The sequence below is a fragment of the Pyrus communis genome, chromosome 3, assembly GCF_041283825.1.
Source record: "Pyrus communis isolate YQ-2024b chromosome 3, ASM4128382v1, whole genome shotgun sequence".
In the NCBI taxonomy this organism is placed as follows: domain Eukaryota; kingdom Viridiplantae; phylum Streptophyta; class Magnoliopsida; order Rosales; family Rosaceae; genus Pyrus; species Pyrus communis.
Window position 1 is genome coordinate 10,511,650 of NC_142567.1, and position 72,089 is coordinate 10,583,738.

Sequence of the window (72,089 nt, forward strand, 5' to 3'; positions counted from 1 at the left end):
ACGGTCTAACCGATCTTGGATTGGTTTGGATTGCTTGGAGAGCCACGTGAGTGGGTTGGTCATCGAATTAGACCACGGGAGCGAGTCGGGCCGCTAACGTGGATTACCCATCATTATAGTTGTTGGAGCATGGGCCTTAGCTCGGCTCGAGAGCGCACTGGGCTCGCGCTGGGCTACTTCTTCTGCCGCAGCTGCTAAGGTAGTGATTTGGGCTAGCTAGTGCTAGGCCTGGCTTGGCTGCCTTACAGCATGGGTTGCAGATTGGGTCGTGCACCAAATGGACGAAGCTTAGGCTTGCGCGGTTGGGGCTGCGGCTTGGGTTGCTTCTAGCACATTGGCTTGATGCTTCAAAGTGGCGTGGGCTTAGGCTATTGGCTGCCTCGCTCTCCCTTCTCACCATGGGCTTACTGCATGGAGCTGCCCACTTCCCACTGCCACAGTGGTCCTCGTGGCTACCATGGTGATGGTGCTCCTTGGTGGCAAAGTTGCTCCTTTTGCCATTGTATTGAGCCTCGTGGATCATCGTGGTGAGGCTATGTCTCGTCCTCCATCATTTGATTTGGATCTTTGAACGTAAGAAGTTCTGTTTGTCGTGGTTTCCGAATTTCCCTTCATTGTATTTTTTCCTCACCTCTTTTCAAAGAATTAAAAAATTCTACGAAAGTACGAAAAATTTAGGAATGATTCGAAACGAGAAACTTTGAATGCAAGAGTCTTCTTTGAGCGTGTGAATCAAACTCTTAATGAAATCACCAATTTGTGGATGCAAATTTCCAGCGTCTTCTCCTTTGACAAAAATGCACCCGTAAAATAATAACACCTAAGATTAAGGCCAAAAACCTCACATGCCCATGATGAATGGGGAAGGCTTTGGCTGAAGAATCTCCGATGCCAAAGTTAGAATTTGAGAGAAATGTATTTAGGAATTTTTGGGGAGAGAATGAACTTAACATTTTAGTGGGAAAACATGGCTATTTATATGGGAGTGACTGAACCTATTTGGAGAATCAGGGCCGGCCACATATGGTCAAATTGTGAGTGTAATTGCAAGATATTATGTCTTGCAATTAACTTAGCAATTAATCACAAATTGAATAGGAAAATTGAAAGTTACCTTTTGAGTGAAGATTTGATGAGGAGTGATGTGAGAGTTTTGAATAAATACCATTTTGATCACCTTTGACTTTTCTTTGATTGAGCTGTTATTGTTTGTTGTATGCGCGTGAGAATCTCGGTGTGCCTCGAGGGTAATTTTGTCCTTCTTACCCAAAAGTCCACGTGTCACCTTCATAATTTTCTTGATTATTCTTGGCTCCACAATGAGTTTGGCATGAATGAAAAAGTATCTTTTCTATCTCTCTTTCTTTGTCTCTCTCTTTATCCCCCCTTCCTCTCCCTCTCTTCTAAAGCCTGAACATGGTCTTATCAACCCCAAAACTTGTGTGTGCAACCACAAATCAACGACCCGGGATCACTGAACAAGAACAAGCCGAAAAAGAAGAAGAAAAAGATGCCGATGATGAGGAAATAGAAAAGCTTTGAGAGAAGAACTTTAAAAACCCTCATCCCTCATGCCACCACGACCTCCAAAACCCCTTCCCTCATACAGCCACCAACCACCAGAACCTAAATCCACATTCCATCACGACCGTCGGAATCCCAATGGCCAGAACCACCATTAACAGGCCCACCAAATTTCTCCATCTTTTTCTTCCTCATCTCTTCCAAATTTGAGGTTTTTTCCTTTTTCAAATTTATGGTTTTTTAGGGCAGATTTAATAAGTTTGGATGGTTGAAATTGATTGGATTTGGGGATAAAAGTCAAAGATGGGAGATTTTTGGAATAAGAGTAAAGAGAGAAAAACTGAGAGAGAGAGAGAGAGGAATGACTTTGAAAAATTGGGATTCAGAGTTGAGAGGATTAAAAGAAATCTCAGGTAAGAGTTTTCGAGAATTTTTTGTTTTTAATTTTTTTTAGATTTTTTATTTTTATTATTCATGTGGGCCCATATTAACATGTGGCGCCCAATCACTGTCCATGTGGATGCCACGTCATCAGTTAACAGATGTTCTAACAGAAAATTTAATGGATATATGAAAGTGTCTCAGAATTATGAATTTAGGTACCAAATTGAGACGAAAAAAAACTTAATGTATTAAATGTTGAAAACTAAGAAACGACAGAGGACAATGATTTACAGTTACTTTATGACAACACACAATAAATTGTTCAATCCAAATAGGATTGATATATGGATTAAAATTTCTATCTGACTTCAAATTTTATTACATAGCATTCTACTTGCTCATCTTGCTCAAGATTTTCGGTTTGTTACTCCTTTTGTTCATCTATATCTTTCTTAGTTCTTTGCATCATAGGCTGCTCAAAAACTTTTTTTTCCACTCCTCAAAGTCACAACATCCATTTGCTTCGCATTTGGATTCACCATGGTTTGGCTAGGCAACCTTCCAGGTTGTTGTGTTTCCCCATCAAACTTGCTTTCACTCATTTATTGCTCAAGGTTTTCAACTGCTTTATCTGTTTTTTGTTTATGAGATTGAGTAGAGTTAGCTAAAGAAGCAATTAAATCCTCAAGCGACTTACTTGGAGCTTGTTGTTGTTGAGGTTGATATGGTGCTTGCAGTTTACATGAAAGAAGCCAGGTGGACGGTTATAATTGTTAAGAGCAGATTATTGTCTATTGTCTTGATTGTTCTACTTTAAGTGTGGATGATCGCGCCACCCCGCATTTTAGTTGTTGAAGTATGGATCATACTTTTGCCTTTGTTGCCCTTGAAACCTTCCTAATGCATTAGCTTGCTCAAAACCATCTTGATCCATCAACGAAGGGCATATGTCTGTGGCATATCTTATCATTGACCACACACTTGTTTTTTGAGCCACCACAACCTGTTGCACAAGATTAGTCAAGTTAGCTAATTGTAATTCAATACTAGAATTAATACTTACCTCATTGACTTTCTTAAGAGGTAGGTTATCTTTCCCTCCAAATTTGTCGTGTATTGCCGCAATGTTCTTTAATAATGCCTTAGCATTAGTTGGTGTCTTATCCATAAATGCTCATCCATTTGCTGCATCAAGCATTACACGATCCATGCCACACAACCCTTCATAAAAGTACTGTATGAGAAAATGCTTTGAAATCTAATGATTAGGACAAGGTGCAATCAAGTGTGTGAAACACTCATAGTAATCTCCTAAGGGTTTTCCATGTTGTTGCCGAATTGCACATATGTGTTTCCTTATACCTGTAGTTTTTGTGGTCGGAAAATATTTCTCCAAGAATGCTTGCTTCACATGGTTCCATGTGTTTATTGATCCTTGAGGTAAATTGTAATGCCACTCCTTTGCCTTAGCTTATCATATAAATGGGAATGCCCTCAACTTGACTTGCTCTTCACCCATACTTGCTAGTCTCATTCCCGAGCATACCACGTGAAACTCCATATGCCTCTGTTGAGAAGCCATGTAACTTAGGCAAGTAGTGAATCATGCCGGATTTGAGCTCAAATCCTCATTCTGCATTTGGATATGTGATGCACAATGGTTGTTGATCTGTATTTGGCGTTGCCAACTCCCTCAAAGTACGGTTATTAGCCATGTCTTATTGTGGTTCTTCCTCCTCTTTCAAACTCAAATGTGGTAAGGACACCTATGCTCGCTTCTGTTTGATTGTTCCTCGAAGCTTTCGAAGTGTTCGTTCAAGCTCAGAATCGTAAGAAGCTAGATCAAAGCTCTTGAACCTTCGAGTATGCATATACTGCAAAGAGTACCTGAAATAAAACCAAAAACAAAAACACTAATTGTGGAGCCAAAAATAATTAAGATGCGACACATGGATTTTTGGGTAAAATGATAAAATTACCCTCAAAGCACACCGGAATTCCTACGCGCGAGCAATGGACAATCATTCTTCAATTAAGTCAAAAATGCCCAAATAGGTATTTATTTTCAAACCTATTTCATCCATCCTCATCATATCTTCTCCATAAGATAACCCTCAAAACATTCCATTTAAAATTATGTTAATTGATCAATTAATAGATTTATTACCTAATTAATCTATTAATTGTCAATTAAACTACTAATTACACCCAAAAAACTCCCAAGAGGCCGGTCACCTTCTTTCCTAAAAGGGGCCGGCCATGCACTATATATTAAACCTCATTTCCTCTAAAAACCTAGGTCTTCACTCTTGCTAAACACTCAAAATTCTCCAAACACTTTTCCCTCAAAATTCTAACTTTGGCATCAGAGGTTCTTCTGCCAAAGCCCCACCATTCATCGTGGGCGTATGAAGCTCTTGGCCTTGACCTAATGTGTTATTTGTTTTGTAGGTGCAATTTTGTCCAAGATCAAGGAGGAAGAAATTTGCATCCACAAATTGGTGCTTTCATTGAGAGTTGAGTCCCACACTCGTAGAAGACTCTCGCGTCCAAGGTTTTTCTATTTTGTTATCCATTTGTAGATTTTTAGTACGTTTTTATTATTAGAATTTTTATTTGCAAAAATTCTTTGATAAAACGTAAAAAAGAAGTACCATGGCTAGAAATTTAGAAAATTCAACAAGTAAAAATTCCAATATTCAAGAGATGGGACTGCGACGATCCATGAGGCTAAATGTGACAATAAGTGGAGCAGCATCACCACCACAAGTTTCAACCACAGGAACAATTGTGCCACCAGCAGCGAGGTTCATGGTGTCACCACCACAACCCGAGCCATGCCATCTAAGTAAGCACAAGCCGTGCCATTCAAGGCCCATAGCACAAAAGCCACGGCTTAAGCCATGTCACTCCAAGCCCAACGCGAGCCACGTGCGCCATTCGCCGAGCATCCCATTATTGTGGCCTAGCCTGCTCCCGTCGAGCAGCCCACTCTCGTGGCCCAGCCTGCTCTCGCCAAGCAGCTCACTCCCGTGGCCTAGCCTGCTCTCGCCAAGCAGCTCACTCCCGTGGCCCAGCCTGCTCCCGCAGCCCAACTTGCTCATGTGGTTAAGTCTGCTCCCATGGCTTTCTGAGCAGCCCAAATCGATCTAAGATTAGTTCAATAGTCCTGGCTCCAAATTTCTAGACCGACGATCGAGCTAGGAGCATTTTCATCACATTTTTCTGCAGATTTGACATTTCCAAACTCAAATCTCACACTCGAAGTTTACCACACTTCCACTGCTCAAGGAGACACATTCATTCCAAGCTATTCCAACCCAAATAGAGAACAACATTTGTCTCAATAAGTCATAGAGTTGACGAGCACCGTCGCACAATAGACAATCTTGGTGAACCAGCTTTTGTAGCGCACCGAGATGCAACGTGCCCCAAACGAGGTGTCTCGAAGTAGGACAAAGGCAGACAAAGAACCTCTTCAACAGTATCCCGGCAAGCAGCCACTCGACCAGCCACGAACCGAGCGTTTTGGTAGTGTACACTCCCGATTGGGCCCCCGAGATAGCGTATACTCCCGTCTTAGTGCGTAGAAGAGCGTGCATTCTTAACTAGGCCCACGGACAAGCGTACATTCACGATTGGGGTCATATTCCGATAGTCAACACAAGCAACCTTCCAGGCAAAGTGTTCATTCGCGGCTAAGCCTGCAATGAGCATCATTCACTTTACATCAGAGTAGGCAGCACGACGGATGGAGAGAAACAATCACTCAGTTCGGCTCAAGTTCAACCAGCAGCCTGCGAAGAACTCACTCGCCTGCTAGGAATGCACCACATGCACCGTATCCGCTGCATAGGCAAGCCAAACACATGAAAGAGCGGCCTAGACCAGCAAGTCACGGTAGGGGCAGCCGAGAGTACCGCTACCCTAACAAAGGCAAATTCTGAAAAAAGTAGAAAGACTATTGACGAAGCGATTGCGTAATTTCTAACACAACGAGGTTGCCGACGAGGCACTACGATGAAACATGGCCAACATAAGCAGGTCACCCTTCACGGACAAGATTGAGCAGGCAGAGCCTCTACGCGAGTTCAGCATGCCATATTTCACATCTTTCAAAGGGGATGAAGACTCGAAGAAACACTTAAAGCACTACCAAAACACAATGATCCTTTATCAAATGACGATCTCATGTGCAAGATATTTGCCATCACTCTATAAGGCGAGGCGCAAGATTGGTTATACACCTTGCCGTCATAATCTATCCTATGAACTTTCTTTGGTTTTCACCAAAGAACGCTCGATCAAAAAGAAGTCCAACCATTTGTTCAACGTCAAGAAGAACCCAAAAGAGTCGCTTCGTGACTATATGAAGAGGTTCAAAGTAGAGAATGCAAGGATAATCAGATGTAATGATTTGATAGCTAGAGCAGCCTTCCAAAAAAGATTTCCAGCAGACCACTCGCTATTCAAAAAATTGATCATGAAAGAAGATCTAACTCTGGCAGACTCTTTTGTTCTGGTAGAGAAGCATGCATTTTGGGACGAAGCTCGCTAATGCACATTCAAAGACTTGAACAAGTACCCGACATCACTTCCCCACTATCCAAACTGAAAGCAATGGATAACTTATTCACATGTTTGACGGTATCTGAAGCATCAATAAGCTTTACCATCATACGAGAAGAGCTGGGGGCCCGACTACCTGTATTCCAAAAGTTCTCCTCGATGCTACCAGAAATTCAAAAGCTAACTTCGCCGATAGTTGTGGCAATCCAGAAGCTTAAGTTTTACCTTCAGACGCACGCAGTCATCTTTATGACGCACTATTTCGCCCAATCCAAACACACAAAGATAAAGGCGTAGACATTGGCAAATACAAAATTTTCTGACGAACGCAATAACTTGGCCAAAAAGAAATGCCAAGGGCAGACAAACACTTGAATGACTACTCGGAAGCAAGTTTTGTCCTCGTCGTCCTAAAAGATTCTAAATAAGAGCAACATGTATTGGCAGTTGAGCACCACCTCATGCTGCGTGTCACACGACCCTAGCCGACCCTTGCTCCATAATTTAGTTCTAGAGTGGTCCAATACCGGCAGTTGAGTATCTCCTGCTACGTGTAACATGGCCTCAACTTCACGATTCCCTACCACGCATTCACGACTTAACAGAGTGGCCCAACGACGCCCTGGAGGTAGCCGAGCACGCCCTAGCTGCGCCTGCTCTACCCAATAGAGATTTCTGGCATTTGCATGTCGATGACGCGTCTAACTACAAAGGTTCGAGAGCAAGCGTAGTCATTGTCACCCCATATGATTCGATGCTCGAACATGCTATCATTCTAGGCTTCAAAGCATCTAGCAACGAAGCAGAGAACGAGACCCTACTAGCAAGCCTCCGAATGGCAAAAGACTTAGTGGTGAAAAAGCTCGTAATTCGTTCTGATTCCCAACTAATCACTAATCGACCTAGGCTCTACCCTCGACCACCAACTTAAATGCTCTATCCCGAAGGAATATCTAGACAAGGCAAGCATAGAGGTGAAGCCAGCAACCGAGGTGTCATAGGTTAGTACAACTCCAAACTAGCAAGATTTCATTGTAGACTACCTGGTCAATGACACATTTGCCACTAAAAGAATGGAGTTTGGGAAGCTCCAAATCAAGGCTGCATGCTTCTACATGTGGAACGATATTCTCATTCGAAGATCCTACACTGAACCACATCTTCGTTGTCTAACGCCTCCCGATGACTTGAAGGTTCTAAGCTCAATCCATGAAGGTGTTTGTGGAAATCACTCCGGAGGTCGATCCTTAGCATAAAAGGTTTTTAATGCAGGCTACTATTGGCCTACCATGCACCAATATGCTAAGGAGTTAGTACAAAAGTACGATCGCTGCTAACGCTACAAGCTAATACCAGCACTGATTGTCAATGAGCTATACCTGCATACGAGTCCTTGGCCGTTCATGTAGTGAGCAATCGACCTGGTAGGACTTATGCCGCCTGCTACTGAGGACAGAGGCATGATAATCGTGGCAACCGACTACTTCACCAAATAAGTAGAAGCAAAGCCCAAGACGACCACGACTCAAACGGACATAGAGCATTTCATATGGAGGAACATCATTTGCCGATTTAGCATATCTCATTCCATCATCACCAACAATGGCCCACAATTTATGGGCAAAGATATGGCGAAGTTCTTCCAAAAGTATGACATCAAGCAGCACATGTCCATGCCAAGATATCCTCAAGGCAATAGGCGGGCCGAAGCATCCAACAAGATAATCCTAAAAGTATCCACAATGGTCTTTTTCAAGGCTTAGCTAACTGAAGGATTTTGGGTCTCTTAGCCTAATCCGTGGGGAACCGGGCCCTAGAAACGAATGGGGCACATTATGCAGTACATTCGATGAACAGCTGCCTTGAAACCCTAAAGCTTCTACTGAGTGCACTAAGGTAGCTTACAGTTTCCAGAATACTGCCTACGGCTTATCATTCGAGCAGTAAAGCCACGTTAGATTTGTACAACCGCACATTCTTGTGAAAGGTTAAACAAGCTAGCGTGCATATATGAAGCTTTATCCATTGCCGACATGCTACATAGTCGATAAACTTCACCTCTGCCAAGTGCGGAACAACTTACACTAAGTCCTAAAGTGTTGTGATACTTGCTACGCAAGCTACAGAATTGAAGAAAGCCAAGGTTAACAGCCTAGTGATTACATGGACTTGTCTGTTTCTGTAAGTAAGGCATCCGATTGCCAACCCTATGGCTAACAACCTTGCAAAGTTCTACACCAACACATACGGCTGCATAGGCTACGTGGGCCTGTCTGCTTATAGAAAAGTAGCACGCCTGCCATTAGTCTATAAAGTCTAAAGGTTAGGGTATGAACAAAAGAAGCAAAGATGAAGAAAAGAAAATAAAGCATGTTTATACAAAACTAGCAAATACTGAAGAAGTTCAAGAAAAACAAAAGCTACATGGAAAAACAAAGAAAATCCTAAAGGCTACCTAGAAGACTATACTTCAGCAGCTTGGACATCCCATGACTACTCGGCCGCCATACTTTCAACAACCGTGATGGTCTAGCAGCAGCATCATCGAGCGCTTCACCCTCAGCTGCCCTAGCATGGGCACCAACTTCTTCAACTACTTCACCAATAGAAGCCTCAAAAGTAAAAGCAAGCAAGTCTTCTGGAGAAATAGAGAAGGTCTCGAAACCTCGAGCCCATCATTCTCACCCTTCAGCTCTTCATTTTCCTCGAGTAGACCAAAACGGACCCGCTGCAGCTCATCCACTTATCTCTTCAGACTTTCGTTGATCTTCAGTACACCTTGAAGTTCCAACACTTGGGGTTCAAGCCTATTGACGATTCTTTTGAAATAGATCACTTGATTATAAGCAGCAATCAACTCTTCATCCTTTGCACAAGCAGTGAAACGAAGCTCAAAAACTGCAAACTCAAGATCTTGAATCTGATTAAATCTGAGGTATGTAACATCTAATCTCCTTCTCAGCATTTTCATACTTAACTTGGATCGCGTCAAGCCTAGTCTTCAAGTCAATGATCTCTTGGTGATTGGTTTCAAGATGTAGAGAAGTGGGGGCAGAAATATTAGACCCCTTCAAAGCAACGAGCTCAGAATTCAACCTCTTGATATCCTCGGCCAAGGAATAAGCTTCAGCTACCATAGTCTTCAGCACTTCTTTAGCAGTCTTGCTATATATACATCATAGCAAGCAGAGCAATCCTTCTATATTGGGTCATATGCTTCACAAAAGAACTTGGGCAAACAAACCTTTCTAACGCCATCAACAAACTTGGCATAAGCGTCCGTGTCTTCAAGCAAATCTGGTTTCAAGAGCACACAGATCTTAGCAGTCTCCCCAGAAGCAGGCTTAGTGGATTTCTCACAACTGCCCATGCGAGTAGTCTCTTCATTCCTAGCAGGCAAATCAGTTTCAGCAGCAGAAGGAGTGGGCCTTAGCGCCACTTTAGCAGCAGAGTTCACCTTATCTTTCTTCATAATAATAAGCCTTTCCGAAGGAAAACCAGACTTAGCTCCCAACGGACGTCTTGGCACAAACTTCAGCACTGGGTGCATGGCAAGACCTCTACACTGAGCACTACTATCAACAATCGAATTAGCCATTCTCGACATAGCAAGCATCACATGCTCAGATCTAGCAGCCTTATTTTTCTTCCCATTGGAAGAAGTCATGTTAATCACAGGCCTCTCGACAGCAGGTGGACCCTCATGAGCAGCGGTTGAAGTTTTCAGTTTTTTCTTAACCAGCATCTCTTGAGCAGACAGGAAAGATCTCTTCTTTCCACCTTCATTCACAGTAGGCTCCACGACAACGATCAGATGAGCCAAAGTATCCGCCTTGATCCTCTTTACCTTTTCTCTCGGGAGCAACCCACATTTCTCTCGATGAAGAGAAATAAGCAGCAAATGTTATTCACGGTACTCAGCAGGGGAACTTAACCCATACTGGTTTTTTCCTCATTTTTTCTCTCATACCAGCCGGCAGGAGGCCTGCATGCCCAGCATTCCAGCAGCCCATAAGGCCCTCGACCTCTTCATCTCTCTCAATCACCAGCTTGGCCCCCGTCAGGTCCAAGAGCCCAAAGGACATAAGACATGTGGCTTGCCTAGCATTGCGCCCCAGCGCCTCAATCCGAGGCCCCAGCCACTCAAACCGCCCTTGGCTCTAGCCAAGCCGAGTAACCTAAGAAGTGGTCCCTACCACAACACTTCATCAGCCCATGCTGAGCTAACTCCTGGCCCCTGCCAGCATACGTGCTGCACCACCTCAACGGTAGCCCCGCGACAACACTATCCAAGAAGAAGACAAGGAAAATTAATTGTTTTCTTACCTCGGTACGGTGCGGAGAAGACGAAGAAAGCAATGAAAGATGATCCTTTGCACGGGCAAGATGTAGAAGATTGCTAGAGGAGGGGGAACAAATATTTTCTAAGCTCTCTTGTAGGGTAGAATAAATCGCTCTCCAAAGTTGATTTAATAACCCACTTAAGGTGGACTTAAATAGGCTTTGAGAGAAATTTATTTCCCTTTCCTAGAAGGATATAATTTCCTATTAAAGAGGGAATCAACATAAAAAAAAAAAATAAGGAAGCAGTCTTAAGTTTCCTAAAGCAAGAAAATCTCTACACCAGTTGCCTTTTTTGCAAGCAACCCAACATGTGTGGGGGCACTTGTGGAGCCAAAAATAATCAAGAGGTGACACGTGGATTTTTGGGTGAAAATGACAAAATTACCTTTAAAGCACACCAGAATTCCTACGCACGAGCAGTGGACACTCATTCTTCAATCAAGTCAAAAATGCCCAAATAGGTATTTATTTTCAAACGTATTTCATCGATCCTCATCATACCTTCTCCACAAGGTAACCCCCAAAACATTCCGTTTAAAATTATGTTAATTAGTCAATTAATAGATTTATTACCTAATTAATATATTAATTGTCAATTAAATTACCAATTACACCCAAAAAATTCGCAAGGGGCGGATCACCTTCTTCCCAAAGGGGGCCGACCATGCATTATATATTCAACCTCATTTCCTCTAAAAACCTAGGTCTTCACTCTTGCTAAACACTCAAAATTCTCCAAACACTTTTCCCTCAAAATTCTAACTTTGACATTGGAGGTTCTTCGGCCAAAGCCCCCTTCCCCCCTCCTCCCCCCCCCCACCCACCCCCAATTCATCATAGGCGCGTGAGGCTCTTGGCCTTGACCTAAGGTGTTATTTGTTTTGTAGGTGCAATTTTGTCCAAGATCAAGGAGGAAGAAATTTGCATCCACACTAATTAGACAAGAAATAGAAAACAATAGAAAAATAAGTAATTATAAATAACAATCCTTGGCGACACAGTGCCATAAATTTGATAGGATTCAAAGAACACCACAAAGTAGCACACAAATGTCCTATAGATTTTCCTTATTAACACTAAGATTTGTCAATTGTATGAAAGTAATAGTGTTTCCCACATAAGATTGTTTTATCTAACAACTTAAAGTATCACAAAAACTAGGTTGTTGTCCCTCCTGACCAACCACTGAAAAATAATTATTAGACTGACTTACAATTATCTAAATTCAACAAAATTTTGGAATGGAGGCAAAGGGAGAAGAGTCGAGAGAGAGGAGAAGGGCTTTGAAAAATTGGGAGTCGGGGTGAAAGGATTAGAAGATATCTTGGGTAAGAGTCTTCGAGAATTTTTTGTTTTTAATTTTTAATATTCATGTGGGCTCGTATTGACATGTGACGCCCATTTATTGTCCACGTGGGTGTCACATCATCAGTTAAGCAATGTTTTAACAGAAATTTAATGTATATATGAATTAGGTACCAAACTAGGACGAAAAAACTTGATGTATCAAATGTTGAAAACTAAGAAACTTCATAATAGTAAACTGAGATCAACCTTAAAAAATAATTTGATATCATATTTTTTAGATGTCAAAATTGCCAGCACACTGTGAATTGTTCAATATTGTCCTGAGGTTTGTAGAAAAAAAGTTTAGAAGCGTCCTTACCTCTCGAAGACAAGGATTAAATCTTTATTCAGTTGGACAAAAAAGGAGACTACTGGCACTACGTGCAAAGAAACTTGAAATCGCAAGTAACACAAGAAGAATATAATAGATAACTGGAGTTTGAATCGAAGGATCTTCGGCTCCGAGAACTCCGGGACCAGGCTGCGTCTCTTTTCAAGATAGAATTATCTCGCCATCCAGATATAATGAAAAATTGCACTGCGGATGAAGCCATTTTTTCTTTTTTTAATGACCAAACAATACATTGAGGAGTCCTTTAGGCGCGGCGATAACCGGCCTAAAGATATCCTCATGATCGACAAAAAGAAAATAGAAAAATTAAACAATATGATAAAAAATCTAAAAGAGAAAGGACCCAGATCCTCCACGTTTCATCCAATTGTGGAGGCGTATTTTCCCTTAATGATTTTAGATAATTTTTTCGGAAAACGTAGAAATCATTCGGGGCCCAATCATTCCAGCGGGAGTTCGTGGGGAAGGGGAGAGGTGAGGCGGGCCCCTTCAATTCAACAAAGCCAGGCTTGGTGACGACGTCGTTTACATCGTCTTGTCATTCTCTAAAACCCTAGCAAATAACAAATAAAACAAAAAAAACGAACCTCTCACTGACTCTCCCTCCAATGGAGCAGAGATTAGCGAACGCATCGCATCTAACCCTGAACCAGAAGAAGTTCATCGAGACCGCTCTACTTGCGGACCTCCGAGCCGATGGCCGCCGCCCCTTCGATTACCGTAACCTCACCGTCAAGTTCGGCAAAGACGAGGGCTCTGCGGAGGTGCAGCTGGGACAAACTCACGTAATGGCCATCGTCATTGCCCAGCTTGTCCAGCCCTACCGCGACAGGCCCAATGATGGCACTCTTTCCATCTTCACCGAGTTCTCCCCAATGGCCGACCCCTCCTTTGAGCCAGGCCGCCCTGGTGAGAATGCCGTCGAGCTCGGCCGCGTAATCGACCGCGGGCTTAGGTTAATTCCTTCCCTTCTTTGGTTATCGAATTGCGGTACTTTTAATTTGAGCAATACCTTGTGTGTTCCTAAAGTATGGATTTTTTTCTTTTTAATTTATGCGTGATTGTTTTACAGAGAAAAAGTTAGTGATTTAGTACCTAGTTAATTCATTTTAGGAGGGGCCTCTTCACATATAAGCCGAATTTGTTTTAGAATGAGCTCGGCCGCTGATACTAGCATTACAATTTAGAGAAAACACTTCAAACTCAATACTTTAGAGAAAAACCCAACTTACTATGTGACACTAAAACGAATTTCACAACTAAGAATCAATTAGAGCGTGACAAGTGGACAAATGATAGTTTTTATATTTCCGCCAATTGAGCTCTTAAAGTGTTCTTTTTATTGTAATTTATAAAACTTATAGTTGTCGGGATGATTCTTCTAATTTACTATTTTAGAATCCATCTATAATGTTTTTTAATTTTTCTCTATTATAGTTAGACATGCTTATTATAGTTAGCGTAGTTAAGCTTAAGGATTCTTTCATTTGAGTAATGGAAAACAAGAAAGAAGTATATGTGACTGTTTGGTTGTGCATAAAATGAATGCATTTTGAAGGGTTAGAAATAAATGTGCAGGGAAAGCCGAGCAGTTGATACAGAATCACTTTGTGTTCTTTCGGGGAAGTTAGTTTGGGCTATCCGTGTTGATCTCCATATTTTAGATAATGGAGGGTAAGCTGTTTATTTGGATATTGCATTTATATTTTGTTTCATTTTCCCGTGTATATATTGACGTTTAACTTTATAGAAATAAAATGTGGACAGTAACCTTATTGATGCTGCTAACATTGCGGCATTAGCTGCTTTGTTGACGTTTCGGAGGCCTGAAATCTCCTTGGGGGGAGAAGATGGTCAGGAAGTGATTGTACATCCACCTGAGGTTAGCTACTCTCTTTCAGAGAATAATTAAGGGTGTCTTTGTTGAGAGATAAAAAAATATTCAGTGCTGATGATTTTAAAGGTGTAGTATTAAGATTTGTTAAAAATGTCATGGGGATTTGTGGTGATAAACTTGATTTTGATGTTGGGCTGGTTCTGTTTGAAAACACTTATAGATGGAAAAGAAACAAGAGAAACAAGAGAAATGAGAAAATAAGATAGGAAGAATAATGCTCCACCAGAACACTTTAAGAGTGTGGTCTTCATTGGCTTTTTTAGAGATATACTATACAAAATCTTAGATAGGTCTTGTATGGTATCTTGGATTGGATTGGAGTGGATAATCCTCTAATTTCAAGGTACATTGAAGGTGGAAGTGAATGGATTTTCATTTGGAGGGGATTAGGAGGGACTAGACATGAAGGAAATTCAGCCCTTTTAATCCTACCATTTAGGGAGAATTAGAATGGATAAGTTTCCTTGATGAGTAATCAATCTTCTATACTCTAGTTGGACTTAATGTTTTTAATTTCTCCCTTCAACATACCTTGAAATTAGGCCATTCCAATCCAATCCTAGATCCCAAACAAGGCCATAGATTCTCAAGTCAAGTCCTATTGAATTTCTTTGTGGACTGTAAAGTTTCTTGAAGAGAAATGCCTAGTTGGAAACGGAGGATTTCTACTAACAAACCGGACCTAGACCCAAACAAAACAGTGGAAAAAGATTCATTACCAAGAAGTGCAATAATCTGAACCTATAAAGTTACCAGAAGACCTGTATATTGTGGTAATAAACATCAATTAACACTTTTTTGACACTTGGTCATGAACTTTGTGAATCTAAACAGAGGGAGATATACATGGGCATATTGGTCTAAATGCTATTCTCATCAATGTCCAACTGTGTGCACGTTAAAAGAAACAAAATGATGGAAGAAAGTTGATGAGATTTATTACTTCTATACCTTATAACTTGAATAATCTTAAATCTTTTTTATTTCTTACGTATGGCCATGTGACAGGAGAGGGAGCCTCTTCATCTAATCATACATCATCTCCCTATAGCAGTAACCTTTGCATTCTTCAGTTATGAGAGTAGTGTGGTAAGCAAAATTTATCTCTCTGAACGTTTGTATTTGTTCAGAACTTAGAAGCGGTTATAGGCTTTTGTCTGACTTTATTCAATGCCACATAGGTGATAGATCCAACCCATGAGGAAGAGGCTTTTATGGGGGGGCGAATGACTGCGACAATTAATGCAAATGGAGATGTTTGTGCTATTCAAAAAGCTGGAGGGGAGGGTGTCTTGCAAAGTGTTATAATGCAATGTTTGCGAATTGCTTCTGTCAAGGCTGGTGCTATGACAGAAAAGATCAAGAAGGCGGTGAGGTTTTCTCTCTATGAAACAGTCTTTGAATACTTGAGTTGCTCTCTTTCACTTGAAAAAGATATTAACGCTTTACATAATTCTGGAATTATAAAATGAATTGGTATCTGTCATCTATATGACTGTTGTAGGAGGCAAATAACAGAATCTCATTTTGTCTCTGAAGAACACATCAGTGACATTTTGTCATCAGTATTTCTTTAAAGGTCTCTTTTAAAAAGTATTTATGATCAGAATTGACTAAAGAAGTGTTGACTTGAAATATATATTTGGATATAACTTCATATGTTCATTCATCAGGAAAAGCGGTATCTGGTCAAATGTGTATCAGTATTCTCACGTTTTGGCTCCTTTCTTAGTTTTTCTACTCCAATTCAAATGCAGGTTGATTCATACAATACAGAAAGAGCATTACGGAAGATCAAGCGCCATACTTCTGTTCCCATGGATGTTGATGGAGGTGCTTCTAATATAGGTGTGCAGCAAAACTCTTCTTCTGTTAATCATATGGAGGGATTAAAGACGATGTCTGAGGAAGGAGTTGCAAATCAAAGTGAGGGTGCTGAAGGTGAAACTAAATTATCAGACAAAAAACAAACTAATAAGGGTAATGAAGATGCGAAGGATTTAATTGGAGGCTCCTCAATTTGGTATGGTTCCAATCTTATAAAAATTTAGGACCAATGAATGTGTTAAAATGGCTTTAAAAGATTGGATGTTAGCGGACACTTGCCTGTTTGCTTTGTGCTTCCTGTCCTCTATTGATAGTACTCCTCTTTTGTATATCCCCCATTGTAAGTGGGCATTCTTTTCTTAAAATTTTACTGAACTTCTGTACTTAAAGAAAAATGCCTTAAGAGAACAAATTTAGCAAATGATTGGAGAACCATTTTAATTTTCAATGGACTGGGGTAGAAGCAGTTGCGGACCCAGGCCAAGTGAAAAGAAAATTCATTAATAAAAGGAACTGTCTTTGGCACTCCAAAATGGTCATCCAAAAGTCCTCTTTTGTATTCTTATTAGGGAGAATTTGCACATGGAGAAGTAATTAAGTGAAGAGTTTTTTTCTTTTCCTTTTGCAATGTAGAACCTGGGGTCAATTTCTGGGTTAGACTTCTTAGTTTCCATATGCATTGGGTTTTTTCAGTTTTGATTTTCTCAATGAGAGAGAGATGGAGGCTTCAATGTCCCTATTGATTTATTCTATACTAGTTTGTTTATATTTTTTCAATATTAATCTGTTTTTCTTTGTTCTCAGGGATCCTTACTCAAAGGGTGTTGATTCAGATTTTTTAAAAGCTTCTCTAGCTTCACATGGTACTATTTTATGCCATCACTTATATGAGAAAGAAAGTACCATTGTACATATTGCTGCTTTTTATCACTCCTATAGCTCATCCTAGAGATTATAAGACTAATTATGATGTTACTTTAATTGCTCATCCTTGTTGAATGTGGAATTAATTCATACAAATGGGGAAATTAATTGGTTAGGACTTGCAAACGAAAAGGATCTACGTTAGATCTTGTTTTTTTGCCCTTTTTGTCTACCCGAACTGTAGGAAATTGCATCGAACTTCCCAATTAAAGAAAAAAGATATCTCAAGACACAAATTAGCATTGTACTACTGTACACAATTTACTTTTTATTGAGCATACGCTTTTTTTGGTCTGACGTAATGAGAATGTTTACTAATTCATACGATGTTTATTTATTTATTGTCACTAAGTGCTCCAGTTACAGCATACATATACTTACAAGCTCTTGTATAGATGCATACTTAGGGGAGGACTTTTATTTACATACATTTAGTCACCGATGCATACTTATGCATGCACATGCACATATATATAATAGATGGAGAGAATTCTCATCCATGTTAGGCATGATGCATGCAGGAATGTCAATGCCTAATAAGAAACCCGAGGACTCAAAAGGTGAGGAAACAACTCGGGAAGCCATGCTGGAGGAACCTCCTGAAGATATTAATCCAATGCCTTCACCCATTGAGGGAGCTGAAACTGCAGAGCGAACAACTCGAGAGAAAACCTTGAAGGATGCTGTGAAGCCCAAGAACAAGAGACCCAGGAAAAAGAAGGGCTCCTCTACTGGTCCAAGCTAGATGGCTTTCTGCTCATGGCATGTATGGTGTTATGTGGACATATTTTCTTATGCACGTCTGTATGCCTTGAACGTAGATAGCTAAATTTTGGAAAGCAAGGATACCTCGTTTCTGTACTCATAATGTTAGGAAAATTAAATATTTTATTTGAAAAATGCATTTCGGTGTTTTATGAACCCCTAGTATATTTTCTAAAACCTTTTTAAATAGTGCTTGCAATGTGTTTCCTTGATGTTCATAATATAATTATGAAGAGTGAATATGTGCTTTCAAATGCTTGGGTGAAAGGAGGATTTTGTTTTATGATAATTTTCCCAGTTTCATGCTAATTGAAAGCTATTATATATGCATAAATGATTGTTTTGTGATCCTGCTGCTTGGAAGAAACATAGGTGTTGCACTTCTCGATGGAATTTGTTGCAGGCAAAAGGAGTTGATCAAGTCTGTGGTTGACTGCAAGGTGAAGCAAGGGGATACATATATGACAAGTTGAGATACTGTAGATGATTGTCTACAATCCTCGAAATTTGGCTCGACTAAATGCTTGCAATTCATTTCATGCAGCGGATCAGTGTATTCGTGTTTTGTTTGCCCTTTGTAGGTTTGTAGTGCAAATTGTACATGAGTGAGGTTTACTGGAATCACTCAAATTTTGTTGTTGCACACTAGAAAATGACTGTTACCTTAATTTAGTTGACGTTTAAGGTTGGTGTGGTTCATGTGATTTGGCAGATCATAACCAGTTCGATATCAATGGCATTGATCGAACTGGTTACGCAACCATTGTATTTGCAAACTTTGGACCACTGATTTCCCGGCACACTGCAAAAAATTTCGTATTTAAGGGCACATTTTCGTAACTGTATCATTTTGGACAATGCTTGGCAGTACTCATTTTACTCACCAAGTTGTGTGGCCCAATAAAAACACAGACATGTGTTAGATGTTTATGTTTTATAACCGAATAATACTTGATTACTTAAAAAATTTCAAAATTGTTCGTTGTCAATTTATATAACTTTATTTTTATAATTAGAACCATCAATATTATAAATCACCGTATAAAGATTGCTTCTGCAAAAAATTAATTAAAACTAAGGTCATATAGTTAATATATTATAACAAATACATAAACGGTTCGTTATGCTTTTACCAATACCGTTCATTTGTTTTTAATTTATTTTTTGCATAAATGATTTTTATAGTATGATTTATAGTATGAACGATTCTGATCATAAGCACAGAGCTTTGTGATTAAAACACTAAGAGTTTTGAGTAAGAGTTTCTACTCATCTTTGAATAGCCAAGTATTGTTCTTTATAACCAAGCAACCAAACACCCTTTTCTCTTACCCAATACCAAACAGACTTCATCTTCTTCCTCCATCAAGTTTGCAAATCCTCCCCACCATACCTAGCATGGCTTTTCTTCTCCGGCGACCCCAATGGACCAACCCCACCACCAATCATTTTCTTCGACAACCACCACCAATCCCACTCTTCTATAATAATATAATAGCAAATTCTCGTCCTCCGTCGTGAACGGCGACAATTGACGAGGACGGGCTCCCGTGACTTATTGAACATCGTGATCTTCGTTGCCACAAAAGTCGGCTGCCTCCACGTCAATAATGCATAGTTTCATATTTCGTCATTGTCAGTCTCACTGAGGCGGTGGAATCAACGGTTGGACAAGGGATTGGGGTCGGGGTGGGGTCAATGGAGGATTGAAGTTTGAGGAGGGTAGGCAGACTGAAGAAGCAGCTGTGGTTGGACGAGGGATTAGGGTCGGGGTGGGGTCAATGGAGGATTGAAGTTTGAGGAGGGTAGGCGGACTAAAGAAGCAGGTGTGTTGGTATTGGTTTGGTATTGAGGTGCTTTTATAAAAAGTGGATATAAAAAAAAGCTGAGCTTAAAAAGGTGTTTGGTAAACACTTAAAAACAACTTATTTTCACAGTTTTTGGTGAAAAAAAGCTAATAATGTGAAGCAGCAAAAATGAGATTTGAAAAAAAGTAGAAAACGTGAAGCAGCATAAATGTTGGATTATATGTTGAACGTTGAATTATGATTTCTTGTTAAACGTTGGGTTATATGTTTAAGATAAAGTTTATAAATATTTTTCTTTTAAACTTAAAGTATATGTTATAGAATTAGTGGGTGAATGCCCACTCAAAAGAATGCCCAAAGACTTAGTAATAATGAGTAATAGTGTTTGATACTTTCAAAAGTATCATCATTGTATTCTGATGGTTGTAGTTACGAGAGTCGCTCTATAAATAGAGCACTCTGTCTGTTATCAAATGCACTGCAAAAGAAAGTAAGAGAAATAATATCAGTATCCCTCCCTCTCTTTATTTGCCATCTTTTTTGTGTTATAGCTACTAAAGTCATAGTGTGATATTTTGCACCTGCTTCGCTTCTGTCCTTAGAAAGGTTATCTATCTAACTTTTGTCTATTTATAATACGTTATCAGCACGACTCTCTAACCTTAAATAGTTCACATTTCCCTTCACTGAAAGAAAGAAAAAAAAAATGCTTCCTTTAATGTTTTTCCTGTTTTTCTTCTTCTTCTTCTTTTTCTGCTTCATCTGCGTGATGCACCATCGCGATGAATTGCTAGCACTATGTCCGCTTCTCGTTCTAAATTTAACAGTTACTTATATCTTTGATTTCTTGTTTGGTGTAGTTCCTGGTTTCTAACCCAGTGTTTATTTATATTAATTTTACTGTAATCAAAGATGGTGCGGTATAATCGTCCATCTTGAGCTGCAAATTTAATTTTCACTACGTTTAAAGATAATGCGGTACAATCGTCTATCTTGAGCTGCAAATTTAATTTTACTGCAATGTTAGGATGTGCGGTATAATCGTCCACCTTGTTCTACATATTTAAATCGATTATATCTTGCTCTGCATATTAAAATTTTTCTGCTGTTCAAGTGGTGCGGATATAATCGCCCATCCTATGCTTGTTTCGATGAGAATGGTGCGGTACAATCGCCCTTCTCATTAATCATGCAAATCTCGAGCCTAAAGTTTCGAGTGCTTATCATTTTTGGCCTGAAGATCAAAATGAAAAATTTGGAAGAACCAGAAGTTCTAACGCTATATTCCTCCAGAAATACATATTATTGCAAGTTCTTACGCATCTTATTTTTCTTTTAGAAAGAAAAGAAAATGGCGAACTTGGAAAAACTTGATTTTGCTGCCCTGGACATTACTGGGAAGAATTATCTTACCTGGGTACTAGATACCAAGATCCATCTGGAAGCAGGGAATCTTGGAGATACCATTAGGGAAGAAAACAGCTCATCCTCTCAAGATCGGACAAAGGCCATGATCTTTATTTGTCGCCATCTTGATGAGGGACTAAAGAGCGAGTACTTAACGGTTGAAGATCCGTTAGCTCTCTGGAAGGCATTGAGAAATAGATACAATCACCAAACAACATTGATTCTTCCAAGGGCTCACTATGAATGGACTCACCTAAGGATCCAGGATTTTAAGTCAGTGGCTGAGTACAATTCTGCGTTGTTCAGAATTACCTCTTAGATGAAGCTCTGTGGGGATACCATTACTGAGGAAGATATGTTGGAAAAGACTTTCAGCACATTTCATGCCTCTAACATGCTTCTGCAGCAGCAGTATAGAGCGCGAAGCTTCACTGAATACAACAAGCTGATATCTGTGCTCTTGGTAGCTGAACAAAACAATGAGCTCTTGATGAAAAATCATCAGTCCTGACCTACTAGATCTGCACCATTCCCAGAAATGAATGTTGCTTCCCTCGAAGTGAACGCCACATCCTCTAGTGGTGATAATCATAAACGAGGACGTGGCCATAAGCGAGGCTAGTGGAACAGGAAAGGCAAGAATCATGGTGGTCAGTTTCACAACCAGATTCCAAGGCAAAATTCAGGCCCAAGCTTTAAAAATGGAAATCGCCACAAAGGCAAAGCTCGTATGAATAATGCTCCTAGAAACTCTGATCGAGCCTGCCATAGGTGTGGTGGTGATAGGCACTGGGTGCGTACCTGTCGTACCCCAAAACATCTTGTGGATCTATATCAAGTCTCCCTCAAGGAGAATGGTGTCAAGACTAATTTCCTCGACCAAGCTAGACCAATGGATATACCTGATCCAGTGTGCGACTTATGAGGATAGTTGAACACAACCTACCTAGATGTTTCGGACTTCATTGTGGAAAAGGGGAATGAAGTGTATTGGTCTGACTGAATCATTTATATTTGATGTACTTTTATTATTCTGAACTTGTAGTTTAAAAACTCGCATTTCAATAAAAGAGACATTTAAATTTCTAAGTTGTTTTTAACCGTGACCCCCTTTACTCAAAAAGCATGGATAAAAGCTATGGTTATTCTCAAAACATGAGATATGGTGGAGATATTTGTCTTGCAGATAATGCAACCACACATACAATACTTCGTGATCGAAAGTATTTCTCAAGCTTGATGCTTACAAGAGTAAGGGTAACAACAATATTAGGTCAATCAAATGTAATTGAAGGCTCAGGGAAAGCCCAGATTTTTATGTTACCAAATGAAACAATATTGTCCATACAGAATGCATTGTATGCTACTCGATCTACTCGAAATTTGTTGAGTTTCAAAGACATACGTTTAAATGGATACCACATTGAAACGAAAAGTGCATAAAATGTGGAGTATCTATGCATTACTTTCAATGATACCCAGAAGCGTATATTGGAGAAGTTGCGTGGTTTGTTTAGTGGATTGTATTATACATACATAAGGACAATTAAATCACATGTTGTCATGAACTAGAAGTTCATTGATTCAAAAGATTACATGCTTTGCCATGACCATTTGGGTCATCCAGGATCCACCATGATGCGTAGGATCATTACCAACTCTAATGGACATCCATTATTGAGCAGAGACATTGCTATCTCAAATGATAACCTTTGTAAGGCTTGTTCTCAAGGAAAGTTGGTAATTAGACCATCACAACTAAAGGTTGATGCTGAATCCCCATCATTTATGCAAATAATTCAAGGGGATATTTGTGGACCTATTCAACCATCTTGTGGACCATTTCGATATTTTATGGTTTTGGTTGATGCATCTACCCGATGGACACATGTTTGACTCTTATCTACTTGGAATGTAGCTTTTGCGAGACATTTTGCTCAGATAATCAAGTTGCGAGCACATTTCTCAGATTATCCCATTAAGTCAATTCGACTTGATAACGCTGGTGAATATACATCTCAAACCTTTGATGATTACTGCATGACATTGGGCATTGATGTTGAACACCCTGTTTCTCATGTCCATACTCAAAATGGTTTAGTAGAAGCATTGATCAAGCGGCTTCAGTTAATAGCTCACAATTTGCTCATGAAAACAACATTGTCAGTTTCTGCATGGGGACATGCCATCTTACATGCTTCATCATTGGTTTGATTGAGGCCTATAGCTAACCACCAATACTCCTCAGTACAACTCGTGTTTGGACATCAACCAAACATTTCACATTTACGAGTTTTTGGTTGTGCTGTTTATGTGCCTATTGCACCGCTGCAATGCACTAAAATGGGACCTCAGAGTAGATTGGGAATTTATGTGGGTTTTGATTCACCATATATCATTAGATATTTGGAACCCCTGACAGGTGATATGTTTACAGCTTGTTTTGCTGATTGTCACTTTGATGAGATAGTCTTCCCGTCGTTAGGGGGAGAAAAGACTATTCCAGAAGAACGGCAAAAGTTGATATGGGTTGTACCCACCTTGTCTCATTTTGATCCATGTAGCACTCAATGTGAAAATGAAGTGAAAATGATCGTTCATCTTCAAAGTATTGCCAATCAAATGCTAGATGCATTTAATGATGCTATGAAAGTGACAAAATCACATATGCCAGCTGCAAATGCACCTGCAAGAAACGATGTCCCTGTTAGACAAAATAAAGTGGCAGTGAATGATTCATCTGGTGCACACCTGAAGCGTGGTAGACCCTCAGGTTCAAAAGATTCAGCCCCTCGAAAGAGAAAGACAAGGGCACAACTGAATCCAAATGAAATCATTCAGGAAGAGAAAATGAATGAAAAATCCACAATTCATGATTCTGTACTTCCAAAAAAAGAAAATGTCCTTGATGAGACACATGTCCCTGAAGAGACAGCAGTACATGAAAGCAAAGAAATCTCCATTATGCATGTACAAATGAATTGTGGGATCAGAATGAAATAATCATCGATGGTATGTTCCCATTCGCAGTAGTCACTGAAATCATATTAAGTGATGATATTGAGCCCCGCTCTGTTGATGAATGCAAACAGAGACAAGATTGTCCTAAGTGGAAAGATGCAATCCAGGTAGAATTAAATTCCTTGGAAAGGCTAAGTGTTTTTGGACCGGTAGTCCAAACTTCGCCTAATGCAAATCTCGTGGGTTACAAATGGGTATTCATATGAAAACGCAATGAGAAAAACGAGATTGCAAGATACAAAGCACGACTCGTTGCACAAGGCTTTTCACAAAGACCTGGCATTGATTATGAGGAGACATATTCTCCTGTAATAGACGCAATTACATTCTGTTACTTAATAAGTTTAGTGGTTTCAGAAAAGCTTGACATGCGACTTATGGATGTCATCATTGCGTATCTATATGGAGAATTAGATACTGATATATACATGAAGGTCCTAGAAGGAATTAAGTTGCCTGAAACAACTAACAAACCACGAGGTATGCTCTCGATCAAATTAAGACGATCATTGTATGGACTGAAACAATCTAGACAAATGTGGTATAATCGTCTCAGTGAATATTTGATCAAAGAAGGATATATCAACAATGTCATTTGCCCTTGGGTGTTCATTAAGAAATCCAATTCTAGATTTGCTATAGTGGCAGTATATGTTGATGATATAAACCTAGTTGCAACTCCTCAAGAGCTCAATAAAACTGATGAATATCTGAAAAACGAATTTGAAATGAAAAACCTCGGGAAAACAAAATATTGTCTCAGCCTGCAGATCGAGCATTGTGCTAATGGAATTTTGGTTCACCAATCAGCTTACATTGAAAAAATCCTGAAGTGATTTGGCATGGACAAGGCTTATCCACTCAGCACGCTAATGGTCGTTCGTTTTTTAGACATTAAGAAAGATCCATTCTGTCCAAAAGAAGATGTGAAATGGTCATTGGTCCAAAAATACCATATCTGAGTGCAATAGGTACTTCATTGTACTTAGTGCAATGTACTAGACCATATATAGCTTTTTTAAGTTAAGTTGTTAGCAAGGTATATCTTTGCTCCAATAATGTGTCATTGGAAAGGAGTCAAAGATGTTGTGCGATGCCTTCGTGGGACAACAAACAGACATAGATATCTTCTACTCAAGAAAATCCACAAATGACTAGATCCTTACTGGATATGCAGATGCTGGTTTCCTCTCTGATCCGCATAAAGCCCACTCACAATCTCATGGCGCTCAACAAAGCAAACATTAGTTGCTACATCTTAAAATCACTCATAAATACCTGTTTTACATGAAGCAAGTCGTGAATGTTCCTGGTTAAGATCAATGATCCATCATATTTGGAATTCATGTGGTCTACCTTTGAAGATAGACAATCCAACTATCATCTATGAAGATAATGTAGCCTGTGTTGTCCAAATCAAGGAATGATTCATTAAGGACGACAAGACTAAACACATATCGCCAAAGTTTTTTAGTGCACATAAGCTTCAGAATGCTAAAGTTATTGAAGTCTAACAAATCTGTTCCAATGAAAATCTGGTAGACCTGTTCACCAAGTCTCTACCAAAGTGCACGTTTCAAAAGTTAGTGTAGAGTATCGGATTACGTTGACTTACAAATCAGCTAAATTTGAAGAATGCGGAATCAGGGGGAGATAAATATCAAGGGAAGCATCCATGATACATGCTTGTTGTACTCTTTTTCCTTCGACTAGGATTTTTCCCACAAGGTTTTTCCTATCAAGGTTTTAACGAGGCAACATAAACATACTTAACACTATATCAACAATCCAAGTAAAGTTGTACTCTTTTTCCTTCGTTATGGTTTTTTCCCATTGGGTTTTTCCGACCAAGGTTTTAATGAGGCAACTGATGTTGATATGTGGGCATCCAAGGGGGGAGTGTTGTAGAATTAGTGGGTGAATGCCCACTCAAAAGAATGCCCAAAGACTTAGTAATAGTGAGTAATAGTGTTTGATACTTTCAAAAGTATTATCATTGTATTTTGATGGTTGTAGTTACGAGAGTCACTCTATAAATAGAGCACTCCGTCTGTTATTAAATGCACTACGAAAGAAAGCAAGAGAAATAATATCAGTATCTCTCCCTCTCTTTATCTGCTATCATTTTTGTGTTATAACTACTAAAGTCATAGTGTGATATTTTGCACCTGCTTTGCTCCTGTCCTTAGAAAGGTTATCTCTCTAACTTTTGTTTATTTATAACAGTATATTTAGTAATTCATCTTGATTTGTTAAGAAAAATAAATTAATGGCACATTTAGTATTATACCATTTTTGGTCATTTCACATAGTCACAACTGTTTTACATAAAAGTTTACCAAACACTATAATACTGTTTTTTTTTTTTTTTTTTCCTTTCTCCAAAAGCACTTTTACAAAAAAAGTTTACCAAACACTCTGCTGCTTTATTTTACAGCTGCTTATTCTCACAGCACAGCAGAAGTAAGTTTTTTTTCAAAGCACAGCAATACCAAACCATTAGTCTTGGGTTTAAAGGGTTGGTTTGTGTTTGGTGACAAATAGACCATAGTGTTGGAATTGACAGATATCTTAAACCATTGGTCTTTAGTTTTTGTTAGTCTTTAGAGACAAAGAAAACAGATGGAAAGACTACAACAATATTGTCTAAATTCGAACTTGGAGAAATAACTTCCCATTAAGGGATCCATTATTTACCATTTTTAATAACTTTTTCAAGTAAAAAACTTCATTTCTATTGGTTCATATTTATTATGACTATATAAATTATAGAGTGTCACTTAGTAGTACAGTCTAATGATATTCCTCTTCACTTGTAAGTGAGATGTCTTATGTTCAATTTTCGTGAAAAACAAATTAAACCACATTATTATGGCTAGCCCAACATGAAGCTTAGCCCAGTCTCCCACCCCTCTCCACAGGGATATCTAGATCGTAAGACATTATTGCCTTAGCGCTACTGCAGTATAGTTCTATCATTTCTGGAAAGTGCGCAGACAACCTCCCTTTACCCTTTGCACAATATTCGCGAAGTAGCTCTCGAAATCTTTCCTTTCATCCTTCTGGCAAGGGTTTGAAAAGGGGCTTGGTAGCTAGGAAAGTAAAGGATTGATTCCTTATTCCCCCAAAAGGAGTTGTTGCTGACCCTTACATCATCATAAAGAGAATTAGGATATCCTAGGACGAATTCACTTAGTGCTTATGCCAAGGAGTTGCTTCTAGTACATATCTCTTCCAAACCTTGATACGAAATAGCCCCCTCTTCTCTAACAAGTCTTTTTCGGGAGAACTGTATGCTCCATGAAGGGCATAGACCAACCGATTAGTTGAATCAAAGTAATGCTTTCACCTTGTAGCCCCTGCGGTTCCACCATAGCATTCTGATTGATAAGTTAAGTACGATTCGAGGTAGATACTAGTGTTTGTTAATATATATACTCTCTCTCTCTCTCTCTCTATATATATATATAGAGTATAGTTTTTTTTTTTTTTTAAATTTTTTTAATTTTTTTAATTTTAAACAAACAGTATTATCTATACAAAGAGAGTAAGCTAAACCTCATAATAGGTTAGAAATAATGTGGTTCAAATTCGCATTTCGTGAGAATTAAACCTAAGACTTCTCACTTACTAGTGAAGAAAAATACAACTAGACCGTAGTATTAAATGAAAAATCATAGAGCATAGTTGAAGTTGAAATTTCTACGATTTGAAAATAAATTTGCAGCCTTTTTAGCTAAAATTTAACCCAAAGAAAAAAAAAAAAAAAACAAAGAGCATGATTGGACGGAGCTCCCTAATATCTACTCCGACATGCTGGTGTCTAGTTATACACGTTAAATCCTGTTGCAATCATAATTTGGGAGAATAATCAATTGGGGAGACCGTCACAATGAGGTCAGATGTTTGTCTAACTTGATAGCATGTCCTTTCATTTTCCTTAGGCTTAATTGTAGGAAAGGTTTTGAACTTTATTTCTAGTTTAATTTTAATCTTTGCATTTTTATATTAGTTTTTTTTTAATCCTTGAACATAATAATGTTTGCATCATTGGTTTTTTTTTTTTTTTACTGACATCGATTTTTTTTTTTTTTTGGGTTAAATTTAGGGATATATTACGAACTTTAACTTAAAACTTCAGAAAACAATAGAAGAAATTTGAAATATAAAAATACAAATGAAAATGGTTGGACTTTAGCAAATTGTAAATATTAGCAATGCAATTTTAAAGTTGGTAGGGGATTACACTGTAGCAAAAACTTAAAAACTAACAAATTACATATTGAACTACGAAAAAAATTTCCATGTTTTCAATTTTAAACAAAAGAAAATATATGGTATTTTTAGCTTTTGTTTCTCTCTTTCTAATTTTTAAATTCATTTTTAGTGATGTGGGATGAAGTTTCTAATATGCCCCTAAATATAATGGAAAATAGAAGGTATTAGTGAAAAGGACCAATGATAAAACATATTATTAATTAAAGGACTAAAAAAACTAATATGAGAGTTGAAAGATTAATATTAAACTAGAGGTAAAATTCATGGACCATTGCTATTATTAAGCCTTTTGTTTAATTCAATCATATTTCGTTTTGTTTGGGAAAAATTACACATAGAGTACACTTTTAATACTTAATTTTATATTGAGACAATACTTTTTAAACATTTCAAAGAGAGACAAAAATTAATATATGTGAAAAATGACAATATGTGACACACCCCGACCGAGATCAGGGCGTGCTGGCCGTCACACGAAGGTGACGTAACCATGTGCGCGTACGGAAGCTATTAAGATAGTAATATAAAAGTACGAATAATTAAAAACCTAAAAGCATACAAAGTACTAGTGTATGTGAGACACAATTCAGAGCAAGTCTACGACAGTCCAAAAGGAAAAGATACGACATATGTACACCCGAAGGTGACCCTACAATGGTGAGTGTCTGTCAGAAATGCCGGGACGCCCTCTGGGATAAACCACCGAACTTGCTAGACCACTAGAACCTGGAGGGGCGCAAAAACAAAAGCGTGAGTGGGCAAAAACAAAGCTCTTTGAAAACTCTTTAGCAAAATACATTCTAACCCCTCGCCGTAAAACCTGTATACTTCCCAGAAAATGAACATATATACGTATGTATAGATATGTCAATCATGCTCCATGATATGCCATTCATGCTCCATAATATGCCATTCTGAAACTCATAATCAAATATAAATGCTCAAACGTAAATCACATCAATATCGTATAATCTAGCAGCCGGGAGTCACCTAACGTGACCTGTACGGCTGTAGATAGAGCTCCACGCTCAACTCAATCACTGAATCTGCACACGAGTCGGAACCACCTATTGTGGTCTGTACGACAAGCTGGGTGTAATATATATGTATGCTCTAGTGCTACGATCACGTGAAGCTGGGCGATAAATCGCGGGTCACCTACAAGTCGGAACCACCTAATGTGGTCTGTACGACAGGCTTGCACCTATCTTGGATCCAAGGCGAGCATGCGGTGCTGGTGAACATACACGTGAAGGCTAGGCCCTGGCCTCGGGCGGGAGCACTAACACCGGGGGTGCAGATTATGAACTCTCTAAGCATCTCAAACTACTATTGCATAATAAACAGGAATGCATAACCACCTGAATACCGCTTACCTAGCACTTACCTGTGCATCCACCGCACCAAATGCACATGTATATATGTATGTATATCACCAATAATACATGCAATGATGCGTAAACAACATTCATATAATGCATGGCATAAAACAAATAACATTTTCTATTTAATTTCTGGGAATATAACTGTATATAGGTATATACGGAAAACAAAAGCCCACTCACTGATAATTAGAAGGGTCGTAGCCCCCCTGCCTCGAGTGCGTACGCTCGTCCTCGGAAAACGAATCACCTATACGCGACAAAGTTACGAAAACATTAATTTAAAAGCACCTATGCAACTTCTCGTAATAACTTCTCATACATTGCTCAAATTGGACAATTGAATATACCAATGTGATCTACACAACCTCAGGATCACACCCATATTTTTAAAATAATTTTTGGACCACGCACGCGCCCCCACGCGCCTGACCACGCACGGACCTACGCGCCCCCACGCGCGGCCCACGTGCACTGCACACTGACGGCGTCAACTGACGCCGTCAGGAATATTCCGTTATCCTGACGGAATATTCCCTAACTGACGCCGTCACTGCCGTTAGGAATATTCCGTTAAACTTAACGGAATATTCCCCTTTCTTCTCCGGCCAGTCGCCGTCGCCGGCGCCGCCGCCGTCGCCGGCGCCGTCGCCGGAAAACTGGGAATTTTTCAAACCTTGTTTTCTCCTTCGTTTTTCAACCATTTTTCACGTTCTTTATACCAAAATGAAGCCTAGGACTAGTAGAACAACGTTAGACTAGTTTTAAGGCCTAAAAACCACACGATCATACCTGCAACAACGATCAAAGTTCGGCCAACTTTGAACCTAGCCTTCCCAACGTCCAAATTCACCCAACGAACCACTCCCAAGCTCCTGGGAACCTCACAAACACAACTACAAGCTTAGAATCTCCCAAAACAAGCTAGATTAATTGTGCATGAACAGTGTTCAAATCGGCCAAAGCGATATCGACGTGAAAACGTCAAAGTTCTTACCTGGAAATGGCACCCTTGAACTCCTCTCAGCTCCACGAACACGATGGTGGTCTTGGTTTCTTGTTTGGTGAAGGTTTGAGTTGGTTTGTGTGTGTGGCCGTGTGTAGAGGAAGAAGAAGAAGAGGAAACTCGGGGAGAGAGAGAGAGAGAGAGAGACTGAGACAGAGACAGAGAGACAAAGAGTGAGGGAATGAGGGAGGGAATCCCGGGAAAGTGAGGGTGAGGTGTGAGTGTGTGTGTGGTCCTACAACACCACACTACACAACACTTAACGTATACAAACAAATTAGGGTAAAATTGTCATTTTAAATGTACGTCTCGTTAGTTTCGGGACGGGATGTTACAACCTACCCTCCTTAATAGAATTTCGTCCCGAAATTCAAAACAACCAAAATACACCCTTACTGGTCAAAGAACAATCTAGGATACAAGTCCCTCATTCTATTTTCTGTCTCCCATGTCGCTTCTTCAACCGAGTGATTCCTCCACAGAACTTTCACCAAATTCACTGTTTTGTTCCTCAGAACCTTCTCTTTCCAATCCAAGATCGTTAACGGTTCCTCGTTGTACGTCAAATCTGGATTTATCTCTAACGGTTGAGGAGGTATCACATGTAACGGATCGGCAACATAGTGTCGGAGCATAGACACGTGAAAAACGTTATGCACTTTAGCTAACTCCGGAGGCAACTCCAACCTGTAAGCTACCTCACCAACTCGTTCTGTGACCGTGTACGGTCCAATGTACCTGGGACTCAACTTCCCTTTCTTTCCAAACCGCACAACACCTCTCCACGGTGAAAGCTTCAGAAATACCCAATCTCCGACCTTATACACTCTGTCCGTAGCATGTCTATCTGCTAAACTTTTCTGCCTGTCCTGAGCTGCTTTCAGGTTAGATCTAATTACCTGAACATTTTGAGTAGTCTCCTCAACAATCTCCGGACCTACTAAAACTCTTTCGCCAACCTCTGACCAACACAACGGAGTGCGACAAGATCTACCATACAAGGCTTCAAATGGCGCCATGCCAATGCTCGAATGGAAACTGTTGTTGTAAGCAAATTCCATCAAATCCAATCGCTGGTGCCAAGCATCACTGAACTGTAACACTGATGCTCGCAGCATATCTTCCAAGGTCTGAATAGTTCTCTCGGACTGTCCATCCGTCTGTGGATGATACGCCGTACTGTAAAGTAGTCTCGTACCCAAAGCTTCCTGAAAAGCTACCCAAAACTTCGATGTGAATCGTGGATCACGATCCGAGACAATACTTACAGGGACACCATGGTACTTTACAACCCTTGAGATAAACAATTCCGCTAACCGGTTCAAAGAATACTTCTCTCTCACTGGAATGAAATGTGCCAACTTAGTGAGCCGATCAACGATCACCCAAATGCCATCAAAGCCATTATGTGTACGCGGCAACTTGTACACAAAATCCATAGTGATATTTTCCCACTTCCACTCTGGAACGGGAAGCGGCTGCAACAATCCAAACGGCTTCTTTCTTTCTGCTTTAACCTGCTGACAAACAGCACAACTGCTCACATACTCAGCTATCTCCCTTTTTATACCCGGCCAATAGTAAAATGGTCGAATGGTATGATACATTTTAGTTGCCCCTGGGTGCATGGCATAAGCCGAGATATGTGCTTCATCGAGAATTTCCTTCTTTAACTCCACATTACTAGGCACGAACATTCTACCCTCTAACATCAACATGCCATCAGAATCACGAACTCTGAGGTCTCGCCTCCTTCCTTGATCTCGAGCTCGAATTAGTTCTTGAGTCTGTTCATCAGCTACTTGAGCTTCAAGCACCCGATCAACTAAGATTGGCCTAACTTGAAAATTAGCAAGTAATGCCACTTCTCGATCTTCTGCTTCTAACCTTACTCCCGTAGCACGCAAGTCTACCAAAAGAGGAATACGACTAGCGTACAATGCATTAATACGGCCCCGTGACTTCCTGCTAAGTGCATCGGCCACTACGTTCGCACGACCTGGGTGATAGTCAATCGTGCAATCGTAATCGCTGAGCAACTCCAACCACCTCCGTTGACGAAGATTTAGTTCCTTCTGGGTGAAGAGATACTGAAGACTCTTGTGATCTGTGAAGATCCTACACTTCTCTCCGTAAAGATAATGTCTCCACAACTTCAACGCAAAGATGATAGCAGCCAATTCCAAATCATGTGTAGGGTAATTCATCTCATGGGGTTTCAACTGCCGCGAAGCATAAGCAATCACCCTACCATGCTGCATCAATACACATCCCAGACCATTCAAGGAAGCATCGCTATAAACCTCGAAATCACCACTATCGTCCGGAAGTGCCAAAACAGGTGCATTGGTCAGACAATGCTTCAACTGCTGGAAACTTTGCTCACACTTATCATTCCATTCAAACTTAACATCTTTCCTTGTTAACCTCGTCAGTGGCAAGGCAATTACCGAAAAATCCTTAACGAATCTCCGATAGTATCCCGCCAAACCAATGAAACTTCTCACCTCAGTGACGGTTCGTGGTTGCTCCCAACTCTCCACAGCTGCAACCTTTTGAGGATCAACAAGAATACCTTGAGCAGAAATGATGTGCCCCAAAAATGCGACTTGATCTAACCAGAACTGGCACTTGGTAAACTTAGCATACAATTGGTGTTCTCTCAACCTTTTCAACACCAAAGTAAGATGTCGGACATGCTCCGCTTTGGACTTAGAATACACCAGAATATCGTCAATGAAGACAATAACAAATCTATCCAGGTAAGGCTGGAATACCCGGTTCATTAAATCCATAAAAGCTGCTGGTGCATTCGTCAACCCAAATGGCATAACCAGAAACTCGTAATGACCGTAACGAGTCCTGAACGCCGTCTTAGGAACATCATTCCTACTAATCTTCAGCTGATAGTACCCAGACCTCAAGTCTATCTTAGAAAATACACAAGCACCTCTCAGCTGATCAAACAAATCGTCGATACGAGGCAATGGATAACGGTTTTTAATCGTCACCCGATTCAATTGTCTGTAGTCGATACACAGCCTCAAAGTTCCATCTTTCTTTCTCACAAACAACACTGGAGCGCCCCAAGGTGAAGTACTAGGCTGAATGAATCCCTTATCCACTAATTCCTGTAACTGCACTTTTAATTCCCTTAACTCAGCAGGAGCCATACGATAAGGAGTTAAAGAAATAGGATTGGTACCTGGAAGCAACTCAACATTGAACTCCACATCTCGATCTGGGGGTAAACCAGGTAAATCCTCAGGAAAAACATCAGGGAAGTGTCTAACCACTCTCACATCCTCAATTCTGCTAGGAACGGTCTCTTCCAGCACCACATGAGCTAGATACCCCTGACAACCTTTAGACAACAACTTCTTCGCTCGCAAAGCCGAAATAACACCATGTCTTACTCCGCTCTGCTCACCCACAAAAGTAACCTCAGGTAATCCAGGACGGTGAAACGTAACTACTTTCCCGTAACAATCAATGTTGGCACGATAGAAGTGCAACCAATCTGTGCCCAATATCACATCAAAATCGACAATATCTAACGGGATTAGATCAGCGGGCATAACAACACCCTCTACTATCACTGGACATCCTGGGTACATACAATCTACAACACATCTCTCTCCTCTAGGCATAGCGAATTCTAAATCGTACCCTAGAGGTGTGGGGCGAGGTTGCGTCAATTGAGCAAATGTATGAGAAATAACGGAATGTGTAGCTCCACAATCAATTAAGACTCTAGCAAAATAACCAAGAATATTTAACGTACCCATTATCAAGTCCGGGTTGTTCTGAGCATCCTGCAGGGAAATATTGTGAATACGCCCCTGGCCCTGCTGTCGTCCACCACGACCTCTGCTCGCATGAACACCGCGACCTTGAGCTCCACGCCCCTGACTGGGCTGACCCATCTGTCTCGAAGATCCTGCACTACTAGTGGCATTCTCACTCTGCTGATATTGTCCTCCTTGGTACCACTGAGAACCACCAACTGGAGCTGGAGGATACGGCATGTAGTTGCTGGGATATAAGGGATAACCACCTTGTGAATACGGGTCCTGGGGATACTGATACGGTCCCGGGGCATAGGGAACAGCATCACCCTGATAATGATAGGCACCACCTCTACCTGCTTGACCATAATTACTCGGACCCTGGATTTGCCGAATCGGTGCAGGTGGCGGCATAAAGGTCTGCTGCGGCTTCTGCTGTTGACTCTGGGGACAATTCACCGCTCTATGTCCCACCTGTCCACACGTGAAACAACCACCGCTAAACTGCCTGCACTCGCCGAAGTGTCGGTTATTACATCTACGGCAAAATGGAATTCGGTTTCGGCCACCATCACCTTGTCTCTGGCCTCGAGCACTTCCATAAAACCTACCTCCGCGTCCTTGTCCAGAGGCACTGAAACCACCACTAGACGAACTTGAACTCGCACCACCCCTTTTAAAGTTCTGAGTTTGACGAGGCCCAAGCGATGTTTGACCTTTTCCTTTGTCGTCTTTCTTCTGATTGCCGTTTTTCTCTTCGTCACTATCACTTGACATATTCTCTGAGTCCTCAACCCTCAATAGTATCTCATAGAACTCCTGGTAGGACTCACAGTGAGTAGTAGTCACCATAGAACGCCATTTCTTCTTTGTGCCTAAGCGAAAACGACGAAGCATCTCCGCCGGATTACCAGCGACATCAGGATAGTAACGAGACAAATCAGTGAACTTACGATAATACTCGTTAGCCGTCATCTTTCGTTGTTTCAACTCAGTGAATTCCTGTTTCTTACGGTCGATATACTCAGGGGGTACAAATCTCCTTTGAAACACATCCTTGAAAACATTCCAATCGGTTCTCTGAGCTGGAGTCAACATACGAAGTTCTTGCTCCCACCAAGCTGCAGACTCCATCTCCAGAAACCATGACGTTGTCTCAACCCACCTTTCCATAGGAAGGTTCCCCTGGTTATGTAACACACGAAAAGTCTTCTCTATGTGTTCCAACCAACGTTCTGCACCTTCATGACCCTCGTTACCTTTAAACTTATCCAACTTCAAGTTATACATAGTCTCCAGAGGAGTCCTCTGGGGAGGGCGCATCACTGTTTGAAGGGCTGTAGCAATCACTTCCCCCAACTGAGTAAGATCAGGGAAATTAGGCTCGTCTGAGCGACGTGGTTCCCGACGAGGCGGCATGATTCTGACAGAAGACACCAACTATTAGAATACTCACAAAGACACAGGACTGCCAAACCTAGGCTCTGATACCAAGCTGACACACCCCGACCGAGATCAGGGCGTGCTGGCCGTCACACGAAGGTGACGTAACCATGTGCGCGTACGGAAGCTATTAAGATAGTAATATAAAAGTACGAATAATTAAAAACCTAAAAGCATACAAAGTACTAGTGTATGTGAGACACAATTCAGAGCAAGTCTACGACAGTCCAAAAGGAAAAGATACGACATATGTACACCCGAAGGTGACCCTACAATGGTGAGTGTCTGTCAGAAATGCCGGGACGCCCTCTGGGATAAACCACCGAACTTGCTAGACCACTAGAACCTGGAGGGGCGCAAAAACAAAAGCGTGAGTGGGCAAAAACAAAGCTCTTTGAAAACTCTTTAGCAAAATACATTCTAACCCCTCGCCGTAAAACCTGTATACTTCCCAGAAAATGAACATATATACGTATGTATAGATATGTCAATCATGCTCCATGATATGCCATTCATGCTCCATAATATGCCATTCTGAAACTCATAATCAAATATAAATGCTCAAACGTAAATCACATCAATATCGTATAATCTAGCAGCCGGGAGTCACCTAACGTGACCTGTACGGCTGTAGATAGAGCTCCACGCTCAACTCAATCACTGAATCTGCACACGAGTCGGAACCACCTATTGTGGTCTGTACGACAAGCTGGGTGTAATATATATGTATGCTCTAGTGCTACGATCACGTGAAGCTGGGCGATAAATCGCGGGTCACCTACAAGTCGGAACCACCTAATGTGGTCTGTACGACAGGCTTGCACCTATCTTGGATCCAAGGCGAGCATGCGGTGCTGGTGAACATACACGTGAAGGCTAGGCCCTGGCCTCGGGCGGGAGCACTAACACCGGGGGTGCAGATTATGAACTCTCTAAGCATCTCAAACTACTATTGCATAATAAACAGGAATGCATAACCACCTGAATACCGCTTACCTAGCACTTACCTGTGCATCCACCGCACCAAATGCACATGTATATATGTATGTATATCACCAATAATACATGCAATGATGCGTAAACAACATTCATATAATGCATGGCATAAAACAAATAACATTTTCTATTTAATTTCTGGGAATATAACTGTATATAGGTATATACGGAAAACAAAAGCCCACTCACTGATAATTAGAAGGGTCGTAGCCCCCCTGCCTCGAGTGCGTACGCTCGTCCTCGGAAAACGAATCACCTATACGCGACAAAGTTACGAAAACATTAATTTAAAAGCACCTATGCAACTTCTCGTAATAACTTCTCATACATTGCTCAAATTGGACAATTGAATATACCAATGTGATCTACACAACCTCAGGATCACACCCATATTTTTAAAATAATTTTTGGACCACGCACGCGCCCCCACGCGCCTGACCACGCACGGACCTACGCGCCCCCACGCGCGGCCCACGTGCACTGCACACTGACGGCGTCAACTGACGCCGTCAGGAATATTCCGTTATCCTGACGGAATATTCCCTAACTGACGCCGTCACTGCCGTTAGGAATATTCCGTTAAACTTAACGGAATATTCCCCTTTCTTCTCCGGCCAGTCGTCGTCGCCGGCGCCGCCGCCGTCGCCGGCGCCGTCGCCGGAAAACTGGGAATTTTTCAAACCTTGTTTTCTCCTTCGTTTTTCAACCATTTTTCACGTTCTTTATACCAAAATGAAGCCTAGGACTAGTAGAACAACGTTAGACTAGTTTTAAGGCCTAAAAACCACACGATCATACCTGCAACAACGATCAAAGTTCGGCCAACTTTGAACCTAGCCTTCCCAACGTCCAAATTCACCCAACGAACCACTCCCAAGCTCCTGGGAACCTCACAAACACAACTACAAGCTTAGAATCTCCCAAAACAAGCTAGATTAATTGTGCATGAACAGTGTTCAAATCGGCCAAAGCGATATCGACGTGAAAACGTCAAAGTTCTTACCTGGAAATGGCACCCTTGAACTCCTCTCAGCTCCACGAACACGATGGTGGTCTTGGTTTCTTGTTTGGTGAAGGTTTGAGTTGGTTTGTGTGTGTGGCCGTGTGTAGAGGAAGAAGAAGAAGAGGAAACTCGGGGAGAGAGAGAGAGAGAGAGAGACTGAGACAGAGACAGAGAGACAAAGAGTGAGGGAATGAGGGAGGGAATCCCGGGAAAGTGAGGGTGAGGTGTGAGTGTGTGTGTGGTCCTACAACACCACACTACACAACACTTAACGTATACAAACAAATTAGGGTAAAATTGTCATTTTAAATGTACGTCTCGTTAGTTTCGGGACGGGATGTTACAACATGGGCCTTTTTTTTTTTTTTTTTACTCTGGAATTTAACTTACAAAAATAACCTTCAATAATGTAGACGTTAATATTACAATCATTACCTACATTTCAACCCTAAACCCAAAACCCAACACTCAACAAAATAAAAAAGAGAATGAGACTAAGAACTATCTAGACACTTGTTTTAGATTCCAAAAGTTGTTGTCCAAATTTCCGAACAAGATCCACAGGGAATGGGTGGTAATATTTCTCTTTATAAAAGCAAATAAGCTTGGTCCAAGCTTCTCAAACACCTGAGAAGCCATTAAATGCATCCAAATCAAGGTTTCTTTTTAGTTCCCAGTTCTATAAATAAAGTCCATGGATGTAATGACACCAAAGTGTAACTCAACGTAAAAGCTTTATTGGTATTATATGCACATGAAAATCAATCATCTGAATACTTGGAATTTCTAAGATTTGGTGATTTTTTATTGATTTGTGAGTGACGCCTTTGTGGCCACCTCTCTATTACTTACTTCTCTCTCTTTCTCTCTTTACTTGGCCCATTGGCATCTAGCAATTCTTAACGTTGTTAGTTGTTGGAAGTTGATTGTAATATTTTTTATAAATCTTTTCACTCATTTGGCTTCAAAGTTCACCCCACCCCAGTTTTGGACCGTGGGTTTGAAATTGGGCATAGTAGACTGGTAGTTACTTAGAATGATTGCACACTTAGTTTGTGAGGATAGTTGGAGCTATCAACAACAATAATAGAGAACTAAATGCAAGTATATGTATTTAAAAATTGGTTATACTAATAAGTATACAAAAATTGATACTGCAACTATTTGAAACTAATTTTACAAAAAAAAAAAAAAAAAGTCAAAGACGGTTAGGCTGATGCATATATGTATTTTTGTTGAAACGGGTTGAACTCATTCTACAAAATGGTCAAAGACGAGTTGAACTAATTCTACAAAGATGATCGAGGATTGATTGAACGGATTACACAAAAATATTCAAGGATTAATTGAACTGATTTTGCAAAAATGGTCGAAGACGGGTTGAACTGATTCTGCAATAATGGTCGAAGATGGGTATGTTCGAGGACAGGTTAGGCTGATTTTGCTAAAATGGTAGAGGATAGGTTAAACTGATTCTGCAAAAATGGTCGATGACTGATTGAACTGATTTTGCAAAAATGGTCAATGACGGGTTGAATTGATTCTGCAAAGATGGTCGAGAACGGGTTGAATTAATTCTGCAAACATGGTCTAAAGCGAGTTGAGTTGATTCTGCAAAATGGTTGAGGATGAGTTCAATTAATTCTGCAAAAATAGTCAAGGACGATTTAAAATGATCAAGGACGGGTTGGACTGGTTTTGTAAAAAGGGTCGAAAACAGGTTGAACTTGATTCTACAAAAATGGTCGAGTACGGGTTGAATAGATTTTGCAAAAATGGTCGATGATTGAATTAATTCTACAAAAATGATCGAAGACAAGTTGAATTGATTCTACAAAAATGGTCGATAACGGGTTGAACTGTTTCTGCAAAAATAGTCGAGGACGGGTTGAAGTGATTCTAGTAATAAAGGATACAAACTGATTCTACATATAGTTTCAAAACTGATTCTGCAGAAATAATTGATGGTAGATTGAGGTTATGGCACATATAGTTTTGTTAGAGTTGTGAGGGCTTGGTTCTAATTAATAGCCCTAAAGCTTTACAGGTTTGGATGGTGTTTTAAAATATTGTTTCCATGTTTATAGGATGGACTTTAGTTGTTTTTTTGTTTTTGTCTCCCTTTGATATGTTTAAAAACTAGCGGAGTTTCTTAAAATATAGGAAAAGTTTTTGTCTCTATATATAAAGCTTCCTAGATTAAACTAAATATATTAAGCATAACAAACATTTTGTTATTGAGGATATTGTATTCTCCGAATAGGTACAAAATTTAATTGAATAGATGCATCTAGGAAAAATTCACTTCGAAGTGACTATTGCGTAGATACACACGTCATTGTATACTTTTTTTAATTTCATAGTTGAACCATTAACCACATCATCATTCTTCATCCCTCTTTTTCATAGTTAAGGACTTTTTCATTTTACTTCCGTGTAAGAGATAAGGAAGATACATGGAAGAAATGGAAGAAATGAGGAATATAGAAAAGTGAAAAACGGATTGTGAGAGATTTTTAAAATGATTCATTCATCTTTATTTTTTTCCCTCTCACATCATCATTCTTCACCCCTCTTTTTTTCTCCATTCATATCCGAAACACAAATGTGAAAATTAAAAATTAAAACGAAAAGCAAGTGACCCTCTTTCACAATGGTGGAGATTAGGGGTGGGTTGAAAAAACCGAAAACCAAAAAAAAATCGACAACCAAACCGAATTGAGGCAAAAAAAAAAAAAGGAACCGAATTTGTTGAACCGAACCGAACTGAATTTGGTTGGTTCGGTTTTGATTTTTGAGGTCTGAAAACCGGACCGGATCGAACCGAACCGAAATATGAAAATCAAATATAATACTCAAAACTTGCTGGCGTGAGGATTCGCCCCTTCCATCCAGGTTGGGGATAGTTCCTTCAAGCCAACTTGACTGTAGGCTTTGTGTTGCTATAATTATACCAGTATATTATTTATAGGTATTCTAATCTTTAATGCTATATAAAATTTTTAAAGTTTACAAACCCTAGCCGTCACTCATTTTCATTCTCAAACACTATCTTTCCCATCCACTGCTTTCGTCCTCTCTGCTTACTCAGTCTGTGTCTCCCTCCTTCCTCTTTTCCTCTCTTCAACTCTCCTTCCTCTCTTCCTTTCTCCAACTCTCCTTCCTCTCTTCCTCTCTCCAACCTGCCAAATCCATGGTTGTAACATGGATCTTACCTTTTCAAAGGATTACCACAAGAGGCGTAGGGTTTATGATGAATTTATTTGACAATCCCCATTTTTTCCCTCTCAAAATCTTACGCCTCTTGTCTCTCTGCTCTCGTCTAATAGACTCTATCTGTGGACTCTCACCCACAACAACAACAACTTCTTCACTCCCTTCTAATATTCCTTGCTTTCTCCATAAACTTTTGATCTCTACTTTTCAAATACACGCCAAATAGTTTTATACTCTGGGATTCATATGGGGGTCGCACCAGACATCCATCTTTGTTCCTCCGGATTTCTTTAACAGTAAGTATTCAATTTCTTCCTTTTTTTTCTTCTTTTTCTTGTTTAATTCTTTGAGTGCTGAAAATGGTAGTTTATTTATTTATTGATTAATAGTTTTTATTTCTTTAGTTTGTTGACTATGCTTTGTGAATTTATTTGTTGACTTCGTGAATTTTTGAAGAAAAATTGGTTGATGTTGTTCTTGGATTTGTGTTTGTGGAGCCCTATGTGGTAAAGATCTTTGGTTTTTGGATCTTTACTCTTTATTAAACCCTTGGTTCTTGTCTGTTTGGTTGTGTTCGAACAGGTGCTCGTGGTTGGATGTTACAATCGGAAAGGCGTCGGTTGGTTGGTGGCGAGGGTTTGTGCTAGTAGGGATGCTCGGCGGCGGATACTGCAATAGAAGCCTAGGTTTTCTTTTGTTGTATTTTATGGCTTGGGCCTTTATTGTTTGTTGGATCTTCTGGGCTAGTTTAATCGGTCCTTTTTTGGGTTAGTTTACCAATATCCAGATCTAAAAATAAAATAAAATAATAATAATGGAAAAAACCAAACCGGACTGAAACCGAACCGAAAAAAATCGAACCAAACCATTTCGAACCGAATTCAGCCCTAGTGGAGATGAGTGTTGCTATTACACCACGGTGTGGATTCGAGCCCTGTCGACTTTCTAATATAACATCTAATTTAAATCTATAGTTTGACCAAAAAAAAAATTATTAAACATGCCTAAGAGTAATGAGTTTTGGAAATGATGTTATTCGGTTAATTATGGAATGATGGGGTTTGACTATAATGGGAGCATTTTGCTCACAACCATAATTTTGGTTTTTTTTTTTTCTTTATAAATTGAAAAAGTAACATTTAATGTGATAATGAATTGACACATGACAGATAATTAAGCGTATAAGGAGTATACACGATAATTTATAATAATGAGGAAAAATGTTTCTAACTATAATACTTATATGTATTTAATAAATCATCCGATTATCAAATATTGATTATTTTAAATACATATATCCGCGTTTTCTGTAGAATGAATCAGTTGAATTTTGGAAAGGTTATTATCAGGTGGCAGATGTTTCCACAAATTCTTTCGAATGAGGTCACTGGAATTGACTCATTACTCTGCGTGACAAGGAGACGCAACTAGTGGGATGTGATATTTTGTTTGTTTAATACTTTTTTTCAGTAAATAAAATAAAATTCACAGGACTTTGACAACAAAAAGAAGAAGAATAACACTCACATGAAGACAGATGATTTGAGAGAACAGAAAGAAAAAAACGATTTGACTTTGAATCTCTTTCTTTCTAATTTGAAAAGAAAGAAAAGGCAGTCTCAATGTCTCATCGCGTTTTAGTTTATAAATTGGTTATCGTTATAGTTATAGTGTAATACATGAAACAAATTAATTGTCACTTGGAAGTTCACTCTAACAATACAATATTATATAGAGAAAAATAATAAACAACATTATACTATTAAACTGGAACATTATTATAACAATGAAATAAATTTGTTCCGTGTAAGTTGTTCTTTATTTGTTCATAGCACGTGTTATAGGTACAATGGGCTGTATTAATCCTTTTGTTATATAATAATTGCATTCCTTTTTTCTTTAGGATGACAATTTTGTACCTTCTTTTTTCTTTAGTGATAATAATTTCATAAAATGAGTAGAATAATTAATTGTGAAAGAAATTTGTTACTAACGTCCACTTTATTAGTGTATATCATTTAGTTTGATCTCTCATTGCTTGTTGGCAGTGTCGACTCTATAAATTCCAAAACGTACGTGACGCGCATGCCGAATAACTATGAGATAATTACGTCTTTCTTATGAATGTAGGCGTGCCAACTCACAACCGAGCTCGGTTGGGTGAGTAGAATGGAGGTGGTGGTGGTGTCGAATATGCTACACTTTTGCACTGAAGTGATCATGGCTAAGGAAGGAACACTTCCCAGCCTTGGGATCTAGAACCTGAAGACAAGGTTACTAGATCAATGCAAAGTTCAATAATTGGTTCGACTTTCGTTGTGTCTAACAAGGAGTAACTGGGGAAAACGTCACTTCGCCGAAGCTAATGAGATGACCTCTTGAGATGAAAGAATAGAGAATTCTTCGTCCACCATGACTTGGATAGATAACTAACCAACTAGTTGCAGTGTTGTTCACTGGTCCGAATTGAAGGTGCTTCTAAATCACTTGGCTCTACGGTTCTAGTGTTGTTTACTTGTTCGAAATGAAGGTTTCACCTGTTTTCAACACAGTATTGTTCACTTGTAAGAATTGAATATGTGTTGATAAGAGGGTTAGGATAGTTATGTTTTTATCAGGAAATGTAAGAAGGATTTCGCATAGAGTGAAGGTTTTCATGTAGAGCGTCTTGATTGTTTGTTGAGTTGAAGAGGCTTCTTCCGTTGCATAACCTTCTTGTACCTGCTCGGCATCTCCTTGAATATCTCCTTATCCTTTAGTGGCTAAAACTTCATCTCCAACTAGTCTCGACCTTTTTACTCCAATTACGATTCTGAATTTGATCTCATTATGAGACTCATTCGTCTCTATCCAATTAAGCAGGCATTCTGACCCTTGGAATAATTCATATTTATCTACGGCTTAATCTCTTGGCAGTTTCAACTCATGTAGGACTCAAGCCTTCTAACCAATCTCTCTCGAGCCCTTTCTTCATAAGGAATCGATCATAACAAACCTTTTTGTGGGCTGAAAGCCCATTGGCTTGAAGGATGTCCATTGGGCCAAAGTTCACGATTCTCATATCGGCCTTCCTCAGCTCATACTGTTATTTCAGGCCTTAACAAGAATATTTTGTATTTTATAGTTAAGAGTGTAGATAGTAGTGCATCTTTTAAGTTTATTTATATCCCGTTATGGTAATCATGCAACATGTTCTTTATTAAAAATTCGACGGTTTTGTATCTAAAATAGTCTCTAAGATTGGTGTAACTACTTACTTTGATCCCTGACAATGAGAATCAGGTGAGGTGGTCTCTGAGATTGTCCACTGTAGATCCTTTTGGTTCTTTTGTGAAAAATTTGTCAATATCTTCTATTTTAAATTGTCACATGAACGGCCACGTAACCACCTTTCAAGAGTATTTTTGTCAAACCAACCACTCTACTTAACAAGGATATTGATAGATTTTCATGAAAGGATCACAATGATTTACGATAGACAAACTCATAAATACTTCTATTGGATTTCATTCTTAGGGACCAAAGTGAAAAGTTGTGTCAATCTCACGAACCATTTTAGACAAAAAGCCAAAATTCAACTTAAGTTCATGATAATCACATTTGAGTTTAGAAAATTTTTGTATATTATGTACTATCTTATGATGTTTAATAAAACATCTTATTAATAGACATTTTTATACAATTAATCATGAAAGTTGATTACACAACATTTGATGGGTGGCGATTAAAGGAAAAAAATGAATAAAGATTTGCTTATCTAATTCTGGTTGATGAGATTATTCATAGGATAGGACGAGAGTTGTATGTGTTATTGAACAGAGAAAATAGACAAACAAAATGGGATTATTCTGTTTTCTATTTGCTCAAAACCATATGGGATCACAATGTACAGTATCCTGGGAATACTTGGTTAAAAAATGCTAACTCTCGACATTTTATACTTATAATCGGAACCGTTTATATAAAACATTTTGTGTTCATAAGCAGAAACATTCATATAAACCATGTTACAAAGTTTATCTCTGTAAAAAATTAATTAAAACTAAAATAATTTAGTTAATTTCATTGTAACAAATAAATAGACGGTTCATAATACTACTACCGATTTTGACCGTATGATTTTTTAGAATTTGATGACTAAACGATTTTATATTGTGTTAATTTTTTGCAAAATTAATTTGTATATAATAATTTATTATTAACGATTTTAACTATAAGCATAAATTTTGTGAATCGATTACGAAGTGTTTTGAGGAGACACTAGGTAACAAGTTGAACTCAAAGTTTGTTAATTCTTAAAAAAAAACGCATTAATAAGATCCATGAATGCAGCTGATATTTTAGATTCAGATTCTTGGGCCAGCCACCAATGGAATCTTGCGATCGGCTAGACTCATATATTTTATGTAATGTGTACACACACACACACATACATATTTTAGTTTTGAGATTCGACTTCAGCACCTCTCCAAACAGCCAAGATTCAAGTGACTCCTCCAACTTAATAAACAAAACTAAAATGTTGCTTAGTACCAAATACTACTATTTATTAATATTTTATTCCACTTCAATATTAAAGATTTTAAGTTGGATTATCATAACTTATGAATTTAATACTAATTTATTATGACTAATTCATTTTATTTGTTAGCTCAAAAAACCTCATCACTTTTATATCCTTGAATAAGCAAAATAAGAAAACAAAAGGGAACTTTATATATAAAGACAAAAACTTTGTCTATATTTTAAGGAACTTCACTAGTTTTTAAACATAACAAAGAGAGACAAATAAATAAATAAAAAAAAAAAAAAAAAAAACAAACAAACAACAACTACAACTACAACTAAAGTCCATCCTAAAAACATGGAAACAATGTTCCTGTAAATCTTTAGGGCTGTTAATTAGAACCAAGCCCTCACAACTCTAACAAAACTATATGTGCCATAACCTCAATCTATCATCGACTATTTCTACAGAATTAGTTTTGAAACTATATGTAGAATCAGTTTATATCTTTTATTACTAGAATCAGTTCAACCCGTCATCGACTATTTTTGCAGAAACAGTTCAACTCGTCATTGATCATTTTCACATAATCCGTTCAACTCGTCTTTGATCATTTTTGCAGAATCAATTTAATCAGTCATCGACCATTTTTGCAAAATCAATTCAACCCGTACTCGATCATTTTTGTAGAATCAGTTCAACCCGTCTTCGACTATTTTTGCAAAATCAATTGAACTTGTCCTTAACCATTTTGCAGAATCAGCTTAACCCATTCTAGACCATTTTTACAAAATCAATTCAACTATTCTTGACCATTTTTGTAAAATCAGTTTAACCCATCATCAACCATTTTTGCAGAATCAGTTCAACCTATCATCGACCATTTTTGCAAAATCAGCCCAACCTGTCCTCGAACATTTTTGTAGAATCAGTTTAACCCGTCTTCGACAATTGTTGCAAAATCAGTTCAATCCATCTTCGACCATTTTTGCATAATCAATTCAATTAATCCTTAAGATTTTTGTGTAATCTATTCAATCAATCCTCGATCATCTTTGTAGAATTAGTTCAACTCGTCTTTGACCTTTTTTTTTTTTTCCTTTTTTTGTAAAAGTAGTTTCAAATAGTTGCGGTATCAATTTTTGTATACTTATTAGTATAACCAATTTCTAAAAACATATACTTGCAATTAGTTCTCTATTATTGTAGTTGATTGCTCCAACTATCCTCACAAACTAAGTGTGCAGTCATAGGCAGGCTGCTTAGAGATTGCATGACCATTTCATTCTAAGTAACTACTAGTCTACTATGCCCAATTTCAAACCCACGGTCCAAAACTGGGGTGGGGTCAACTTTTAAGCCTAATGAGTGAAAAGATTTATAAAAAAAAAAATATTACAATCAACATCCAACAACTAACAACATTACGAATTGCTAGATGCCAATAGGCCAAGTAAAGAGAGAAAGAGAGAGAAGTAAGTAATAGAGAGGTGGCCACCAAGGCGTCACTCACAAATCAATAAAGAATCACCATATCTCAGAAATTCCAAGTATTCAGATGATTGATTCTCATGTGCATATAATACCAATAGAGCTTTCAGGTTGAGTTACGGTTTGGTACCATTACATACATGGACTTTATTTGTAGAACTGGGAACTAAAAAGAAACCTTGATTTGGATGCATTTAATGGCTTCTCAGGTGTTTGAGAACCTTGGACCAAGCTTATTTGCTTTTATAAAGAGAAATATTTACTAACCATTCCTTGTGGATCTTGTTCGGAAATTCGGACAACAACTTTTGGAATCTAAAACAAGTGTCTGGATAGTTCTTAGTTTCATTCTCTTTTTTATTTTGTTGGGCGTTGGCTTTTGGGTTTAGGTTTGAAATGTTAGTAATGATTGTAATGTTAACGTCTACATTATTGAAGGGTATTTTTGTCAGTTAAATTCCAGAGTAAAAAAAAGCCCATATTGTCATTTTTCACATATATTAATTTTTGTCTCTCTTTGAAATGTTTAAAATGTGTTGTCTCAATATAAAATTAAGTATTAAAAGTGTACTATATGTGTAATTTTTCCTTTAATCTATATTTGTCTTAATTCAGCTCTTTATTCACTTTTAGGAATCGTTAAATCTTAAAAATGATTGTTCTGATATATCATGTAAATTCTTTTAAACGTAAAAATAAAATCATTCCATAAAATAATTTTCAAATGAGTCCTTAAAAATATCTAAAAACCTGTTAAAAAAAATATCTAAAAACTTGTGCAAATGGAATGAAGGAATGATCAGACGGCTGGAAAGATGGAATGATTTTATTTTATTTTATGTTGTTTTATTTTTATCTGGAAAAGACGGAATGTATATTTTTTTTATTGGGTATTCATCAGCAGGAAGTTACGTAGAGATACTGGGTTGTGATGGAATTGGTGCGACTTTTGATCGTACTTTCCTTAAAGCTTTAACTTTGGAAAAGTAAAGTAAAACCAGCCTTGTCCGCAACCCTATTTTATACCAGTGATTTATTTAAGTACTGAGTATTTAAATGTACTTCACATATTATAATATAAGTCAAAGAAATAATATAAATTTTCATGTTTTTTCACTTATATTAAAATTTAGAACATATGGAGTACTTAGACAATTTGTCCTTTTATATAAGGGAATAAAACACTAGCAAAATGTCTTCTTAATAAGGTAAGAAAAAACTTAAAAGCCATTACCTATTTGCAACTATGGAAGCGTAGGTGTACGTGATTTTTACACTCTCATTTTGTTGCTGCACGTCTCTATGCATGAACATCAATACCTTTATAAAAACGCTAGAACAACCATGTTTGTCATTAATTTGTTCACGGAACAATCAATAAGCATGCATGTCAATACATTACGTGTCTATCTTTTCAAATTAAAAAATGTTACATGTCTATAATAAGTAGCATTTTAAGTAGAGAATTGTTATTAGTGCTCTAAAAATCTCATTTGGCACTCCAAACTTTCCATAATTAGAAAGAAAAATACACTTGTGAGGAGTGTAAAATAAGATTTTTGAAGTGCTAATAACAATTCCCCTTTAGTAAACTCAAACTTAAATCAACCAAAAGCTGTCACTTAATTTTTTTTTTGAGAAATAGGTACGATATTTATTAATGAGAGAAATACATACAAAGCGGTGAGGATAGAGTGCATATAAATGTCCTCAATAAAAATCTTATTGGGAATTTCAACCTGGTCTAAAGAAAAAATAATGGCCCGTACCAAACATATTAAGAGTTACTATCCTAAAAAAGAAAGTTCAAAATTACATTAGGAGATACGATATTTATTAACGTTGTCACGTCATTTAGCAAACGAAATTTCGTTCAAGAGTTTAGTTTGCTCGTAGTATTGATTATTAAACTACTTTTATCTAGGTAATATCTCACCTGCTTATTAAATTGTAATTAATAATGGTGTGCTTGAAATTTGATGCAAGATTCTCCATTTCCTATTAACTACCCACCTTCCTGCCCTACATGTGGACCTTCACAAGCTCAACCTTCCCCTCCCTCTCTGTCTCTCTCTCTCTCTCTCTCTCTCTCTCTCTCTCTCTCTAATGCCCTGTGAGTATGGAAGCCATGGAAAAGAACAGTCATGTTTCCAGAACTGGCAGTTAGTCCTCTGGGCAGCTTTTAAACTATCAGATATGGTCCATCTGATATGAAAATCCACCACAAAAGATTCAAGCCATCAAAACCTCTCTCTCTCTCTCTCTCTCTCTCTCTCTCTCTCTCTCTCTCTCTACACCCTTTTAAAAGGTTCTGTGTCAGGGCCACCAAACATGTCCCTATTTTTCATCTGGGTCCTAGTGACTCGATTTTTGGTGGCTGATGGTTCTGCTTCTTCATGGTGCCAGCAGCAGCACCACCACTTTCTTGCACAGAGCAGCAGACAATTTGAGCAGAAAACAGACAGATTCTGGGAGTTTAAGGAGCAAACCAAAACATGGGTTGAAGTTGAATTGCCCTATGATTTAGTCTCCTGTCTCGACGACAACTGTACTGTTGTGGGTTCAATCGAGGGAGCAGGAACATCATCAAACAACAGCAGACAGGAACAGAGTCCAGATTCGGATGATGTTCCAGGAAAAAAGGAGGAGGAGAGATCAGAAAAGAAGGACAAGGAGAATTGTGATCATAAGTTGCTTGATGTCTTGCCTCAGAGAAAGAGGATTTCATTGACAAGAATGTCAGAAATGTCAATCTGGGTGACTGGGGAAAGTGGGTCAATCTATGAGAGATTTTGGAATGGGGTCCAGTGGGTGATTGCACCCCATGATTTGCCTTTATCACCTGCTCATGCTATCTCTCTTTTTATTGTCAATCACACCATTCTTGCTCTTTCTGAATCAGGCAATCTGTTTCAGGTACCATTTGCTCTGTCTTACGAAAACTTGAAATCAATTTTTAAGCTTTATAACATGTTCTTCTACTGATATTGTGCTTATGTCCAAAATTACATCGTTTAAAAACGCATCATGTGAGAAAAAGTTATATGATATGGGAACAGTAAGGTGGTGGTGTCCCAAACCAATTATGTAACGTAACTTGAGAAAGTTAAAGAATATGGGTACGCGAAATGGGTTTGAGACACCACCACCTTGGCGTCCCCGCTTCACAACCTCCTTCGCTGCACGTATATACACATGTCAAATTCATCATGACGGTTCTAAGTCACCTTTCCCTTTATCTACACATCAAGTTGTAGCAGTCATTACCAGAAAGATATAAACTTTCAATTAAAATAGACTTAAATTTACTGCAAATGTATTCTTGTTACTTTTGTATTTTTGCTGATCTATCATATATCATCAAATGTTTTATTTCCCACTTTCAGATGCAAATCAGCGAGAGCTCACACCCTCTTTGGGTAGAATTCACACCTACTCTCAGTCAAAACGAAGGAGATCAAAGTTCTGTGATCCTAATTAAATCTGGTCTCGTTTCATATGATGGAGAGTGAGTATAAATTTCACTTTTAATGGAGTGAAATTTACATACTAAAAAAAAGCTTATGTGAATCCCTTCACTGAAAGAATTTAGAAAGTTGAATATCTCCTAACAACTCGTTGATTTTGCTGCATTGCTGCCAGGAGAGTCTATTTCTGCACAAAAAAAGGGACACTGTTAGAACTTAGCGAAATTGAGCCTCCAAGGTAAAAACCACAAACTCACAAGTGATAGCATCACAGCATATGCTAAGTTGAAATGCTAAGTTGTAAGTTTGAATTTCAGTCTCTATTTATACTGTAGATAACGATGGGGAGACTCTAACTTCACTTGGACGTTTGTGTTGTAAACGTAAAACAGATGGATAGATCATGGACAACCCCCTGGCGCGAATGTTGCCTCAATTGCCGATGCTGCTAGTATTAGAACAGATGTAATTTATACCATAAGGTGATTCCTCTTGGTCCCGCTTTCATTTGCACGTGCACACGTATCTTTGCCTACTCAGAGCATCATACAAATCAATTAAACTCGACAAATCCTCAAAATCCAGCATTTAGGATTCTTTCACGGTTACTCAAAAGAAAGGATGCTTTATCCTCAATTTAGAGATTATCAAACACTTCATAACATGTAACTGTAAAATGCAGTTCTGCAGGTGATCTTTATGAATATGATAGGAGCTCAAAACCATCATGGAAGAAGCATATATGGAGAGAAGGGACAACTAATTATAATGCTTCTCTAATACCGTTAACGGGGAATACTTTACATGGTGTGACTGGAGATCATTCTATATCCCTCCTTCTTCTAACAAAGGTACGCAGTGTTGCCATATTTATTTGACATTGAAGTGAAATTTTTTGACAGGTGTAGAAGGGAAGAAAAAACAATTAAGCATCTTTGCTATGATGGAATACCCTAATAGTAATCAAGGAACAACACATGATACTTTAAGTACAAGTCTTATCATAGCTATTAAATTGTGTATCGAACCTCGGGATGAATTTGCAGAATTTTGAATCTTGAAAACCCGAGGAACCTCTGTTCATTGTATTCTTTCTTTTTCCTGTTAACTGAATGCTCAAAACGTTCAAACGTGGGCTAGAAGTTATCCTCCATTTAGAGAAGACAGATAATTGTTTTGCAAAGCTTTTGCAAGTCCTCAACCCAAAACCTGGATAAACCTGGAATTTGTGTCTCAAATTTCTTTCCAATTTTGAAACAAAACTCTTACAACATTTCGCATATAAGCAGGATGGTAAACTGGTCGAGAGACGACTACACCAGAGGAAATGGAAATGGGTAGTTTATGGAAGTCCAAAGGATCAGCAGCTGACATCAATCACACCAGTGCTGCAAGATGACACAAATGAAAGATTATTCTCGTTGTTTTTCACCACATCTACTGGATCAATTTTCGAATATCAAATATCAAAACAATCAGGTGAGTTTATAGGAGGAATTATTGAAAAAATCAATTATTCTCATCTTCTAAACCATACAACTTGAAGAGTTTCTCAAAATTTCAATCTTCTTCCCACCTGAGGTATTCAAGAGGATACCAATGTGATAACAGCACATTCATATTGTATCGTTTCCACTTAACAAAAGATTGCTTCAATTAGTTGTACTTCACTTAGGATCACAGTTAGGAGGAACTTGAAAATTCAAAATCCTTCCTGGAATATAAACCAGTTTCAACACGAAGCCGGTCAACCTAATCCTGGAAATAGGTATTAGCAAACCGGGTGCACTTATCTGTACTGTAGAACTTCCATCAGAGGTTGCAAGGAGACTAAAAGTTCAAATAAGTTCCACAGAAACTTATGAAAAAAACATTCTGAATGTATATCTTAGATCTAGGAGTTTTCCTTGTTACTACAGGTATTGCTCAAGCTCAAGAGAACCAAATTTCGGAAGCATGGGTAAGCCATATGCATCCTCTTCATGCAAAAGTTGCCAGAGGTATTGCTGGACTACAAATTCATGTTGGTAGGATTCTGTTCCCATTGGATGATGGAAGACTTGCAGAACTGCATCTATCAGGCTTAGGTGGTGAAAACTCTGGTCCATCTCATCAAGTAATGCTCCGTAGAAAAGCAACAGTCAAATATGTGTGGTCAATATTAGATACGCCGGAGACAGAAGGCTGGAATGCAGAGTACTGCTCAGAACAGCGTGGACCCACAAATTGTGTCATGGGCATAAAAGATGAGCCTAATGCTTTAGGAATTGGAAGAACAATGACAAGAAGGAGGAAAGGAAGCCAAGCACAGCAACATTACTTAACTCCAGGGGCATCAGGTAGCGGAACAATAAAATTTTCGGAAGATAATAATTTCCCATACAACTGGATTAACACAAATTTCCATCTGAGAGCGATGCATGGAGGCAGATCATTTTTCCTCATAACAGATGGCGGTTTTACTTTCGAATATCTTTATACTGAAAGTGTATGGATATGGCTCAGGCATGAGCACTCAACAGCTATCAAGGGTGCAGTAGGGAACTACAACGGAAGCTTGTATGTAGTTGACACATATGGGAGTTTGCTTATTAGGGAAAGAAGCAGCAATGATCTAGCATGGATAAACTGTACTGCACTGAGGAAAGGAAGGCAGGTAATCGGAGGCCCTCCATGGGATGGAATTCCTGGTAGAACTATGAAAGTTACTGCAGAAGACGCCCTCTTCTTTGTGAGCAGAACAGGCAGATTACTCCAGTTCACGGTAAAGTTTAAAAAGGAACAAAAAAAATAAATGTCAAATTCTCTGAAGTTTAAATAACCTTAAATTCGAAAAAGATGAACACACACCTATTGACATAAAATATCTAGAGGATTCTTTTAAGGTGATGTTAGATTACCGCACCATGAAACTAAAGCATGATCGTTGCCATAATGCAGGATCGTCATACATTACATTTATGTCACCATTGTCATCTTCATAGATCTGAACAAAACCATGTTTTATAAGTGTAAACAAAAGTTTTACTTGTTCTTTCTCAGTTATGCTAAAGATAATACAGCAGAGGTAAGAGTATGCTGGAATATATTTTAACAATCTGTAAACTTTGAAAAGAAAAAAGGATGAGATACAAAGGGAAATAAACCTTTTCATTTATCTATAATTTCCACAAACAATGATATATCTACGGTTGGTGATGGATTGACAACTTATATTCTTCTGTAGGTTGCCCTGAGGAAATTCAAATGGAAAGATTGCCGAAACCCTCCAAATACGAAGGTTGCCTCTATAGTAGATCAGGAACATTTCAGGGAAAACATAGTGTTTGTTGTTGGAAGGAATGGTCGGCTATATCAGTATAATAAAGTGACTGATTTGTGGCATGAGCATTACCAATCTCAGCATTTGACTCTATCAAGACTGCCTGGAACTGCTATGAGACCATCATCGCTTTCACTAACAGGATCACTTTTCATGCTTTCAGTAGACGGAGGACTAGTTGAATATCATTGGAATACATTCGAAGGATGGAATTGGGTGGAACACGGAAATCCACATAGTGTTGTGACATTGGTTGGTTCTCCCGGTCCATCCTTTGAAGGTAATCAACTGTTTCTTATTGGCTCCAATGGAAATGTTTACCTGAGGTACATGGAAGAAATGACGTGGAGGTGGAAAAACTGTGGTTTTCCGTTTTTGGGAAAGTTGATTGTTGAAGATCATAGACAAGAGGAAGGAAATGACAAGAAAGAATATTTCTGTACTGACATAGATTTTGCAGCTAGTTCAAAGACGGATTATGAAAGAGATAATGACCTAAGCAGTGACTGTAACCCTGAGGTTAGTAACAAAATGCACTATTCTTTAATATGTTACTCAGCGAAGCTATTAAGGACCATTGGTTTTATACAATGCAGGTGGCGCCAATACGACCAATTCCCTTTGCTCAAGATTCAGTAATCTTTGAGCTACGAGATGGCAGAGTAAGAAATTGCTATCATAATTTACCTATGTTAATCATTTTCCTAATAGAAGATCAAAATGACAGTACACTATAGGAATCATACAGATAGCATCAATTTTCAGCTCAACCATATGAATATATTCTATAGTGAGTTATATAAAAAAGTCTTCCCAGAAATTCATTTCATCATTTTAGCTCCAAGGAAAAGGCCATATCTAAGTCCTAGATTCTACCGATGTAAACTACCGACTCATCCATCCAATCTTTGTCTACTGTTTCTTGCCCGTCCAGCGTTCCATGTCATCAAGCATCCGATGTCTCGAAGATGTTTGTAATTTCTTCCTATAGAATTAATAGGACGGTCTTTACCCCCGTTATTCAACTTACTTTTCAGCCTGCACTGACATCTGCATTTCTTCCAGATAATATACAAAAATTAGTAAAGGTATTTCTGAATTTGATATTTCATCGCAGTTGGCAGAAATGCGCCGGATAGAAGGCGGGCATTGGATATGGTCCCGAATCATCGCCACTCCGACAAGCTTATGCACAGCAAGTTACTGGACTGCTTTGGCATCGTGAAAGAACGGCATAACTCAACACATGATATGTACAGATCACACATCATATGTACAGACTATAATATCGACGTCCTTGTAACATACACAAGTAACAAAGTCTCACAAGCCAATGTAAAGCATAATTTACACTTACCAATATAACAATATCCATTGTCCAAAGCCATATAAGTCAATATTAGGCCAATAAATCCAACAGCTTTTGGACATTTCTTTCAAGTGGTGTGGGGAATATCTTGTGTGGAAGTGATTTTGGACATTTCTTTCAAGTGGTGTGGGGAATATTTTGTGTGGAAGTGACTTGACTCTCTGTATTTTGGTCTCACTCAATCTTATGCTGGTCTCACCTCTACAAGACAGCTACAATATGCGATATCCTGGATATTAGGTCAATAAAAGGATCACGCATCGTAATTCTTTGTCCACTTCCCTCAGTCTTCTGTCCTTCAATTAGATTAGAAACAAAACTTCGAAAGGTAATATAATTCCTTTCTCTCTTTTTTATAGGATTAAGTCATTTCAGTTTCTCTCAGTCATCACGTGATAAAAAATTTATGGTTAGTTATATACCTTTAACAGAGAGAATAAATATATGTAATTCTAATGAATTAATTTTAGCATTTGATATCAAATTTAAGGGTAAGTGATCATGCAGTTCTTGCTCATTTAGCGGAAAGCAACTTACATGTAACCTTTCACCGCCACATGGCAACCTAATCCACTAAAATTATTGCATATGTTGGAAATCTTACACATGTTATTGTTTTATTCAAGTCAGACGCTTTAGTGACAGTGAACCAGTTTCATGTAAGTTGTTCTCTATTTAGCAACCGTGAGAACATTTATGTACATAGGCTATGCCCAGCTTGAAAACACAAAGTAATATGCTCCTTAGCCACAATACCTAATGTCCGTTTGAACTACTTTAGTAGGAAGCATTTATACTCAAAAGTGTTTAACTAGATGTGCTTTATATGAGAAACATATCTAAATTTTCATTAAAGATCAAGTTTTAAACATAATCAGAAGCTCTTCTAGTTGTCATAAAAAGCTTTTATCTTTTTTTCCTTCCAAGAGTAGTTATGAAGACCTTGGACGAAATAAAGTGTGATCAATCATGGACATGATTTTTGTGGAAACGAAATATGGAAAGGGAAATGATAAATGACTTTTCCCCTCTTATGCACCAGAGTATGTTGTTTCTGTTAAATTTATTCAATCTAATGATAACAAATAAAAAGATACTGTGAGACTAAAAAATGTATGTAAAAATAAGCTCTCAATAGTGAAAACACTCTCAAATAGTATTATAGTAAAACCCTTGTGTAGTTATAATGTTAGGACCTAACCATATTATTATTATAAATGTAAAGAGGTTACTACTTAATAGTTATCCTTCATAAAAATTATATGGCTACAAAGGACTACATTAGTAGTGAAGTATGACAATTTTCAAGATATAACATTGGAAAAGGAGACACAACTTATCTCTAAAAGCATACAAAAAGTTTCATACAAAGAAAGTGTAAGCATGCTTGAGAAGTTTGAAACCTTGTGGCTTTGTTTGGGCTTGAAAGTGACATTGCAGGGAAATCAATCTTTGTGCCCGATTTTGCACCATCAACCCATTTAATTGAGGTAGCTGGATGAATTAATATTTTTTCTGGATATTACTACTAATCTTAATTATTGTAGTAATTATCTCGAAGAGCAACGCCAATCCTGAGTTTTCAAATGCCCGGTGCGAAATTTCAAATGATGCCTTTTGTAGATTGATTAATACACTTTTTTTTTTTACAAATTAATTAATTTTATTAACAATGATAAAATATCAAGATTAGAAAATAATATATATGGACTGAAAAAGGATAACAGCCGAAGGGGAGAAAACCTATGCAATCTAGAGAGAACAACTGAATATATAAATGATGCCAAAATTAAAAATAAAAATAAAATAAATTGGAGAGCTATAGATTGAGAGATGAATACCTTCTAAGATTCAAAACTCTAGAATTGTACAAAAGATATAAGCATTTGTGCATATTATGTTTTGTTTAAATGTTGAATTTATGAGTTTATCTGTTCTTATGTTATTGTTTGTAATGAATGGCTAATATTAGAACTAGCTCATAGACTATATAAATGACACGCGCATGCGAGTTGAGTCATATTGTAGGCATGTGTGGGTTTGCAACGGTCATCTTGCTCATTTTTATTTGCTGATTAATCGAATCCAAGAAGAGCAATGCACTCCATCTTCTCTCTTGATTGATCAGCTAAATCAATTCCTCGTTCATTTTCAGTTTTCAATTTCTAAAATCAAAGTCTAATTCGAAAACAAAACACTAATGCCTTTTGGCGGCAACACGGCTGCAAAAATCAAGATGACAAGGTTTTGAGTTTGGATGTTAATTTGATGATTCGTGAAAATTTTTTGGTGTTGAATCACTAATAAGATGAAGAAAGAAAGTTTAAATTTAAATTATTTTAGAAAAGATGCATTGCTTATATACTAATTTTATTGAAAAAGGGAAGACTGTTCATTTGCAAATTTCTTTTAAGTTTATATATATACATATGTGATAGGATCAAGTGACAAATATTTTTACAAATACTTTTACACTTTTTTTAAGCCTTATGATTACATGACATCCAATGGTTCTTATTTATTCATTAAATGACATGGATGTTTATATGGATTTTAACTAATATTAAAGATAAAATAAAACTGAAAAAAGAAAAACATAAAATCTGGAAAATTAAAACTAAAATTAAAAAAGGAAGAAACCCTAGTTGTATGCAGTCCTTGTTACATAAAATAAGATACATTGCGTACTAGCTTGAAAAGCTGGTACGAAGAATAATAAGATACACTGGAATGGAGTAGTAGGGTTTATGCTGTTCATCACATCACTTCTGTGCAAATGGAGTATTCTCTCTGGACTCAGCAAATTGAAAATGCGATAATCCCATTTTGCAGGTTCATATTTTCACCTTTGAATTCTACATAGTCAAATTTGTAGAACTAGATTTTGGTTTCGCAAGTCCATAATTTGTAGAACTAGATTTATTTGCACCTAAATGATTTGATTTAATTATTTTTTTAATATTATTGATATCAAGATTGGCTTGGGTGTACTGTTGTTGCTGCTCGACGGCATTGTTTAGGGTTTCTTTGATTCGGAATTCCATTTAATTAATAATAATAATAATAAAGGGGGCTGTTTTGTTACACAAATATATATTAGTTAAAATCCACATAAGCATCCATGTCATTTAATGAATAAATAAGAACCATTGGATGTAATGTAATCAAAAGGCTTAAAAAGAATGTGAAAATATTTGTAAAAATATTTGTCCCTTGATCCTATCCCCATATATATATATATATATGACTAAAAATAATTGGGAAACAATTTAGTACTCGTAAAAAAAATAAAAAAAATAAAAAAATTGCTCACGTTTATCAAATAATTTAAAAAATAAAAAAATTAAAGACATTACGAGTGATTAAACATGCAAACTCATAAATAATAAATGCAACAAATACCACCACTACTAAAGAACCTTGAAAATTGATCAAACTTACTATTTATATGAATATAACATAAACTCATATAAAAGTACCCTTTTATTTTTTTTGGCCCGAATGGTCGCCCTGCTTGCATTGGGCTTTGCCCAGCCCTGTCGGACACCATGCTGATTAATTGGATTGATTTGGAGTCAACCGAGTTATTGGATTGATTTGAATCTCATATAGAGACCATGCACGCCATGCATTATCCGTTAAGGATTGTATTTGCAGATTTTTTGCACCCTACACAACAAGAACAAGATAAAATTTTAGAATTGGATTGCAGAGATTGGCAATGATCATTCTCCTTATCCAAGGATATTCTAATTATTTGGCCAGAACGGATTACCATGCAAAGATTGGTCGTTTGATCAGAGCCACTGGCTGGTCAGAGATCAAATAGAAAGAAAAACGTGGGATATTGATTGCAATATGCAATTAATTGTAATTGCATTTTAGAGTGACATTGCAATTGACTGCAATTTGCTTTATGATTGCATGGATGCATTTTGGACAAACAACATGGAAATGAAGTCTTCTGAATGTAATAAGAAACATGACCTAGGCACTATCACGTGGTCTTTCAATAGTTCAACTTGAAAATATATGGCATTATCAAGAGGAGCTTTGTTATCTTCTTATCAAGCAAATTCAACTATTTTATTGCTTTAAATACAAGACAATGTGCAACAAGAGGAACCTTTTCAACTTTACAAACAACTCAAAACTCTCAATGCGAAAATCCTCGCTCTACGCAAAACCCTTCTCACAATCCGGAGAAAATATTAATTATCCTAACCTTCTCGTCAACACATTTTCAATTTGGATAAACAACATTGTGTTGACAACCAGTGACATCTTCAATTTGAATTAACAACATTGGAACTATAGAATTAGGAGACTTAGGTATAAGACTTTTATTGGGCTTACATCTATTTAGCACAACTATTTGATTAAGATTACAAGATAGGAAGAAATATTTGATTATCGCTAATTACTTGGTGGTGAAGTAAACCTATAATGATTGGGAATATCTTTCATGTTAGGTCATGGATTCTGCAGGTGCTAAAGATATGTATTAGGGAATTCTTTATGGGCAAGAAACCTAATATACTCACCTATGAATATAAAGCTTAGCTCCCCACTCTTATACACAATATTATAGCAGAAAACCTACCCCATATAGGAGTGCATAAGGCGTGTAGAGAGAGCAGAAGATCTTTGCTTGTTGATGTGTTCGTGATTCATTCTTATGCTTGGATTCAATGGCTTCTCAAGGTTAGTACTTTTAGTGTGCATATTATAGTTGGCTTACATGTGGTATTAGATGACACACCCCGATCTCAATGTCCGTGGGACATCGGAATGGTCACGTGTTGGCCGACACCCAAGGATGACGAAAGCCTTCTATTGAAAACATGAATAAGATAAAAGAATTTAAATATAATTAATATGCAAATGAGGAACGTGTTCAGAGCATACAACTAAACTAAAATACTAAAAGAAATAATATAAAATTGAATGAATAAAAGGATGGGTCCTACACCAAGAGGACTCGAAGATGCCGATGCGGAAGTGCCTTGACACCGGGATTGTATGCCTCGATTCTAAGTCTTGAGGGGGCGCAAAACAAACATGAGTGGGCCAAGTTGATATATATATATATATATATATGTGTGTGTGTGTGTGTGTATAATAAAACAGTTATCAACATACTAACCCCCAAAGTTTTATGAAAACATCAATAGCATAATATGTAATAGGTTTTTCGAAAACCCTAGCATGCGATAAAACCTTTCAAAAACATATCTTGTATAAAGTGTGCTAACTAATGGTATCATAATTGACCCGAAGGCCCCTACATCACCTGACCTGAAGGCCTAATATATAAATCTTCAATCGACCTGAAGGCCCCTACATCACCCGACTCGAAGGCCAATATAATAATCTTCAATCGACCCGGAGGCCCCTACATTGCCCGACCCGAAGGCCAATATAATATCTTCAATCGACCTGGAGGCCCCTACATCACCCGACCCAAAGGCCAATATAATATCATTGCCCGGAGGCAGAACAGTGACCACTAGATATGCATAAAACATTGAATATAGTCTTTCCAAACATAGGTGCGTGTGTGTGTGTATATATATCTCAAAAAAATCTTCATAGTATAAAGTCATCCATCATCTATACTATAAAGAAGTGTGCACAAGCATGTTCAAAATAGTATATCGTCATCCATCAGATATCCTAGAAAGAACATGAGTTCGATAGAAAATATGGTATTCCAAAATATTTTAAGTAAGCATAATATCTCATAAAACGTTATCTAAAACATGATCATTAAATCATGCTCGACCTTGATATTCCCCGAACACCTGGGTAGGGCGTGTCATTAGAGCATAGGTTATATGCATCTAGAAGTCTAAAACCAAGATTATACTTATAAAGTAAATCGTGAAGCATGATTGCTGTTCAAAGTCATCTCTGCCACATATAATCCATGTTCTGTTTTTATACCGTGTTTATACTATATGCTGTTTACAACCCTTGAAGCATATCAAGACTGTCGTGGTATTGAATTGATGATTAAAGGCATGTAAGTATTTTGTATATATATTTATAGGTCAATATATTAATCTGCAGCATGTAGTATTGCAGCTATATATATATATATATATATATATATATATATATATATATATATTATTTCGAGTAGTATTATTATTATAGCTCTGTGTATATGCTATGTAATTGAATCACAAACTCGATTCGGGTTTTCCAAAACAAGGTAGCATATTCTTCCCCTCTTACATAAAGCATGAATATGTTAAATTCCGTTGCAAATATTAAAGACCTATAAAGATGTCAAGATTGAAGTGATATTCTATTTTATTGTATAGCATACAACCATTCAATAGAGTAACCATCCATCTTTTCAATCTTAGATTATAATAACAAATTTGTATTATAGACATTGCCAATTAGGGTTTTCGGTCTACAGATATGAACTTTTAATTATGTATAAAGATTTTGGGGTTAAAGATTAATAAAGTTGCATATTCCATATTTCTCTTTCAGTAGTTAACCCATCTGCCATCAATTCCATTGAACCCTTGTCTGGTAACAACTTTAAGAAGTGGAAAAAAAATTTAGAGATTGTCCTAGGTTTATTGGACATCAATTTTGCTCTAAAAGAAGAAAAACCAGCACCAATGAACAAAAGCTCAAATTCGAGAATCGGGAGAACTCTAATACGTTATGCATGTTGATCATGGAGAAGACCATCATTAAAGCTATTTTTGGTGGAATACCAGCTTCTAAGAATGCCAAAGAATTTCTAGAATCTATGAGTGTAAAGTTTATGGAATCCGAGAAAGCAGAAACCGGAAATCTAATGAGTAAGCTCATAACCATGAAATATGATAGAGTTGGAGGTATAAGGAAGTACATTTTAAGTATGGTGGATGTTGCAACCAAGCTAAACAATCTTAAAATTCCTATAGTAGATTCGTACTTAGTCCATTTGGTCTTTAACTTCCTTCCTTCCAAATATGATCAACTCAAGATTATCTACAATGCTTTGAGGACAAATGGAGTGTGAATGAACTGATTGATGTTTGTGTTCAAGAAGAAGAAATATACAAGAAAGAGAAGGAGACTCACTTTGTGCATCTCACCATTAGTGCTCAGAAACATTGTCTTTTCAAGATGAGCTCTCATACTGCCAATAAAGAGGCTGCAAAGAGAAATGGTTGTTACTTTTGTAACAAATTAGGTCATATAAAGAGAAATTGCAATAGGTATAAGTGTTGGGAAGAGAAAAGGTCCGCTAAAGGTAATTCTAATATGACCTTAGTTTGTTTTGAGTCAAATTTTGTGTCTATTCCTTCCAATACTTGGATTATTGATAGTGGATCTTCTATCTATGTTGCTAATTCCTTGCAGGACTTCATAAGCCAGAAAACACCAAATAAAGACCAAGTTCAAGTCGTTATAGGGAATGGCAAAAGAGTTCAAGTCCATGCAATAAGCACCGTTAGGCGTTATCTAGATTCTAGTTTTTGTTTATAGTTAAATGACGTTGTTTATGTACCTTCCATGAGAAGGAAGTTGATTTCAGTTTCCAAACTTGTCAAGTTGAAGTTTAAAGTTGATATGCATGAATTTGGTTTTTATTTGTTTTTAAATTCTATTCATGTTGGGAATGGTTTGTTAGTTGATGAAATGTTTCAATTAACTCATGGAAAAGAAAAATTAGCTTTTAATGTTGAAACCATAGGTCAAAAACGTCCTCTCATCAGAGATAATTCATCAAGGTTATGGCACGTTTAGTTCATCAAGGTTATGGCACAAATGTCTAGGTCACATGTCTAGAGAAAGAATGCAACGTCTAGTCAAGGAGGAAATTCTTCCTCCATTAGACTTTTCAGATTATGGTGATTGTATTGAGTGCATTAAAGGAAAGATAACTAACTTAAGGAAATTAGGGTCAACTAGGAGTTCTCATCTCTTAGAGATCATCCATACCGACATATGTGGTCCTTTTCCAATCGAAACTCTAGATGGTCATAGGTATTTCATCACTTTCATTGATGATTACTCAAGTCTGTTATCTCTACCTAATCCCAACTAAATCTAGTGCTTTTGAGGTTTTCAAAGTCTTTAAAACTGAACTAGAAAACCAACTTGACCTAAAAATTAAAATGGTTCAATTCGATAAGGGTGGAGAATATTATGGCAAGTATGATGAGCAAGGAAGAGATCCTACACCTTTTGCACGTTGTCTACAAGATTGTGGGATAGATGCTCAGTACACAAACCTTAGGACCCTAGAACATAATGGAGTAGCTGAACGAGGAAATTGGACCTTGAAAGATATGGTGAGAAGCATGATTTGTAACACTAATCTTTCAAGATTTCTATGGGAATATGCGATTAAGATTGCCAACTACATCCTTAAATAGAGTTCCTAGCAAGTCAGTTCCCAAAAGACCTTTTGAGTTGTGGAATAAAAGAAAACCAAGTCTGAATCACTTGCATGTATAAGGATGCAAAGCTGAAGCTCGAGTCTACAATCCAAAGTTATCTAAGTTGTATCCCAAGACAATCAGTTGTTTTTTCATTGGCTATGCAGAAAGATCAAAAGGTTTTCGATTTTATAGTCCTAATCACACCACCAGAGTTGTAGAGATTGGAAAAGCCAAGTTCATTGAGTATGATGATGTTGTTTAAGGAGCAAACAAGAACTTTATTTTTGAAGAAGAAGGAGAAATTGGAACTAAACCAATAATCCCACTATTCTTGAACCAATAATAACCATTCTTTTACTTCTAACCTCTACCACAAGCTGAGCACATTGTTCAGCTAATGAATCAAGAAATTGTACAAGATGAAACACCATATGTGGAAGAAAACGTTGAACTTGCTAACATAGTACAACATGAGACACAAAAGTTAGGAGATCTCAAAGAGAGAAGGCCAACTGCATTACCAGATTTTGTTTACATAAGTGAGATGGACTATAATGTTTCAAAATATGAAGATCCCTTAACATACAAGGAGGTTGTCACTGGCGTAGAGTGAGAAAAGTGGATTGAAGCTATGCAAAGTGAATTAAAGTCCATGGAAAACAATAAAGTGTGGGAGCTAGTTGAACCACTACAAGGAGTTAAACCTATTGGATGTAAGTGGGTGTTTAAAACTAAGAAGGATTCTAAGGGCAACATCGAAAGACACAAGGCGAGATTAGTAGCTAAAGCTTTCACACAACAAGAAGGTGTAAACTACACTGAGACTGTTTCTCTAGTTTCAACAAAAGATGCATTTAGAACTATCATGGCCTTGATAACACACTTTGATCTATATTTGCATCAAATGGACGTTAAAACTGCATTCCTCAGTGGAGATTTGGATGAAGAAATATTCATGAAGCAACACGAAGGTTTTATGGAGGACGGAAAAAAGCACTTAGTGTGTAAGTTGAAGAGGTCAATCTATGGGTTGAAGCAAGCTTCAAGGCAATGGTATTTGAAATTCGATAAGATTGTCACTTTGTATAGTTTCAAGGAAAAAAAATTGATGCATGCATATATGTTAAATTATGTGGGAGCAAGTTTATTTTTCTTGTTTTATATGTTGATGACATACTACTTCCCAGTAATGATAAGGATTTGAAACATGACACCAAAGATTTTTTGTCCAAGAATTTCGAGATAAAGGACCTTGGAGAGGCTTCCTATGTTTTGGGCATTGAAATTCACCGAGATAAAACTCGTGGTTTGTTAGGTCTCTCATAAAAGGCTTATATTAGGAAAGTATTGAAGAGATTTAACATGTTGACAAGTAACGGTGTTGAAGTTCCAATCACTAAGGGAGATAAATTGAGTAACAAAGATTGTCCAAGGAATGATATAGAAAGGGAGGAGATGAAGAACAAGACTTATGCTTCAGTGGTTGGAAGCATTATGTATGCTTAAGTATGTATTCACCCAAACCTAGCATTTTCTGTTAGTGTTCTAGGTAGATACCAATCTAATCCAGGAGTGGCACATTGGAAAGATGTAAAGAAGGTTATGTGTTCTTTACAAAGAACAAAAGATCACATGCTCGTTTCAAGAAGATTGACATGTTAGAATTGGTAGGTTACTTTGATTCCGATTTCGCTGGATATGCAGATGACTTAAATGTCAACTTCCAATTTTGTGTTTATGTTTTGAGGTGGTGCAATAGCTTGGAAAAGTGTCAAACAGAAAACAGTGGTTGTCTCAACAATGCATGCCGAGTTCATGGCATGTTTTGAAGCAACAATGCATGGCATTTGGTTGAGGAATTTTATATCAGGTCTGCAGGTTGTTGATAATATATCAAGACCTATTCAGTTGTATTGTGACAACAAGGGAGCTATTTTCTTTTGCAAAAATAACAAGAGATCTTTAGGACTCAAGCATGTTGACATAAAGTTTTTGAAGGTTAAAAAGAATATGCGCGAATGAGTCACTACTGTTGATTATATCAGTACTGTGGACATGATTGTAGACCCATTAAATAAAGCTATCTTTAATACATGTTTTCTACAACATGTCACAAGCATGGGAGTTCTGTCAAGTCTCGAAGATGCCTTAGAATAGTGGGAGCTTGAGTTATTCTTGTTTGTTAGTTATCTGTTTCAGTTTTGAAAATTTTCTTTTGATTGAGTTTTCATGGATATGCCTTAAAAAATAATATGTTTTGTTTCTACATACTTATTTCATTCTAGTTAGCTAATTTTGCTATATATCAAGATTGACCTTTGGACATAAGGGCTAATTTTAAGCATTAAGGAATATCACTTTGTGATCGTAATGAGGACCATATGTGTAAAGTGTGATATTCACCGTTAAGCTCATTTATCATATATATATGTTTGTCCATGACTTGTTAGTACTTTATGTGAATATTGTTGCTTGTATGTGATTATAGAGGTATGTATACGAGCTAATGATATTTGACACTAAGTTTGAAAAGATATTGTTATCAAATAATCTTCCAAAAGTTGCGCGTATAAGGAAATCGATTCTTGATCCTAAAGAAAGCTTTTGAATAGATATCTTGCCCAAGTGGGAGAATGTAAGACTTTTATTGGGCTTACATCTATTTAGGAGTCCTATTTGATTAAGATTACAAGATAGGATGAAATATTTGATTATCCCGGATTACTTGGTGGTGAAGTAAACCTATAATTATTGGGAATATCTTTCCTGTTAGGTCATGGATTTTGGAGGTGCTAAAGATATGTATTAGGGACTTCTTTATGGGCAAGAAACCTAATATACTCACTTATAAATATAAGGCTTAGGTCCCCACTCTTATACACAATATTCTAGCGTAAAACCTACCCTATATAGGAGTGCAAAAGGTATGTAGAGAGAGAAGAAGATCTTTGCTTGTTGATGTGTTCGTGATTCATTTTTATGCTTGGATTCAATGGCTTCTCAAGGTTAGTACTTTTAGTGTGCATATTATAGTTGACTTACATTAGATGCATCTTCAATTTGGATTAATAACACTCTTCTGGTTGGTTGGTTATCTATCCAAGTCTTGACCATCAAAGAGTTTTTAATTCTTTCACCTAAAGAAGTCACTTCATTAGCTCCCCAGCGAAGTAAAGTGTCATATGATTGGTTACTCCTAGGTACATTTCATATTTTGACATTCAAACTGTTGAGTCACATTTACCATAATGACACTCATCTCTTTTGGATATCTTTGCCCGTAAATCATGATACTAATTCGGTGCACTTATATTCTCACGAATATAGCGGAAGTTGTCGAGCCTGGTGTAGAATATCCTAAGCTTCATAGCGAATTAAGCAACTTTGTCTTTAGGTTCTACAACCTTGATAGGTGTTCATTCCTCGGCCATAATCGCTCAGGTGCAAAAGTCAGGAGCAAATTTGTCACCACCACCACCACATTTATTTTACTCGCTCGATCAAGCTCGGGCGAAAGTTGACACACCCGCATTCACAAGAAAGATTAGCTCAATAGCAATGGCGAAGCCATCTTAAAACCATAGTAGGTTGAGGTCTACCCTGATTATTTTTTCTTGCAATCTCTATTATATGTCTACCATTGATCAATTTTACAATATCACCATTAACTTCAATTTGTTTTCAATCCAACAAATACAAAGCCTATAATTTTCACTTAAAAATATAAGAATATTAGTTGATCATATTCTCTGTTTTTTGCCTATATGCAATTTTTTTCCTTTGCTTGCAAACTGTTATTTTTGTTAGTTTCTTATTATTCTCTATATCATCTATGAAATTAAGAAGAGAAAAAAGTTTTTCTGTGAATAAAACCTTTCAAAATTCTCTTATGCCTTAATGTTTTTACAAATGAACGTATGATCACTCACATTTGAATTTAATAAGAATGTGCAATAAATAGATATGCTTTTAATGTTTTATTCTCCACCCTTAATATGAAATTCACAAGTAGTTGACCGTGTATCCTTGGTCACAAGGAGACCAAAAGAACAAGGCTATGTTTCTATATGTATTATATGCCAATTTCAATTTAAAGTGTGCCCCTCCTAACATGAATTTCTGGCTCCGCCACTGCTTAATAGTTACTCGGTATGCGCACTACGTAAGCTTTATAATTTCTAAGGTCAACATGATTCAACAAGTAGGTGTCTATATTGACGAGGTATTACATACTGACAAACATATTGACATGAACTTTAAAAATATAAAGCATTGTCCTAAACAATTCTAGAAAAATATTTTAGTTTATTTAAGCTTTTATTTATGATATTACAAAAAAAATTTAATTCGACAATTATTAAAGGGTAATTCTATGGAGACCAAATTTTTAGGCTAAATTTTGTAAATCATATAACATGGTGGTTAATGATTGAATTATTACTTAAGTATTTATTAATGTGCTTATTTACTATTGATGACACATCACATGATTTAAAAATTTAATTTACCTAGCATTACTTATTATTAAGTATTCCATTAAGTTTTCTTCTACCATTGGATGATATGATTTGACATGTGGAAAGGAATGGTCCTTGATGGCTGTTGAGCTAAAACATATGTGGAAGGCATTATGGAGATCTTGTGTGCCAATAAGTTTAAGATTTATGGATGGCGAAATTGCTGGAATGTTTTACCAACTAGGGCAAACCAGATGAAACGGAAAATCATCACTTGCTGCGTGTATGTTCTATGATAGGGTGGATGAATTAGTAGAACACATTTTGAGAGACTGCCCGAAGGCTGTTGCAGTTTGGTTTTTGAGCTCGTTGTGCTTTCGAGTGAATGCAGCTAAAAACTGTGGCTAGAAGGATTGGATTGCAAGTCTGGCGAAGTTGTCCAATGAGAGTTTTGATCTTGTACTTGTCCTTGTGAGCATTTAGAAAGATAAGAATGCATTCTTCTAGAATGGCTCTTCCACGCATCCAATGGAAATTCAATATGCAGAAGTTCAAGAAATGGCATGGTAAGACGATAACGACACAACATGTTGTGTAAACTGTAAGAAGTCGGAACTTGGATGGTCAAAATGAATTTTGATGGGGCCTGGGGCTGGGAGGAGCACAGTTGTGTAGGGGGAATGGGTGTCATAATACTAGATGATACGGGAATGTTTATGCCTGCGATGGCGTTGAAAATGGCTGGAATATCATCATCGTTGTAGGCTAAGATGGAAGTAGTAAGAACAGCGGTCATGTTTGCTCGGGAAATGTCAGCAAGTCCAGTGGAATTCGAAGTTGAAGCCCATCTAGTCCTTGTTGTGTTAAATTTGGAGGCAGTGGATGATACTTCTCCGATCGAGAATGTAGTGAATGATGCTCAGTATTTTCTGCGTACACTTCCTCATATTAAGTTCACGTAGGAATGAGTTCGTTTCCATTTAGTTCGATTTTTTGCCAAAATCAAAATCCAAACCGAAGTTACTGTTCGGTTCGGTTTGATTCAATTTTTTTGGTTTAGTTTACTTTAGATTTCAATTTTTTCCAGTTCGATTTTGGTTCGATTCTCTTTTTTTACTAAAACATTTTTTTTTAATTCTAAAATGGCTTTTTATCCGAAATAGTACCTAAGATTTGCATAACACATCACTTTGGTCCCTGAGATTGTCCACCATCCATTATTATGGTATTTCCGTTAAAAACTCCGTTAAATTTCCCAGAGCTCTTTGCCGAAAGTTTGGGCAATTTTCAAAGCTTTGTAACTCAATCATTTCTTAACCAAATTTGACCCATAATTTATCAAAACGATGATGGGAAAGTGTAGAACAAGATTATACCAATTTGGAAGCCCAATGGATGCCGGAAAATAGCTTGAAAAGTGACTGGTCCGTGAGAAAACTGAAAAACTCGCCGGAAACTCAGTAAATTTTAAACGCTCATAACCTCTTCAATACTCAAAGTGATTCAAAAATGAAAATCATACTTCTCGACAAGACAAAGAGAATGGTACCTTTCTCGAAGGCAAACTCACTGTGGTTTTTCCGAAAAATGTCTCGAAAGTGGCTGTCTTAGTCATCAAGTTAACCACTTTCGAGCCGTTTTCCAGTCAAACCAAGGCAATTTAGCCATAAAAATAAAAATAAATAAATAAAACGTACTATTTTCTTCATTGCATCGAGAAGTATGATTTTCGTTTTTGAATCACTCAATTTCGTTGAGTATTGAAGAAGTTATGAATGTTTAAAGTTTACCTAGTTTCTGGCGAGTTTTCCAGTTTTCCCGCAGACTAGTCGCCTTTCAGGCTATTTTCCGGCCATCTCTAGTAACCATTGATCTTGTTCTATACTTTCCTATCTTCATTTTGATATATTATGGGTCGACTTTGGTTAAAAAACGATTGAGTTACGAAGCTTTGAAAATTGCCAAACTTGTGGCCAAGAGCTCTGGGACACTTAACGGAGTTTTTAACGGAATGACCAAACTTCCGGCCAAACTTCCTACCAAACTTCCGACCAAGAGTTCTGGGACACTTTCCGCCCGAGGCCTCTTCAACTTTTGCCCGAATGGTACAAACTCCCCCTTCACGAGTTAAGTCTCCAAAGGTACATCTCTTTTTCATCTTTTGGCTTGTATTTCTACCAATCTTAGAGCTTTAATACTTGTCTTTTATTTTTGTAGGTTAAGGTTAGGGAACCTATGTTGGTGGTGACTCCAACCTCCTAATTCAATCTAAAGACAAAGGAAATGCTGCATTTTGTAGACGAGGATACTAACTTGGTGGGTATTTATTATTTCAACATTTTTATGCTTGAAGCCTCCTTCCTTTTATGCTTATTTTCTTTTTACTCTTTCCAATCTTCTCCTACACCAACCTTTCATCAATCAACAACATCTGCATTTCGGGAGTGTGTAGTCCATGAGATTCATGTGGTTTCAGAGGTCACTGTCCCGCAGGCATCTCAAGCTACAAATCCTCCTAATGTAGTTGTTGTTTCTAAAACACCTATCCCTCAACCTCGAGTATATCATTATTTAAACTTCTGGTTTTTGCTTTTTTACATTACCCTTTTGATATTTGTCTTTTTGATGTCTATAGGCCTCTGGTGAGGGCTCGGGTGGTATTCCTCCTTCAACAAGCAACGATGGTCCTTCTCCACAACTAAAAGAAATAACTCTTCCTTCATCTCCTTCCTTGGTTCTGAACTCAACTCAGGTATATATACCTCTCTTGTCTCACCTTCCTCTACTTTGAACTATAAACTTTTTTTCTTAACTTATCTCCCTTGGTTGCAACAGGGCTCTAGGGAAGGATCGGGCTAGTCTCCACCGTGCCTGGTGCGTAAAACAAAACTTTCTCGACCTCCTCCAGCTTCTGGGGTAACAACAAGGACTTTTATCCCTAGGCCCAAGAAGAAGACCAAAACCACTATTGCTTTTATCTCTCAGGCTTCTCCTTCTGTTGAAACCTTCTCCCTTACTACACCCTCTGAAGTAGTTGGAGCACGACCTTCTTCTCCTGTATCGGTTCCTTCAACAGTATTTCTGCTTGAGCTTTTTAAGGAATTCGGGCAGCTTAAGACAAAGCTGAGATCTTCAAGGCATCCATTTGAGTTTTCAAGCCTTCAAGATCAACGCCGAGTCTTCCAAGAATGGTCTAAGAGGGATTACTCAACATCCTTCAACCTCAAGGCCCTTCATGATGTAGAGAAAGTTGTGACTGACTTGTTCAAGGCTGATCAACTATCAAGAGTTCAGTACGAGTCATTCCTTTCATATTTTGAGAACTTGAGGGCTCTTAGAGATCAACATTGTCGGGCTGAGAGGCAAGCCAATCGAGTAAAGTGCTTCAAGGAGAAACAATCCAGCACTTCAACTCAATTTCAGCAGCTAATGGATGAAGGTTCAGCAACGGAGGAGATTATCAAGATGGTGTCCTCTGATATCCAGAAATTAGAGGAGCAACTTGCTGTGTTGAAGACCGAACAGGCGACTCTTCTTGGAAAACTTTAGTAGCAAATTGAAGAAGTGAAGAAAGCAAATAAGGATCTAGAATATGCCGAGTCTCAACTTATCAATAGCAGCACGGTTTTAGCCGAGCCTACCAGAATTTTCACACTTATGTAGACTTATTACTCCAGAATAATTATTCTTAGTGAAGATGTACATCTGTTAGGCTAAGATCGAATGTAATTCTTTTTCATGAAATAAAACATACTTCTTTTCATCTTGACTTGTTTCTCCTCTTGCATTATATTGA

At 37.9% G+C, this 72,089-nt stretch overlaps 3 protein-coding genes and 1 long non-coding RNA gene across 20 annotated transcripts; 3 read left to right on the plus strand and 1 right to left on the minus strand.

Annotated features, from left to right (window-relative positions):
- Positions 1 to 12,876: 12,876 nt before the first annotated feature.
- LOC137715154 (exosome complex component RRP45A) lies at positions 12,877 to 18,773 on the plus strand. Of its 17 annotated transcripts, none has more exons than XR_015960711.1 (10): positions 13,066 to 13,475; positions 14,099 to 14,194; positions 14,288 to 14,402; positions 15,426 to 15,506; positions 15,599 to 15,787; positions 16,175 to 16,440; positions 17,049 to 17,107; positions 17,690 to 17,934; positions 18,306 to 18,401; positions 18,478 to 18,637. XR_015960711.1 is itself a non-coding variant. In XM_068454389.2 (8 exons), the coding sequence occupies exons 1-8, from the start codon at positions 13,129 to 13,131 to the stop codon at positions 17,911 to 17,913; spliced, it is 1,377 nt and encodes a 458-aa protein (XP_068310490.2). In that variant the 5' UTR covers positions 12,877 to 13,128; the 3' UTR covers positions 17,914 to 18,089. The 17 variants fall into 17 exon arrangements, 2 of the variants coding, with proteins under 2 accessions (XP_068310490.2, XP_068310487.2); XR_015960699.1 differs by having other exon boundaries at positions 13,069 to 13,475; positions 17,675 to 17,968; positions 18,478 to 18,773; XR_015960706.1 differs by lacking the exon at positions 18,478 to 18,637 and adding an exon at positions 18,646 to 18,773 and having other exon boundaries at positions 13,069 to 13,475; positions 17,675 to 17,934; positions 18,298 to 18,401.
- An 11,235-nt stretch (positions 18,774 to 30,008) lies between these two features.
- Positions 30,009 to 36,054, minus strand: LOC148697924 (uncharacterized). The gene is made up of 2 exons (XM_088690298.1): positions 34,620 to 36,054; positions 30,009 to 30,079 (listed from the first exon to the last, which is right to left on the minus strand). Exons 1-2 carry the CDS (start codon positions 36,040 to 36,042, stop codon positions 30,009 to 30,011), a joined length of 1,494 nt encoding a protein of 497 aa, XP_088546424.1. The 5' UTR covers positions 36,043 to 36,054.
- A 4,906-nt stretch (positions 36,055 to 40,960) lies between these two features.
- Positions 40,961 to 42,052, plus strand: LOC148697925 (uncharacterized). The gene is made up of 2 exons (XR_015960714.1): positions 40,961 to 41,577; positions 41,864 to 42,052. It is a non-coding gene; the product is annotated as an uncharacterized LOC148697925 (long non-coding RNA).
- A 7,352-nt stretch (positions 42,053 to 49,404) lies between these two features.
- On the plus strand, positions 49,405 to 55,585 carry LOC137716490 (uncharacterized). The gene is made up of 11 exons (XM_088690994.1): positions 49,405 to 49,544; positions 49,575 to 50,195; positions 50,666 to 50,787; positions 50,922 to 50,984; positions 51,139 to 51,228; positions 51,429 to 51,597; positions 52,036 to 52,225; positions 52,666 to 53,510; positions 53,973 to 54,587; positions 54,665 to 54,730; positions 55,186 to 55,585. Exons 2-11 carry the CDS (start codon positions 49,611 to 49,613, stop codon positions 55,291 to 55,293), a joined length of 2,853 nt encoding a protein of 950 aa, XP_088547120.1. The 5' UTR covers positions 49,405 to 49,544; positions 49,575 to 49,610; the 3' UTR covers positions 55,294 to 55,585.
- Positions 55,586 to 72,089: the final 16,504 nt, after the last annotated feature.

Coding starts and splice junctions, on each gene's coding strand:
- LOC137715154 (XM_068454386.2), top strand. CDS start 13,129: ATGGAGCAGAGATTAGCGAACGCATCGCATCTAACCCTGAACCAGAAG. Junction 14,195..14,287: donor CATATTTTAGATAATGGAGG/GTAAGCTGTTTA, acceptor AAATGTGGACAG/TAACCTTATTGATGCTGCTA. Junction 15,788..16,174: donor CAGAAAAGATCAAGAAGGCG/GTGAGGTTTTCT, acceptor ATTCAAATGCAG/GTTGATTCATACAATACAGA.
- LOC148697924 (XM_088690298.1), bottom strand. CDS start 36,042: ATGCCGCCTCGTCGGGAACCACGTCGCTCAGACGAGCCTAATTTCCCT. Junction 30,080..34,619: donor CAACCCGGACTTGATAATGG/GTACGTTAAATA, acceptor TGTCGCGTATAG/GTGATTCGTTTTCCGAGGAC.
- LOC137716490 (XM_088690994.1), top strand. CDS start 49,611: ATGTCCCTATTTTTCATCTGGGTCCTAGTGACTCGATTTTTGGTGGCT. Junction 50,788..50,921: donor CTCGTTTCATATGATGGAGA/GTGAGTATAAAT, acceptor CATTGCTGCCAG/GAGAGTCTATTTCTGCACAA. Junction 52,226..52,665: donor TCAAATATCAAAACAATCAG/GTGAGTTTATAG, acceptor TTGTTACTACAG/GTATTGCTCAAGCTCAAGAG.